We start from the raw sequence: 72089 nt of genomic DNA on the forward strand, positions 1-72089 counted from the left end.
AATGAAAATACTACTTTTTTGAAGATATGGACCATTTTATTAAAGAAGCACATCCCTTTTTAACTCAATTTCTCCGTCTCCAACCATGAAAACATAGGTAAAGAAAATGTCACTTTTATACTGGAGAGAGAACATGTGCAGGGAAAAGGATTATCTTTGTTTATGATGTGTTGTTGAATTCTCTACTTTTAGTTGAAAATTTTTCTAAGCACACTGCCAAAACTATATGGTGCTCTTTCTAACACAATGCAGATGGACACTGTGACATGGAAAGGAAAGTGTAGGATGTGGTATTCATCACTGAAAAGGTCGTATTAGAAGTAAGTTGGTCTCACTAAAATGAAACCAAATGAAAATATAAATTGTAATCAGTTTTTTTTTTTTTTTCTTGTCTTTTCTTTCATTTCTGAATGCATTTACTCAGTTAGGACGGAATTACTCTGTGGTTACCTACCACAGTCCCTTTTATTCATAAACTGGCAAGTTGTGTTATATATTGCATAAAAGTTTTCATCACCAGCCATCATTGTTGTGGTTTAACTCGATCATATATGCTAAAATCCCAGTTGTAATCTGCTGAATTCACTGGTCTTTGTCACCATTGGGTTCTCTTCAAAGAAATAAAAACGAACAACTAAAAGCCTCAGCTTACTGGGTGGGGTATGGAAATGACTGTTGGTGTTTTGGTGTTGGTGGTGTTTGTTTTTTTAGTGGACGAATACAATTTAAGGTCAAATTGATAAACTGAATTTAACAAAGTATGATGTGTTTTGTTTTCCAGAATCTTCAACCATTTCTATGTTTCCTTTATTTCTGCTTTTAAATACAATGTTGGTCAGTTTTAACATTAAAGATGACAGTTCCAAAAACAAAGAGGAAAAGATTTTCTTTTGAATAAGGTATTTTAAAAAAAAAAAACAAACTATCACCTCTGAAAAAAAAAAAAAAAAAAAGGAGCAATGTCATACTATGTGACGAATGACATACTATGTGCTCAAACATTTTCAAAAGTTTTCCCACATTTCCCACAATGGAATCAAAGTTACTTACTATTTTGCTTTGACTGCATATTCTACCTTTGAGTTTTCTTTTCATGAGAGGAAAAAAGAACTATCCGGCTGGCACTTCAGCAATTTGTGAGTTTGGTTGAAAAGAGAAAGCATCTGGTCCTACTGTAATTGTATTCAATGAGTACGTGGGACAGCTCAAAGTAAAACCAAAACATAAATCATTTAGTATTTCTTTTTTAACATCTATCTTGTCTCAACATACCTGCACATACCTTACCAGAAGATTTTTCCATTGTTAGGAGAATAAGTAGCATTCAGTGTTACATTTAATTCTCCATTAATATTGTCATGAGTTCAAGTATAAATATTGAATAACTCAATAAAAATATTAATGTTCATATCAATTAACTTTTAATGACTATTTTACAAATTCCAAGTACTATTTATTCTTGTGATTCATTGCAGATCCCCAGATTTTAATGAATTTACAGCATTGGCTTTCAAATTACGCACTGAAGGTCCAAGTAGCCTGTTGACTTTGGACTGCAAGGTGCCAGAGCCTTTTGAGAAGTGAAAGGATTTACATTCTGAAATTGAATTGACAAATATTAGTCACAACTTTGTATTTTGGACACTGAACATCCTGTTCCAAATAGTCTTTAAGCTTTTTGTAGGGACAGGGTGTTGTTAACCTTTCTTTGAAGCATCTGCTATCCATCATTTTATGAGCTCACTTTTTAAGAAAACATTTTACTCAACACATGCGGAACTCCGCCGGTGGTTTTAAGGGCATGAGTTCTTCTGTATTAGAATTGCTTATCCAAACTGAGGCTAGAACTGAGGAAAGAAGCTGAGTCACAAGAACCTTTGAACTTAAGTTTAGATAGCAAATCTAAATGTTTTTTGCTAACTTCCATTTCTAAATGCAATAATTAAGTTGTAAGTAAACACATTCTTTGCAAAGCAACAGTAACAGAAATTAATCAATCAATTAATTAATTAATCTTTAGCTTTCATCCAGGGAAACAGTATTTGACACACTATCAAGTGAACCATAATGCTTTGCAGATTTAGCAAGCACACAACATTATTAATGATTTGGGTTACCAGGTAATGGAGGCCCTATAAAATGAATAATTAGACACACCAGTGCAAGGGCAGAAAACTCGTTGTAATACTGGAATGGAAAGGTTGTTCTTCTGCAAAATATAAATGCATTATTTATTATGGTCCATGCATTTTCTACATATTCTTATAAATCTGAAAATCATTTGTGATATTGCACGCAATTCCACTTGTTCATTAGTAAATTGATCACCAATTGTAAAAGGCTAACTATAAAAATATGTACTATTTGGAATCATTGACACTTATGTTGAAGAAACTGTTGCCAGTGAGCTGTTTGGGATGTAATCTGGTTACAAACAAGAGAAGTGGAGGAGGAAGAAAATCTGAACCCTTTAGTCAGAGGGAAGAGGTTTGTGAGGATAGCTATCAACCTTTGTCTGGCAAATCTATGGGTGGTATTACTGAAGAAAAACAATCAGTGTTCAATGCCTGTAACGATACATATCAGATTAATAAAACGCTAAAAACAAACAAACAAACAAACAAAAAAACTTTTATATAGGTCTACCTCAAGTTGCCCTGATAATCTTACTCGATTTTGAGTACTATACATGAGGGAACTTATTAAGAAAAATGTCTCCTCAAATCATTTTCAATATGAATGTTAGTTTCCATAGAGATAAAAACATGTATTTTCACACCTAATAAACACAAATTATTTCAGGTTGACAGCATTCATAAACCAATCAAGAATTAAAATTAATTTGTAAGAGAATCCCTGTTTCTCCAGTAAGGTTTTATCTCACTAGCTGACAAACACCTACAAGTTGGCACAGAGAACACCAGCCTAAACATACATATATTCTCTCTTCATTCTGTTCCCTCCCAGCCTGCCTGCTGACTCCTCCATTCCTGCCACTGTTCCTGATCCTGTTCAGCTCCTGATCATTCCCTGACTCTTAAAAGACAGCATTTTAATAGTAGGAAATCTCACTTTGTTTTTAGCTCCATTTACTCTATGTCACTTTGATATCTCACTGTTCTTCCTTTAAACAAGACAAAAATTGAATCCAGATCAAGAAATTTTTATTTATCTCTGTCCTGTTTTTTCTCCACATCATTGACATCTATAAATTTCATCATCTCCAAGATGCCAGAAGTTTCCACACCTTTGTAAATGTTGCTCTGATGCCCAGCTACACTTTAGTGACTCCAACATGGACTGCCTAAATTTTCAGCAGCAGAGCTAATAAAATGTTGAGAACACTGATATTATGGTCTGGGCTGCTTCATTTGTCTCCAGGAAAATTTTCCTCTTTTTCAACCTGCTTCAAAACTGACAAAACATTGCTTCCCATATCTTGTGCATAATGAAGATTGCACAGCAGTGAACAGCTAATCAGGGCCAAGTCCTCTATTTGACTTGTAAATATCTTTGGCGGTCTTCCAAACTCAGCGCAATTACTACAGCTTTACAACACTTTAAAGTGAGAGGTACATTTGATCTAGTAAAGCCAATAACACAAATGCTGAAAAATCACAAAATTTTCACCATTTAAGCAAGTTATTCTAACTTCAGGACTTCTAGCTGTGCTGAGAAAAATGTGGAGTTCTAGATGTAGGAGTTCTACCAATTTAGGGTTTTGTATGTTAGCTCCTTTTAATATCAGGGACTTACCAATGGAAACATAAGAAATTGTTGTCTTATTTCATACAAAAGGTGATGTAAGGTTTTGCACTCTCTCGCTATGGTCTATTTCACATAAAATTTCTTCCACAGGGTATTATCAAGTACGTTTGCTATGTAACCTCTTTCTGCTTAGGAAGCACATTTTTCTGTCAGATTTTTTCCTTGACTTAAAGAGACTTCGATGGCAACGCATTCCCACACAAAGAAAAATTTGCCCTCACAGTTTTCACTGTATTTTTTTGGAGATGGCATTGATGCTGTTAATGCAAAGGGGAAAGAGAGGGGAATGGAAACGGAAAAAAAAAATAAAAAAGGTAAATGCAAGAATAGTGCCAAGCTTTGCCAGGATATATATATATATATATATATATATATATATATATATAAAATATTATATATTGTATATAATATATATATTATATATTATATATTATATATTGTATAATATATAATATGTAATATAATTGATATGTATCAATATATATATACATCAATTACAGTATTCAACAGCTTAGATTTGTTACATGTTAAAACTGCAAATAGGAATCACTGTAAAAGGAAAAACTGAGAGAGTTAATTGGGGAAGTATGGAAAGGTAGACTAACAGATTTAAAATATTTTTAAAATATGTATTGTTCTGAGTTCCCACAGCAAGACTGCCTATGGTAGCTGTGTTAGACTATCAAATAAAAGCTTTCCTACAGCAGTGTTTTGTGGTATACTTTGTACCACATGCAGACATAGTACATCGTTTTCCCAGGAGCACAGGTGTGAAATCTGATGGAAATTAAGATCTTAAGAGAGGTCAAATGACCCTTTGGCTCTGTACATTAAATGCCATTCAGGAAGTGAAGCACAGAGACTTAGCAATAATTGTCGTTATAGAGAAAGTCTTTAGTATGTCATTGAAGTGAAACAACTCAGCTATAGCAGGTGAGAGGTGAACCACTATTGTGGCTTTTATTTTAATGATTTGTCCATCTCTTCCTCTATGATAGAGAAAAAAATAAGTACACTCAACTTGCCTTTATTAACCACCTACTTCGGGAAAGAGTGAAAAGGTGCTTAGCAGCTGAAGGCTAAAGTCATCATCAGTGCCATTCTTGTTGGAAAAGAGCAGTAAAAATAAAAGACAGTATCTGATGTTAGTGCTGTCTGTTTTTGTAGCATGTCTTGAAAGCAACAGGCATAGCATATCCATCAGCCATTAAAGCTGGCCATTGTGTACCATATGGCCATTGTGCTCCCCACAGTGCTGCTTTCAGAGGCTTCTGCTCAGAAAATTTCATCTGCAACACCAATCTGGGAAGAAAAAGGGGAGAAATTTCCAACGGGGAGCAGAAAGAAAACAAGAACAGGCTTGGAAGAAAGAGAGCAAAGAAGTGCAGGCCACCAGGACTACATTCTCACTAGCCACCTGGATTTTAGAACATAGCCAGAGATTATGCAAATAACTGTGCTGCTTAGTTGCCTATGCTGGGCTCAGTCCCAGAAGGATCATAGAAGAACACAGCATCCCAAGATTTGATAGAAATGGCAGCAAAGGTGGTAAAGCTTACATCTTATCCAGAAGACTAGACTTTGTCTACCTCCACAATGGACAGCACAGATCTCCACCACTTGGAATCACAAGTATCAAGCAACCTCTCCTCAGAGCTAGAGAATGGGCCTTGGCCAAAATTTCTTACTGGGAAAGATACAGCTATCTTCTTTTTTCCTAATAGTTAGGAACATACTGTGGCTGGTTCACTTCTGTCTCATCTCATACTTTTTTTGCATCAAATACAATCTTAACACAACCCTTCAATAACATCAGTTGTAATTTTATTGCAGTTTCTTATTTTTTATTTGTAAGTTTCACAAACAATTTGCAGTAGGCTAAGTCACTGTTTTTTGCCCTTGACAACTGTTCAAAAACTCCATATCCAATTTCCTAGCATTTGCCTTCCCTTTAGCTCAGAGAAGCCCAGGTGATGCTCTGTAAAGCAGAGAGACCACTTGGCAAGAGTATTAAAAAAAAAAAAAAAAAAAAAAAAAAAAAAAGAGTTGACAACCAGCTGCCAGCAACAGAAGGGACCTTTTCAGTAAACACTGTCAATGTATTCATAAATTACCCAGAAAAAAAGGAAGGGAAAGTGCAGTCAGAGTTATAATGCCCTGGAGAAGCACTGTTTGATTGTTGTTTACAGGACAAGAAGCATGTGGCTGGAGCTTTTTAGAGAGCCTCTGAAGTTCATTGCTTCCTTCTCTGAATCTCACTTGCTTTTACATGTTGTCGCTACAGTCATTCACATACCAGCAATCTGATAGCAAGAACGGAGCAATTTCAGGAAGTGAATGCTATAACATTTTGTTGCTACTCCCTTGTGGTGAAGAACTTGCTTATTTAAAAATCAATTAATCAATCAATCAAACTGAATTCAAAGTTTGCTATTCTAGCAAAATATTATTTTCTAGCAAAATATTATATTCTATAATATTCTATTATACTAAACACTTATATGCTTCGTACATGACATAGTACTTAAAATGTGCATTATTGTTAAGTACAGATATCAAACCTCAGGTTATATTTTAGTCTGAACCAAACAATGCAACACCATTTGCATGGGTAAAGAGAAAAATCACAAGTTTCAAGCTAAAATAACTTATTCTTCTCATTGATGTCTTGAGTTTTAGACCTATAAAACAACAGTGATGTCAATGCAGTTACTAAATTACGAGGGGAGAGAAAACTTCAAAACTCAGCAAGAGGCCCTTAGGAAAGGCATATGATTGCCAAAATAAAACCTCCACTCCTGCTCTCTCAGCCGCAAAGAAAGCAGGATGCTTTAGCTCACTAGCCAAAATGCTTCCAAAGAACTACTCAGAAAGAAAAATCAAAATACAGTAACATTAGCTTTTGATATCTATTCCCTTCTCCACTCAAAGAAGGCACTCATGATCTTATTTCCCTAAGAAGGAGTTGAAAGAATAAATTTAATTAATCTGTCCTTCAAACACAACAGAATAATATTTTTCTAGTAAAAAAAAAATAAAAAATCTAAAATTACCATTTGTACAGCAACAAATAATCTGAGACTACTGAATAGCAGCAAAAGAAGTACAGAGTGGCTGTTAAAATTCATATGGAAGAGGCAGTGCTGCTCCTAAAACACGAGAACACACAGTCCAGGGAATATGGCAGAATCTGCTCTTTTGGGGAGAAACCATCAGCAATGTTTGGTTAAGATTCTATTTTATATTGTTTCTAGTTCTTTTTTTCCCCTGAGTAATTCAAGCTATATTGGCTATTGGCTCTAAAGAGCGGCAATGCATGCCAAAAGGTTAACTCTTCAAAAAAGAAAAACTCCAAACCCTCTGATAAGAGGGGAGGCCAGATAAACAAAAATTTCGGCAACTGTGTGAAGAATAGGCCAAATTCATCTTTGGTGTAACAATAGAGGTACCCTGGAATCAAGCAAAAGCCATAGCTGTGAGTGCTGCGGCGTAGCAGCAAACACAGCAAGGCTTTTCCTTATTCACTGGTGATCTGGGTCTGCAAAGGCTGGGTTCTGTGATTCAATCAGAAGCACTGATGCCTGTAGGTGTGAACTTCAGAGCATTGTAGTTCTGCTCTCAAACCAGTTAAAAAACAAGGTAAGCCACAAGTGTGGACCAGCATTTTATCTAATCAGCTTCTAGTGTTTGTGCTGCTCAGACAGGGTTAATCAGACATACATAAAACCATTTCCTGGCACTTTTGGAAAGCTTCTCCACTGATGATTCCAACAATACGAAAGGTTTCAATTTTGCAGAGTTTATATTGGCCTATAGCGTACTGAATTTTATTTTATCACACCCTGTGGGACACATTCACTCGAAGTCTTTTTTAAGATGGCTTAGAGCAAATCTAGCAACCTCGCTCTTCTCTCCTCTGTGAAAACCGAAACAAAGATTAATAAAGAATTAAGAAATGAAGTAGAAAGAAAAACTTACTCTAAGTGCATTTTGTAAAAGCGGTGCGAGTATTTACTTTATTTTGCATGTGCTTTACTGGGAGTTTTCTGACCAGGATCAGAGAGCTAGGAGAGCTGCTAATCCCAGTGAATGCTGTGCTAAAACAGTCAAACTGCCCCCGAAAAGCTCCGCCAAAACAGAGTTACTGCAGCCCAGCACCGCAATCATGAGACCACTGAAGCACAGGTCTGCATACCATGGGGTTAAGCAGCTTGTAGTGGCTGAAAGTAAGATTTGGTAGACCTCTATAGCCAGAGGCCAGCAAACAGATCCTCTTGACATCTTGGCATGCAACTGAAATGAGAGGTCCATAGGACCAACCTGAGATGGAAGGGTCGACTGCTCAAACAGCCTGTCCCTTGCCTTTTTGGTTGCCTGAAAAGAATAAGTAAATAAATAAATAAAAACAAATAAATAAATAAATAAACAGAAATAAATCAAATCACAAAAGCTGAGGTACTGGGCCAGATTTTCACTTCTAATGAGAGCATTGAAACCACTGTTGAAATGCTGAATAATTCTAAAACACTTGTAGATCATCTCTTTTGCACTCAATTTGTGGTGCATTTAAAACTCTAAAGCAATGTATGAAGAAAAGCTGATACTCAAGGTCTCAATTCCAAACCAGCAAGGTTATATGTTTCTTTTGCAAAAAGCTTAGACACTCCTGGAAATAACTTTTTAAAATTACTACTTCTTTACACACACTTCTATTTTTAGTTTAACCCACATGAACCTGTGGAGTTACACTGTTGGGAAGAAGGTGAACAATTATCATGATTCCACATTTTCTACACACAGCAGTAAAGTCAACTGTTTAGGAGACCTGTAGGGAAATTCTGAATATGTTTTTTGCCCTGTAGGCAAATCCTGAATATAAGTTCTCAGAAACCTGTTAAAAACACTTTCCTCTGCATACTGTTGAGTCATTTAATATTTATTCATTTTAGTCAACTGCTTAATTGGGCAGTTATCCTAGCACATTAATTAGATTAAGTCATTTACAGAGTAAATTTTATTTCTCATTATTTAGTTAGTGAAAAGATTACAGAGTACTGCCTTGGTGTTACTGTACAAAAAGATGCAGATGCATTGTTTGCATGGAGACTATTATTGAAGCAGGTAAATTATGGGATGTTATGGAGATAACAGTACATTTCACCTGTGTCAGTCTTTCCCTATGGCTATCAGAAAACACAGCAAGGAAGAGTGAAGTATATGTGCCTCATGTATGTGCCTGGCTGCTGTAACATCCATTGTCCTGAACTGCAGGTACTCCCAACATATTGTGGGGAAGATGGTCCAAGCAGTGCAGTCCCAATGACAGCCCAACACTGGGTACTTCACACCCACCTACTAGAAGGAACCTACTAGGAGGCATACAAGCAGTGCTGCTTTATGAAGTTTTCTGCCTGACAGACTCTTCAGACTTTTTAATATTCTGGCTCACCAACTTGCCATGAAAATTTCAGGACCAACACAGCTTGCAGTAACTGCACAACAGACCAGATACAAAGTTGTAATCCATTCAACACCCTTTAAGAACAGGATTCAGTCCAAAAGCACACAGCCTTTGTACAACTCCCTTACCTCTCGATGCTCTTTCTGGCAAAAAAGCAAACCCCGCTTCCATGAAGCACTACAGCCCCTTGCATTGTCTCATAAATGTTTCTTCAGGGCTGCTCTGAGCACTTCATATCCAAACACATTTCCTTTCTTGAATTGCAGTTTATAGCATGTTGGACCAACTGCCTGCTTTGCAGATCATTCCCTGGTCTGCAGGGACTGTGCTGTACAGGTGCAATGGGCAATATTTTCTCATGAAGAGAGATTGCACGATCAGGCTCAAGAATTTATTTCCAAATCTCCAAACAAACTTGAGCTGCTGTTGACAACCAGGTGAAGAGAAATCAATGACTGAAAGTCTGCAGCTGTGGAGACAGCAATCTATACTGGCTGAGATGAAAACTGTCTTTATCCCCAAGTTTTATCAAGCTGCTGGTGCTGCTGGTCTCCAGAGTGGCAAAGATATCCTTATTCATCTCTCTGAAGAAACATACAGACATTTTCCCTGTAAGAAGCAATAGGTTTGAAGCCCTTTGCCTTTCTAAAACCACTAGAAACACATATAAAAGAAAAAAAGTGCTTTTATTTTTTTGCTTTTTTTTTTTTTTTAAAGTAGTGTCAGAAGCCCAGAGCATTGCCAGACCATCTGAATGTGAATTATTCCACAAGGAGAAGAGGGTCTTTCAGGAATCCATCCCATCTCCAACTTTGTCCCATTTCAGCTGCTGCCAAAACACTGGGATTTTATTTATTTTTATTAACACTCCTACAACTTCAGACTCATGGCTCTCCTGCGTCCCTGGAACATGCAGCAGTTATGGAACAGATTCATCTTCCCAGATTCCTGAGACTGAAAAGTTCAATAATGGTTTTTAGTGTTTTGTTTTCTTAAGCTCATCTTGGAACTCCACATTCACCATTTGGGCTCAAATATCACTTTCCACACTTGGAATCAGGGATTCTGGCTGCTAAACATGGATTTTGACACCGAAACTACTTGAAATGTATAAGGCAATAGATGTTTCCCTTTGTCCTCAGTGCTATGACAATCAGAGGAAATAGCCCCTCTGGACTTAGGGAATAAGAATTGCTGCTATATAGAAAGATGACAACTGTAAGTAGTTTAAATAGGACTTGTGTTCAACAGACAACCCAACATTCAACATTACGGAACATCTAATTACTTTCTTTCAATGTGTAAAAATATGAATAATGTTCTGTTAACTGGTGTAATCTTTACATGAGGTGTTTTCTCAAGGATACACCTCATTTTTATCCTTTTTGAAAATCGTAAGTTACCTCATGATTCTTCCTAAACCTGTCAAAGAGAGAGAGAAAATGGAAAAAAAAAAATGGGAAAGGAGGAAGGAAGGAAGGAAGGAAGGAAGGAAGGAAGGAAGGAAGGAAGGAAGGAAGGAAGGAAGGAAGGAAGGAAGGAAGGAAGGAAGGAAGGAAGGAAGGAAGGAAGGAAGGAAGGAAGGAGGGAGGGAAGGAAGGAACTGTCAAAGAAAGTTTTTTTACTGAAGTTCTATTACTGCTTTGGAAAACGCATATTTTTAACAGCCTGTGTAGACTAGGAACTTTCGAGATCCCCTGGATAGCTAAAAATGTCTACAAAAATGTTTCAAATAGTAAACTGGCTTCTGTGAAAGAAATTTCAGTCTTTGTGGTTGTAAGTATTAAGGGAGTGTTCCCAGAAACAGTGACAGGGGATGTTATAGGTGCTCCTGCTATGAGTAATAAAAGAGTGGAAGCATGTGAGATTCTCCAGTTACTGAAAAGGAGGGTAGCTGAGGGGGGGAAGCAGCTCAGATACAGCGAAGATGCAGACACAATAGGTTGTGTAAGCACAGACAGAAAATGTAATCCCATTGGTGCTTTCCAAGAAGACCCATAGACCTTGTCTCCACCTTACATCACAGCTCCCAACTCTGCATGGGGAACTCTGCAGAGCAAGTCTGTTTTTCTCACCTGGCATGTAAAACAGGAAAATTCAGGAAGGTCCCAGAGCTGTGTGCAGTCTCCACATCACCACGGGTCTAATGCATGTCAAACCACGGCGCCGGGCTTACTTCCCCCAGTGACTTCGTGCTCAGTGCACCCTGGCTGGGATGACAACTTATGAGTGTTCTTCTGCAAAGCCTTCCTGCACCACTGAGAGGAAATTCAAAACTATGTCTGAAACAATGAAAAACATTAGGTGCATAAAATACTTCTGTATAAAGTTAATTTGTTGTAGAGCATCAAGGTTAAAAAGCTAATGTAAAAATATGCCTCAGAAGTGGAGTCACGTTGTGTTTATAATGTGAATTGTATAGTTTCCAGATCTCAGAAGCATCCGTACTGCAGCTCCGTTAAAAGGAGGGAGATCAAATATCAGGAGAATATCCTGTCTAGTCAAGTCAAGGTTTAGATAACATTACCAATAACAGTTCTACCATTCAATTCTTGCATGGAAAGTGAAAGATAATCATATGTAATATAAATTATTTTTATCAATATTGTCCTCAACACTTAGCTAAGCTCTCCCAGGCAGAACAAGCATTTTTGTTATATGCCCATTCAGGAAAGGCAGGAAGCAATGAAAATAAGTAGAGGTCTAGAAAATATGACCTGCAAGGAAAGTATGACAAAACTGAGGTTGTTCAGTCTTCAGAAGACTGGTGGGAGATATGTTAATAACCTTCAAATACAAAGCAGACCAAGGGGAAGAGAAAAAGAATCATATTCTCTCTGTTCCCTGACAGATGTGACATGAAGCAATGCCTTTATAGCAAAGCAAAGAAGGTTCAGTAGGATAAAGCCCACCCATTATAATGATCTTTCCTACACTTGGCAGGGGAGATTAAAATAACACTAGAGCTGTGTCCACATTGGTAAATAAAGCAGCACCTGGGAGCATGCCCACACACTGGAACTTCAACATCATCGATGTCAGGGCTGTTAAAAAGTGCTTGGCATGCTTCTTGTGCCAAACAAGGTGCTCAGAAACCAATCCAGGAAGCAGAGCTCATGAGGTGTCTTGACCCATGGGCCTTTTCCATGCGCAGCCACAGGAGGGGCTTTCTCAGAGACTTCTCCACAACAATTTTTCTCAGGGCACAGCAAAATTCCTAGGCATAATCAATAAACTTTTGCAGTACTGTAGCCCTATGCTCTTTATTTCAATGCATACTTGAACAGTGGGATGGGATCTTATAATATACCATTTCTGTGTCACAAAACAGTCCTTTGCTAAGGAGCAAGGATCACACATGTTGATGTGTATCTGTTGTGTTTGCAAGGAGCAATCACACAGAGGATACAGTTAAGGAAAACCAGAACCAACCTTACTGAAGCGTTTATTCCATGCAATGCTGTTATGTTCTGGCATCATCCATGTGTGAATTTTGCACTTACTTAGTTATGTGTGGTTGTGTTTGCTTTTTAGAAGAAAAAAAAAAAAGTCTAGACAGCCCATGGATCTCTTCATATTGGAGAGTTTTGTCATGTACAAGTCAATTTTTACAGTATTTAGCTAAACCTCTGAGCACATATATTCATTTTTGTCTGAAATCTTTTGTGGGTTGCAGTTTCTCAAGCTGCTTCTTCCTTTCCTCTCCCAGGTGATTTTCTTTCCACAGCCAGCTGAGAGCCAGCCTCTTTCTCTGCAACACAGCAGCCCCAGATGGTGCCGGACAGCCACAGGAGATGGGAATTCACCTCCCAGCAGCCTCACTCGGAGCACAGGTGCAAAGAGGGGAGGCATCTGCAGCTTACCTTCAAGCCAGGCAAAGGACTATCAGCCAAGAAAGAAAAGAAATCCCTCCCTCCCTTCAAACTGGAGTGCCTTTTTGTTTCTGGAGCACACCTGCATTCTCACAAAGTTAGGCCATGGGGCTCCTAAACAAAAGCAGATGAAACCAACGAACAGAAAACAGTTATTGTTTGGCAGTAGCCGAAGAAAAATAAATTTAAATAAAATAAAAAGTCGCCTGCTTCTCTTTGCTCTTACATACTAATTATGCTTATTTCCTTTACCATAATCTTTACATTTTTTATTTCATAAGCAAATGCACAGGAAGAGCATCTGCTTGGAGCGGGACTTGCTTTGGAACACATCTTAAAGCACTGCTTCTTGTTCAGGATTTATGCTTCGGTTGCCATACTCCTAAAGCTGTTTTATCGCGGAGATATAATTCTAAATCACATCCTCATGCAATTCGTTAGAAGAAGACATAATAATGTATATCCAACCAGACATGAAAAAAAAAAAAAAAAAAAAAAGTTGAAAATGTATATTTTCCAGGTAAGTAGAAACATATGTATTTTTCACCACCCTTTTAACTTTAGCCATATTTACTCCTTCCAGCCCTCCCGCCCCCCCATCATCCTGCAATTAGGTTACATTTTTAAACAAAAACACTGACCTAGAAAGCTAGTTTTAATTCTCAAAACCGAATGTCTCATCAATTTTAAATTTTCTCTCCCCCAAAACATTTCTTGAAGTGGGATTCATCTAAGCCAAACTACTCCCAATAGAAAATCTTGGTTTCCATATGTCACTGAAGTTTCCTAAACCTACTGCTGCTTTATTGCACAAGTAAACGACACTCCACCCTACTCATCAACCCAGACTAACTAACAGGTCAGGCCCTACCCCTTCCTAATCCTGCTGCAGCATTTGTGAGCCATCTGTATGGAGAGGAAGCGGGACAAGTGAACACAGCTGTCAGGAGAATTTGCATTTTGCTCTCCTGACTTGCACCATATGCAACCCAAATCTCAAAATAGCCTATAAGATCCACAGGAGGCTTTTTTCTTTGCTTGTGCCATTGCCTCTGGAGCAGGGATGCCAAGCACAGAGGTAATGGTGCCAAGGGAGATGTGCCACCAGGTTTAAAGGTGTGGCCATCAGAATTAGAATGACTTGAATAATTACAAATACCTGCACAGCAAGTGGAGAATGTAATGTATTTTACACTCATACAGCCTCTAGTAAAGTGTTCACTTTGGTAAATTCTAAATACTTAAATGAATAAGGATTATTCATCATGGTCTAAGAAGGCAGGGGTTGGATAGGTAACACAGAGAGTACACGCAAAGATTTTATGCCTTCAGATATTAATAACACCCTCATTGTCAATGATGGGGCTTCCTTGATTTCCCATAGGAAAAGTCAAAACCATGATCTGGAGAGAAACATTACAATTAGAGTCGGACAGATATTTTCCAACCTAAATTTTTTCCGTTAGAAAAATGCCTGTTCCATGAAATCAACATGTTCCCACGGTACATTTCATTTTCATCAAATCTTTAGAAGGAAACCAGCTGCCTGGTTCCCTGCCAGTTTGCCTGCTTGCCCAGCAGCCCACCTTGCAGGCAGCCACAGAGCTGGGACCCAAGAGGCACAGGGCAGAGCACTGAGGACTTCTTCATCCCACTTACCATGACACTGAGGCTCAAGAGATTTGCAGCAATAAGCAGTGAGATGCCTGGGCTGGGGCCGAGGATCCTTGTGCTGACTGGAAGCCCAGCATCCACTTTGTTTTGAAAACAGACGGAAGGAAATGTTCCGTCCATGAGACGCTTTAAAGGCTTATTTCAGCTTGGAGTTATTTTTTATTTTTATTTCAGAATTTCTCACAGAAGAGACACTTTAAACACCATCTGACACTGCATTGCAGAAAGTCACTACCAGATACAGACATCACTGATTCTGGGGTTGGGGAGATACATAAGTTAGTTTCATAAGAAGCAAATTACATCACATTCACCAATGATTTAAACTATTCTGCAAAACACAGGTGAAGGTTAGAGGGAAATACACAAGAATCTATAAAGTCAAAGTCTAACTGAACAAGATTCTTTCTGACTACACACTGAGTGAACAAAGACAATGGAGTAAGGTGTCCAATAAATGAGAACAGTAGGGAAAGGAAAGGAAAGGAAAGGAAAGGAAAGGAAAGGAAAGGAAAGGAAAGGAAAGGAAAGGAAAGGAAAGGAAAGGAAAGGAAAGGAAAGGAAAGGAAAGGAAAGGAAAGGAAAGGAAAGGAAAGGAAAGGAAAGGAAAGGAAAGGAAAGGAAAAATATTAATAAGAGAAAGAAAAAATAAGAGAAAAGGAAATTATTCAGATTTGTTTAAGAAATAAAGCTTAGAGACATCGCCATCTTGGTCAAAGAGTAAGAGTTAATTATTGGCAACATAAAAGTAAGCCAGGAAAATATCCTGGCCACAGCTCTGATTTTTTGATCTTTGAAGATAGATCCCCTGACTCCTTTGCCAAGGTCTTAATGAAACCTGGACAGGTGGAAATATTTTATCAAAGGGTACAGAGCCATTCTACAGCACCAGGAGGCAGAAATCCACATACAGCTTCCTTGTCTTCCAGCTGAAAGAAATAATAATAATAATATAGGAGGAGGATCTTTCCTCCTTGCGGGTTTTTAAATTCTTGCAATATAAGAGAAAGCTTCATAATATGAAGGACACATCACATACTGTAGTGCAAAACTATTAACAAGCAACACTGCTGGGAGATTCAGTATTCAATTCCTGCCTACAAACTCTTCATCTCAGCTGCAAAAAAACAACATTATAGAATAATATGGCTAAAGGTTCCTTGTTCAAAAGACTGCTCAGGCTGAAGCCAAAGTAGCTGAGTGCAACTCTTAGTAACTATTAGAGTTATAATCAAACATAGCTGTGCTGAATAAACCATTGACAGACTTACAGAACAAATTGCCTCAAATCTGAGGCCACAAGAAAGGCAGAGTCCAAAAATTACTGTGTTGAAAAGAAAGCTTGTGAATTAATCATGTAAGCATACTAAAACATTAATAGTTTTGAACACTGAAGGTGAAAGAACATTTGTTCACCAAAGGTCACTCTTTCAGCTCTGGGGGGAATTTTAAAGAACACATGTTGGAAAATTTGCCTCAGTATTTGTGTTATTTCACCCCTGGGCATCGTTTGCAGTGTAAAGCAATTAGTCTGGTAGCCAATGAGCATCCTGGTGTTGAAACCCTCCAGGAAAAGTCAGCATCACTTAAAGTAACAATACCTCACTGCTGGACCCTTGTTCTCAAGAATAAGTATTTACTTTCTATTAAAAATATATATTAATAATAATAATAATAATAACAATAACAATAATAATAATAATAATAATCTATTCCAGGCTAGAAACTGAACAAGCCAGACTGATATAAAAGCTACAGATCTACGGCCAGCAGAAGAAAGGCAACTGCAATTGGAAAGCTCAAAGCCAGCACAACTGGAAAGCTCAAAGCCATCACCTTTGGAAAGATAGGAAAGTTAATGACTGTTTTTTAATGGGTGGAGGTAAGTGAGCATGTCTGAAAAAGAAGCCGCTGACCAACATTTGTGAAATAAATAGTTGGTATGAACAGGGCATTCTGCACCCAGCCATGAGGTAACAAGCATTCCTGTAAGGGAAATCTAATCAGAGTGTCTGTGACAAAGGAAGCAGTAAAATAATTAGAGAGAAAGTCTGATTGCCATCCAACCATGTTTTGCTATTTTCTTAACTGTCAGTTTAAAGGAAAAGTTACTGTATAGTAGTTTTTTCTCATTTAGTTTTACATAACAGAGGCAATAGTAGTCTTCTTGGAATTTGGTGCCTCTCCAATGTTTATCACACCATTTATCTTCCAGATTTCCAGCTTACAGAGAAGTATAATGTGAAGCACAACTGTTAAATCACATTACTTTGTTGGCCAAAAATGCTGTATATTGTGTATAAAAGGAGTTCAGTGGCTGATTTATTCAAATAGTTACATTAGTTACTTAGTATGACATAAAAGGCAGGAAAAAAATCTTAACTATAAGGTACACTGTATTAATGTTTCTAATGTGACTGCCCAAAAGACCCATGCTGTAAGTTATTTTGACAAGCAGGTTCAATACTACTGTGGGGCATGCTTTTGACCCCTTATATCTGCATTTTGCTTCTGTAGTGATATGAAACATCCTCAAACTATCCTAAATGGGCAGTTTCTGATTCTATGTCTTCAGAAGAAGCTTCCTTAAGGAAAACCCTCTGTGGATCCTCTAAAGTAATATTCACTGAGGGCACAGCTGGCCCATGCTGAGTTCTAGACACTCCCAACTTCTGCAAGACTCACCGAACATCTCCCTGAGGGAGATGGATGTATGTACAGCATATACTTACATATCAAATGTAAGAAAACAACATAATTGCTATCAGAAATCAAGTTCTGCTACTGCTGTCACTATATATAACAGTGCTGTACAGCAGCTTACCATGTAACAGTAACACCCTCCCCTGTGCTCCACAGTGAAAAAAAAAAAAAAAAAAAAAAAAAACAGTGGGACTGCTGCACCCTAGAAGGTAAAAATACAGATTTTCTTCTTCACATTACGGCAGTCTGCTACGTGCCCTACAGCTCTGTACAATAACTAGTTATGGACTCTAATGCTTACAGATGCACACACCTACTCAAACTGCATTAAGGCAGAATTTGCAGTATTCTGAATAAAATAAGACTCCAAACCTAAGAAGTAAATGCAGGTTTTGAACTGCAGGTTCCCAAGACACATTATCCTGGGGAGAAGAGAAAAAAGCACAATTATAAACAGTGACCTAAGCATGCTTTGATGGCATGAAGGCAGAAGAAGGAGCAACAAGGACCTCAAGAAGTCTTTCAAAACCATTTTCCACCAAGTGATAAATGCTATATCAACTATAAAACCCATGCCAGCCATTACATGTTCTTTAAGTCAAACTCCACTTCTTCCTGCCTGCCATATGTGGCATATGAAAGCAATGCAAGGTGAACACCAGAAGACATCAAAAAGTAGGAAATAAAAACAAAGAGATGTAAAGTGTGTGGAGTGGAAGAGTGATTACTTTGGAGTAGGGCCAAAGAAGTAGGGACATCGGGGCTGGGGAAAGGCAGCAGGACATTTCATCTGGACTGGGAACTCTGTGTAGACGCAGGGCTTACTTCAATGTACAACCCATAGCATATAACCAAGAAAGACTGCAATCCTTCAGTAAGATATTACATGTAATCCAGCAGCAAAACAAATAGCAACAAAAACAACAACCAAACACACAAGTAGCTTGTTCAGCATAAGATTTTCTATTATAATAGCCTAATGATGAGGAAAAAAAGATGCAACTGCACAGCTATATGTGGGAAGATCAAGATCCACTCATAGCTGAACATGTGCAAATGCCAAGCAGAGACAAGTGATTAACAGACTTTTCCCTCTCCAAAGGCTGAAGTTCATTTGTTAGCTTGTTTTCAAACCATGTTCCAACAAATGAAGAGCTCTGGAGCTAATAGGTTACTTTGTGTGTGTGAGTTTAGGTTGTTTCAAGTTGTTCACAACATAAAGTGATTTACTAATATCAAAGCTTCTGTCAGACTCCATCCTCCCTAAGATGAAGACTACTTATGTCCCTTTCCTAGATGTGTGGTGAGGTGGAAGAGCTGAAAATGGTGTCCAAATTTCTACATAGTAGGTAACCTTGTGTGGCACAGAGACATAATGTAGGAGAGAGCCAGTTTTAAGAATGATAAGAAAAAAGTAGTCTATGGTAACCGTTAAGCAATAAAACTGTCAAGATGTTGGAAAATAGACCATGTCTGCAATTTCTCTCGCCATACCCATTAACTACTAAATTTTCTAAACATTTCACTGAACAACCGCAATTCCTGTCTTATTATAATAAAATGTATAGTAAGGATTAGACAAAACTAGGAACTATTTGTCACCCTTTACCTGACAGCAGATGCATTTCAACTCCAGATCTACTATTTTCATTGTGGTAGTTATCAAATAGTCACTTCTGAAATAAAACATTCCATGCTAACTGCTATAATCAGCTAAGGGAAAAGAAATATACAAGTAGGAAATGGGAAATAGTTACTGAGGAGGTAGAAGAACCAGAAGTTAACATGGCTTTGTAAAAGTGTTAATAAAAAAAAAAAAAAAAAAAAAAAAAGGAGGGGGGGAGGAAGGAGAAGGGGGAAGAGAATGAGGAGGGGAAGGAGGAGAAAATACACAGCTATTTGATGCTAGGACTCTCTATGTCAAACGAAAGCAGAACAGAATTATCTCGATCTGAAGCAAATAAAATGTGGCTGAAGCATTAAGTAAATTTTCCTCAAAAGACAGTTAGGGAAGCAATGAATTTATGGAGAGATTATGCAAACCTCATTACTGGCCTTGAGATCAGTGCAGGCTGGATGCCCTGTGCATATAGTGGAACAGAGAAATAAACAAAGGGGCATCTTCAGATCTGTTTGAAGTATGAGTTTCTCTGATCAGTGAACAGTAAAGACAAGAAACTTGATTTTACATTGATGGGGCATGTGCCATGAAACTTGCTCAAATGCAGTTCACTTGGTGATATTATATCTGTTTCTGTTAAGATTCAGTAGATCCTGAGAAACCACAGGATGTAGTCAGTACTCACCCAACCAGCTAACCCTGCTCCACTAAGTAATATCACTATGTCTCTGCAACGAGTATCCTCATCTGCTTTAACACCCTATCAAAGCACAGGAAGACTATCATATAGCCCATATCCTCTCTTCAGTCCTTCACACCTATACTCACAATGTTTTCAGCACTACTTAATGTACAGCAGACAGTGGTCACTCCTATTTCACTGCTGAAAAGGCATGAAAACCTCTGTGCCAGAGAAGGAGTGACTCCTGATAAGAGAGCTCTTGGGTAACATTATTTCTCTTTCCTTAGCACACGTGTATACAAGTCAGAAACAATATGAGAGGCAATCCCTTTACCATAGTAACAACTGTCAGTTTTCTCCTACCACTCAATCTCTCTTCTCTTATAAACCAATAAGGTATCAGTTTTGGACATCATAGAGTCATAGAACTGTAGAATGGTTTGGATTGGAAGGGGCTTTAAACACCAACCCCCTGCCATGGACAAGGACACCTCCCACCAGACCAGGTTGCCAAAAGCCCCATCCAGCCTGGCCTTGAATACCTGCATTACCTCCAGGGAGTTTACACCTCCTCTGAGAAACCTGGTCCCAATATCCTCATAGTGCTCCCACCTCCATGAGCTACCACCCTACCCCAGGAGACAGGTATGAAGTCTCCCAGGTCTGTATACTCACTGTACTAACAACAAAAGGCTTAGAATGAGATTTCAGAAATTTACAAAATGCAGACAACCCCAAGTCTGTAAGTATCTTTTTTTTTTCGTCTTGGATTTTCAAGATGGGAAGGTTCTATGAGGTTAAAGGAGAATGTTCTCCTTTAAATTATTCAGTGACAAACATGACATTTGAAATTATTCTAAATTGTTTACAGAAGGGTCATTTCGATATCTAATGTAAAAATAACAATAATTACACAACAGCTCTTCTATGCTTTTCTCTTATATTTGTATGCCTACACTCATTTTCTAAACCAAATCTAAACGAAGCCTCTCAAAAGAAGTTTTTGTTAGGAGTATAATCAAAGTTGAAAGAGACAATGGGGAGAAAGCAAAGCAATGTAGTTGTAAATTGTGCAAATTATGGTTTAGAATTAGAAAGATGATCAATAAGAACAAGCCAGTTTTATAAAAGAGAGTGCAAGAACAATGTGAGTAGTTTATCAGCTCTCTTTTCCATTCTATGAGTTGTTAACCTTGTCAATGAGCAACTGACTCACTGCAAGTTGGATTCCAACCAAGAAAAATAATACATAGTGTTTCAGTCAAAACCTACATGCTAATAACATTGAACAAAATAGTGAGAGAGATGTACAAATATAATTTATCATCATATGAGTTTTTTTGTTTGTTTTTTTTTTTTGTTTTGTTTTGTTTTTTTTTGAGGTGAATATAATGCTTTATGACCCAAGACTGAAATTTTCTGGTCTTTCATCATATAGGCACCTTTTACCTAATCAGTGTGTAACATACACTTAAGTGGCTGGAAAATTGATCACAAAGAGCTGGTCCATTGGCTAAGAAAAAAATAAAACCTGCATTCACTCAAATATTTCAATTACCTCTGCTTTGCCAGCTGGGGAGACATTGAAAGAACTTGAGTTCATTACTGAAAAGGTCTGCATTTTACAGCACCTCAGAACAAAGTAAATACTGTAGCTGCATGTATCATTGATAAATAAATAAATAAATAAAATAAAACTTCAGTTTTCAACATATTAGCATGAAGAACAAAATGCAAAATAAAACACTGAGATTTTGCTCACTAATTAATGACCAGCAGAAAGAAAACAGTGGGAACCACACATGTTCAAAAGATGATCTGGACTTCAGAATCATCATCATGATGATGATTCATGGCAGGGCGGTTGGAATTAGATGATCATCAAGAGTCTTTCCAACCCAAACCATTCTACAATTCCATGATTATTTGACCTATAAAAATTTAATGTGAAGTTTCAGTTCAGCCATGAAATGAGTAAGACAATTGATCAATGATACTATCATTTAAAATAAAGTATGTCTTCAGCAGATGCTTAGATCAGAAAAAAAACAGATAGAAGATGTAAAAGAGAAAATAAATCAGGCCAAAAAGTGATGAAGAAAACAAAAAGCACCGTGAAGAATAATGTTCCTTGTTGGCAAAAGAAACATACAGTCATCCTTCTGCAGATGGCACACTGCTAAAAGCTGTGGTTCTTCATCTAAACAAATGGAACAGTAGGCAGAAATGAAGAGAGGGCCTTGATGTTTTTAGTTAAGAAGATGAAACAGTGAATACCACCCTAAACACAAATGATGTATTTTACTGTGAGGAAATTTAAATTAGCCCAAGATAATACATTAGGAAAATATTCGTTAAAATGTAAGAAATTAAATCTACTGAATGACCATAGGCAGAGCCCTTTCAATAAAAGTACATGGGGTGATTTTCCTAGAACTGTATTCTAAAGGTAAAGATAGAACTTTATTTTAAACAATATGCTTAACATAGCTACAGAAGGCTAAAGATTGATGTACTCATTTGGAAAGGTCACAAAAAAGGAACAGAAGATACTGCAGCTATTGAAAATCATGAATAGCACAGTAGAACTTTTCAAGTTATTAAAAAAAGAGAAGATGATGAGTCTTCATGAAATTGCAGTGCATCTGTTGAAAATATGTTAAAAATCGGTTTTCACAGTGTGGTAAACTATATGATATACTGGAAAATATATTTTTTAGGGTATTACATAATTCCTAATATCCATTAAATCAGTAGAAAATCCAATCACATACATTTGCATCCAGCAAAAGGAGTAGGATAGGAATATTTCCCAGATACACAGCATTCTACAACTCTGCTGCTAGATCTTGATTTTGAATCTTAGGTAATATTGCCAAAAGCAATACACGTGGCTCCACAGCTGTGATCCACTACACTATAACAAATCCTAAATTCCAGCTATATCTTTGTCTTTTTTTCAATCTGCTGAAAAAATAATTAAATAAATAAAATCATTCCATGTAAGCTCATCATTCATTTAGTTGTAGAGCCTGAAAATTGCAGCAATAGACCATTATTATAATAATTATGAAGAGCATTTTGGAAATTGTCTTCCTTTTGATACAGACGCTCTCCCACTGTGCTTCAGAGAAAGAACAGTTGCTGAACCTAGAAGGGTAAATCATCTTAAGGAAGAAATGACAGCTAGTTCTTTCAAAGAAAAGACAGCTAGTTTCAGAACTCTGTTCATCCTTGTGATTACAGCTTTCATTTAAAGCATGCTACAAAACAGACACCTGAAGAACTATGAATTTATCCTTTTTGTAACCTTATAATATTTAAAAATTTGCAGTGATTCAGTAACACATTTGTTCTACAGTATTTCAGACAAGAAGAGCCAAACCAGCCTCCTTACAGACAAAATTATATAAGTGAGGCACTTAAATCCATATTTAGGACTCCAAATAAAAGTGTATGATGGTGACCTCCAAATAACCCCTGACAATTGCAAACCTTAGTCTCAACTTCTTTAATAGCTCTGTAACTCCAGCATAGCTGAGTTTTACTCCTGGAGTTTCATGATGATGTCCATTTATTCTGAGGAAATAAGCAAGTCATCGACAATGACATCATAATTTTCCCAGTTAGCATTCTTTGGAGAGTGTCCTAGCAGCTCTAGCTAGGTGTAATAAATAAATAAATAAATAAATAAAATGCTATTGCTGCTTATTACAGAGAAGCAGGTCTGGTGAATTTAGTTTAAATGATGTTTGTTATGCCTCCCCAAGAATAATCACCCAATGTAAAACTAGCACTGGCAAAGAACTTGCAAAGATAGGAAGAAGAGAAGTGCATAAGCTAAGTACTCCTCTGAGAAGTCACAAAGCTCAGACTGGCAGTGGCAATGCACTGCTTGCTGTCTGTAAGGCAGATAATTTGTTTTGTAAAATGCTTAATCAGCATGTGGCGAGTAAACAGAGAAACAAGTAGATGAGTCTTTCTCTTGAATAAGTTAGCAGCCTGAATGCCCTTTTATGAGTTTATTGCCTACCATTTGATGCTTAACGCTGAATTTGATTATAATCTGACTTCTCCCCTAATTTCTTGTCAATTTGTTTTTAAATGTGTCTAACTGATTAACCTGATTATCCCATTCCAATATCCAAATACCAGGTTTCCTCACACTCTCCACATCAAGGGAAGAAGAAAATGGCATAGTTTAGCAGGCTGCTGATGAAGAGATACTGGAGGCAGCAAGGCAAGGAGAGAAGGCTGAAGGCAGCAGCAGGGACACAGCTATGACCATCATCAGGGAGTGTTGCACGGGACATGGGAGCTGCAGTATAGAAAGGACCTTTTGATCCAGTACCCAAAACTGGTAACTATCCACTGCACCAAAGAGCATATTTTTGCAGGATTTTTTGAGGTTGTCCATATGTTTTGGATGCTCTGCACCTCAAAGCAGTGAGTACTACAGCACATGGGTGCAGAGCAACCTTCTCTACCTGAGGCATCCACCAAATGATCCAAACAAAAAGGAGATATTCCCCCCACCTCCCGCTTCTCCTCCATGTGTTCAGTTCATTTCATCCATTTCTCTCATTTCTTAGTAAAGATACCCAGCCAAAAAAGTTTTCTTTGGATAATGTTATCACCATCTGCCTATAGTGGACTTCCCTTAGAAATTAGGACAAGAAACTTTGGGTTCACTATACACTTTTTTTCATTATTATAATAGAATCAGTCACAGAATGCCTCAACTTGGAAGGGACCCACAAGGATCATCAAGTACAACTCCTATAATTTAATATCAGCTTCCTTTTAAGAAGAGAAAATCTGTGTGACTATTTAAAGATAATTGCAAAACTAGCTGCTCACGGCCATTACTAGTAGTCAAAGTAGAGGTAGAAAAGCAGAGGCCTCTGTGGGGAGCAACCAGCACTGTGGCGCTCTCCCAGTGGGGCAAGAAGAGCAAGAAAATGGGGAGCCTGAGGCCAACAAGAGAGACACCAGAGCACTACATAAATGATTGTGTAATAGCCTTGAGAGAAAGACAACACACAGAGCTAAAAAGAACAGATATGGATCTCTGAGCAAAGAAACTATGTATTTCCACTTTTTGAGAGTCAGTATTTGAAGATAGACAGGATTACCTTGCTGCTGGCCTTCTTAGCTGAAGCAACCTGCAGGTTCCCAAAAATCAGCCAACAGTTCAATCTAAAAAGTACGGCTACATTGCACCTTATGTTTGAAAAAGTAGGGTCCAAGTGTGACACCTTCTCAGGGTTCTGCTGTAAATGAAAATCTAGCCAGATTTGAGGCATATTATTTACATTTTAATTAAGAATAGGTAGGAAGTCAATGTCCTTGCCTAGAAGCCTGGCAAACAAAACAGAGCCCTTTCCATATGCATCAGTTATTAATGCCACTTCTCCATTCCTAAAAAATGAACTCAAGAGAATTTTATTGAGCGAGAAATTGCTGTGGAAGCCAACAACTCTTAAATCAGCAACATCTATTAAACAAGACTCCCATAGCTGAGAGCATCCTAGTGATGGTCCCAGCCCTTGTCTTCTTCTTGTTCCTGTGGAGATTGATGAGATAACTTTTCTCCCAAACAGTTTCATACTGCATGTTACTTCCAAGCCACAAGCATATTTCCCCGTCCTTAGCAGGGTAGGATGGCAGTAGGCAGAGCCCCAGAGGGGTTCCTTGCCCCCGGGGTGATGCTTTGACAGGATCCATTCCTCTCTTATCTCAATTCATGCACCCAAGTTTGGTTTGGCCAAAGTGAAAACTCACCCTCAAATGTCAGTACCATGTTCCTGGTGTTACATACCCAACTCTAAATAGGCCTGTGTTTTAAGTCATTTTCTTCAAGCTGTTGCATGACTAAAATGCAGCCTAATAACACAAAACAGGAGTGTGCCTCTCCACCATACAAGGTTGCTCTTTTCCCTTATTCAAAAAAAAAAAAAAAAAAAAAAAAAAAAATTAGATATACTGATATACTGCATAGCCTTTTCTCTCAGGCATCAGGTTACTGGAGCTACATAAAAAGATAACAGTGACAGCAAACATACTAGCAACCAGATCAAACAGATTTTGGATATTTTTTTTTCTGCATTAGACAGAAACTGGAACTTTTCAAAACATCCATGAAAAGCAAAAGATATTTGCCCTGGAATAGCAGACACAAAGCCCAGGTGTGGGCAGTTATGCCACTCTTTTCTTCTCTGTTCCTACCTAAGGGCTCATACTTGCAGAGACATCTGTGGCAGTCTGTGGTCCTACAGCATAGAGCAGAGGTGGGAAACCCTCCTGAAGCTAAAAGCCAAAGCTTCATTAGGAAACAAGAAATGTGGGCAGTGACATTTTCTTTCATTTCTATGTCTCCCTTTCTGTCTTGTCTCCATACCCTTCAAATTCACAACAGCACTGATGGGGACAGATGCCTTCACAGTGCCAACTGCTTGGTATAACACACAGCAACTACACTATCCAGAGTAGCCACTTCGGTGCACCATGAAAACCTGTGGGCTGCTCTCAATGAGCAGTTCACCTGATACCACCTGGTTTAAACTCCATGTCTAATCCCATAAAGTCTGATTTCCATCTCTGGCCAAGACAAGCCTAAATCTCTTGGTGGCACTACAAATTCCTGCTTTCTTGCCCAGCTTTCTTCACCTTGTTTTCTCTGTATCTAATTTCAAGCATACTTCTTAATAGAATAGGTGTTTTGTCTTCTTTCCACTCTTTGGGAAACTACTAACATACTTAATTTTTTTTCTTCAAAAGTCTGATAGTTTCTTTCATTGCTTTTTGTAAACATTTAATCTTAGCTCTATGAGAGACTGTTCCCTTTAAGAAACATATGCTAACATTTCCTGTAGTTCATCATTTTTTTGCATCTACACTTCATATTCTGCATTTACATTTTTAGCTTCTATTTTTTCTCTTTCCTTTGTCTTTTTTTTTTCTGACTGTTATATGAAAGGAACCTATTCTTATTTTATATCTTTGTTTTATTTACTTCTTTTTTTTTAAGAAAAGTAAGGATTCATCCACAGGGAACAAGGCTGGGCTTCCAGCTACCTCAGCAAAATTTTATGTAAAATCCCTTTTGAAACTGGAACAATCAGCAGATCAGACAGTCGTTCAAGGTTCAGATCAGGAGTATTAAAAGCAGCTCCTCTTGACATCCAAATGAACCAGTTACTCCACTTTTCTTGTGACAAAACAGGATTTTATCTTATTTAAGCCAGAGGAAAAAGCAATAAGGCAGAGTAATTATGTTAACTATTCTTTCCAAGCAATATTACAATGAAGTTATCTCCTCTTGTTCTTGTGACTCATTCTGCGACATTTGAACCAAAAAAAATGCTGACCTACATCAAGAGGATCAGCAATTGCAAACAATAATACGCATATTGCAATTCAGGCAATTACTTATGAAGGCATATTTTTACTTAGAAGCAATTTTCCACATATTTATAGTGTCTTTTTAACAAAATAAAAACAAATAACACAGGAAGCAACAGTCCAAGTGGCAGAAAACATGTTCAAATGCTAAGCTGAAATTTACCAAGCAGTCAACATGAGTTGGCTACATGGACTTTGATTAATTCAGTTTTTGAAAATACCTGCCTAGGGAAATAAATAAATAAATAAATAAATAAATAAATAAATAAATAAATGTAAATCCTTGCATATCATTTGACACCATTTGCAAATATTTCAAAGTTTTCCTACCATGGTATTTCATAGGCCAAGTAAGTAGCTATTGTTGCATTTAACATGGAGTTGCAGTGTTACTAGAAAGAATAGCTAACAAAAGAGCTTGAGAAGGTAGTGATAACTTTGAAGGAGATGCTGAATGTAGGGAGCAGTGCACACACCACAGCACCATGTTAAATACAGCAATGGCTGATAATGCATGGCACAGGATATTGTATTGCTTCCTCCCAGTTTTTGCACCAGGCCCCCAACCACTCATGAATCTCAAGTCTAATGTTTATTAAACAAAACTGTGTGCTGGTACACAGCCAGTCAGTAAGATCTGAAGCTCTGAGCAGACTGAACACCAGCCACAGCCCATGTTTGGTGCTCAGTCCAGGGATCCGGTTCATGCTGCCTTTACTAATGACCACAATACTCTGGAAACATACCTTCTTTTTGACACTCCAGGCCTCTCAGTAAGTTGCCCATGGCTGGTTTCCCTCTCCTTTCTGCTGTTTGGGTTAGTGTGTGAGGCAGAGGAAAAGGCAAGCAAATCAAAGTTCCAGCAGTGCCATCCCTGCTGCAGACAGCTGCAGGTGGCAGAGGCAAAGAGGTGGCTCAGAAGTAGGCTTTTCTAGCCTTGAGTCTAGCCATACCAATCTATCTGAATGGCTACCACAAAATGTTAATGATCAATACATTGTCCAATATTAAAATGTAATGAGAAGACCAATAAAAGCAGAAGGGAAAGAAGCCTTTCTGGGATACTACAGATACCAAAAGAGAAGGAATCACACCACAGATCTTCATCTGTTTTCTGCAGCCAGCAGGGCACACCACATCAGAATCAAATTCTGTCTTACCTAGTTACTGACAAAGTTTCAAAGGAGTTTCTAACAATGACATCTCATTGTTGATATATCCCACCAAAGTCATATGAAAAGGGATTTTCAGTACCTGTGTTCAAAGGACTTATTGTGCTTGAAGGGCTGCTATCCCTGTTTATCAATGATTTGTGGTTGAAACCATAGTCCTGCTTAGAATGTTGTTTTTCACAAGCCATTGTAAAATCAGGAAAATCAGCATTGCTTGTATTGCCAATTAGGGAGCAAGAGGAAAATACTGTATCACTATCAAAATAATGGTGGCGGTAGCATGCCCATGTTTCAGGCAATAAAGAGTTCACAAATCCAAGTTATAATGCTCTGGTATTCTTTTACAAACCTCTTTCTGACTCAGATCACTCATTCACATTGCAAGCCTATCATTCCATCAGAGAACACCCTCCATTATAAATAACTTCCTACTTCAAAGACTAACAAATTACTTTGATGGACTTTTAAAGTCAGTGTTTTCAATTCTCTGGCATTTTTTCCTGATAGGAAATCATTAAATAACTGAGAACACCTTGTTTGCATTTACAACTGTTACCTCTATGAGGAGGCATTTGCCCCTTTGCCCTCTAAGATACCAGTATCAGTAGCATCCACATCAAACAAACTCAAAGTAAACCAGCAATCCAAACTGCACCCATGCCTGTTTTTTTCCGGGAAAAGCTCTCATTCAGTATGGTTCTTCCTTTCTTCTTCCCCAGTTCACCAAATCAATGAAAAATCATGGCCATAAGTACTATGTAATCAGCAGAACAAAAGTGTCAAAAAGCAAAGTAACTGACTATTAATCACATCTCTTTGATAACCCTGACCCTACTAAAGTGTAACATCTGTCTTGTGTTTTTTGTGGCTGAAAGCCAAAGCTGGGATCAGGAAACAACTATTTCACTGGTCAGATGTTAACATAGCACAGTATGTTGACTTTATAACCACCCTATGAGCTCAGAGAATTTAATGGAACTGTCTTTTATTTGGCTTGGTCCCATTTATTAATATTACCGGAGTGAGTAACTTACATGATCAGACATGTGCTTAACAGAGCCATGTCTAGACAGACCCTGAAGTGCCCACTCTCTTTTCCACAATTAGGCAAAATCTGAAGCTTAGGACTAGTAAAGCTAGAACAGTTGTTTGAGTTCACAATGAAAACATTCCCATTAGTGACTATCAAGGTAGACCCATGAAACAGCTATTACTGAACAGTAGCAGACAACAACTTCTGACTGTGGTCCAGATGGTAAAAACTGGTGGCATTTTGGCCAGCTTAATGATTAGGCAGCAGAGATAAGTGATTATCCATATCACTAGAGAAATAAGGAAGGAAGGAAGGAAGGAAGGAAGGAAGGAAGGAAGGAAGGAAGGAAGGAAGGAAGGAAGGGAGGGAGGGAGGGAGGGAGGGAGGGAGGGAGGAACTGCTATTATAAAGATACAAGCTTAAATCCTAATCTTAGCACATACTTTGAACTACCAATGGTCAGATCACAAAATCACGTAATCTTAGAATGGTTTGGGTGGGAAGGGACCTTAAAGACCATCTAGTTCCAACTGCCCTGCCATGGACAGGGACACCTTCCACAGATTGCCCAATGCCCCATCCAGCCTGGCCTCAAACGCTTCCAGGGATAGGACATCCACAGTTTCTCTGAGCAACCAGTTACAGTGCCTCACCGACCTCATAAATAAATAAATAAATAAATAAATAAATCTTCCTTATATCCTACCTAAATCTATGGTCTTCAAGTTTAAAACCATTATCTCTTCTCCTCTGGGATGAGTCCTTGTGGTAGTACCTATACTCCACAGTGCCTGTGGGCATGGGTAAGACCACTCCAGAGTAGGTACACCTTGAAGTGCCTGTTTGTGACAGTAGGTACACCTTGGAGAAGGCCATGCTAGAATACCTCAGAATGTCTGTAGCCATGGACAAGAAAGACCACAGCACAGGAGGTGTCTGAAGGACGTCTGAAGGGACTGTGGCTGATCAAAAAGGTTGTGTCACAGCACATACACCGCAAAGAGACTGTCCCTGTGGATAAGTCCATGTCACAACAGGTAGACTTGTGAAGGGACTATGGCTCATTGATAAGGCCATTCCAGAGCAGGTACACCTCTAAAGGACTGTGGCCAATGGAAAAATCCAGACTAGACCAGGGGTGAGGGGAGGAGCAGTACAAGTGCAGCAGTGACACAATCTGTCCTGGCTTTGGTGTCATAACTCCACACAACACACCACCTCTCCTGTCCTGAGCAACCACCCTTAGAGACAGAATTAAGTCACGGAGTAAAAAACCTCAGCTGGCATTTTATGGATATTTTATGGACATTTCACAGTGGAGGTCTATAGGCTAAGGAATTATATATGTATATTAATCAAATATGTATATTAATCAAGGTTGGTGATTAATGAAGATGTTTTGGAAAATATGGGACCAGAGCATGATGTATGGAATAAAAGGTGGATATTGACGTGGTTAATTTTCTAAATAGTAACTGGTGGGTGGGGTGCCATGTTTGGGGTTTAGGATCAGGATAATGTTGATAACACACTGATGTTTAGTTGTTGCTGAACGGTGTTTACACTAAGCCAAGAACATCTAAGCTTCTTGTGCTGCCCTGCCAGCAATGAGTCTGGGGGTGCACAAGGAGCTGGGAGGAGGCAGAACCAGGACAACTGACCCCAGCTGTCCAAGGAGATGTCCCATACTAAGTGGTGTCATGCCCAGCAATAAAAGCTGGAGGTAAAGAAAGGAAAGTGGAGGGATATTTGGCATAATAACATTTTCTCTTCCCAAGAAACCATTACACATGACAGACCCTGCTTTCCTAGAAATGGATGAACACCTGCCTGCCAGCAGGAAGTAGTGAATGAATTCCTTGTGCTTAGCTTGCATGGGCAGTTTTTGCTTTACCTAGTAAAGTGTCCTTAACTCAACCTACAAGTTCTTGCACTTTTACCTTTCAAATTATCTCTCCCACTCCATTTGGGGAGAGTGAGCAAGCAGCTCTGTGGCACTTAGCTGCCTAGCAAGGTCAAACCACATCATCTTGTCACTACAGACTCTGGTAAAAAGTCTTTTTCTCACAAGCCCTCCTTATACTCTGAATGGACTTTGTAAGGTCTTCCTGAAGCCTTCTGTTCTATAGGCTAAAGAGATCCAGCTCTCTCAGCCTCTCTTCAGCAACTCAATCCCCTGTTCATCTTCATGGCCCTCCTCTGGGCCCACTTTAACATGTTCATGTCCTTACTGTCTTGGGGGCCCCAGACCTGAACACAGTACTCCAGCTGCTGTCCCATGAGAGCAGACGGAAAGAATCACCTCCTTTAACCTGCTAGTTATACTTCTTTTGATGCAGCCCAGGATACAGTGAGTTTCTGGGCTGCAAGTGCACATTACTGGCTTATATATATTTTTTCATCCACCACTCTTCCCAAGTCCTTCTTTGCAGGGCTGCTCTGAATCAGTTCATTACCGAGTCAGTACTGATATTAGGGATTGTTTCAGCCCGGTTGCAGGATGTTGCACTTAGTTTGGTTGAACTTAATGGGGTTCACATGCGCCCAACTCTCAAGTTTGTCAAGGTCCCTCTAGATGGCATTCCTTCCCACCAGTGTATTAACTGCACCATTCAGTTTGGTTTCATCCACAAATTTCCTGACAGTACACTCAGTCCCACTATCTATCTCATTAATGAAGACAGGAGATAGTATTTGTCTCAGTACAGACCATTGAGGGACCTCACTCATTACCTGTTTCCATCTGGATATTGAGATTTTGACTGTAACTCTTTGGATGCAACCATCCAACCAATTCCAAATATTTATCTCTCAAATTTAGAAGTAAGAACTCTGTGGGGGACTGTATCAAAGGTCCTACAGGAGTCCAGGCAGATGATACCAGCTTCATTTTCCTTGTTCACAGAAGCAATCGCTCCATTGTAGAAGGCCAATAGAATAATCAGGCACAAACTGCCCTTGGAGAAGACATATTGGCTGTCTTTAACCATCTCCCTGTCCTCAACATGCTTCCAGGAGGACATTCTGGAAATCCTCCAGAAGGGAATGTTGCATGATCTTACCATGAGCTGAGGTGAGGCTGATTAGTAAGTAGTTCTGAGGGTCCTCCTTACTGCCCTTTCTAAAAATTGTTGTGCTATCTCCTTTTGAAGCCACTGGAGGCTTCATCTGACTGCCATGACTTTTCAAATATGATGGAGACTGGCTTAGTGACTACATCATCCCGTTGCCTCAGGACTCTGATGTGCACCTCATCAGGTCCTGTGGACTTGCATATATTCAGGTTCCCCAAATGGTCTCAAGCTTGATCTTCTCTTACAATGAGAGGGACTTCATTCCCTCCACTCCTGTCTTGAGGTTCAGTTGTGGTAAGAACGATTACCAGTGAAAACTGAGGCCAAAAAATGTTGAGTAATTCAGCCCTCTTCAAGTCCATTGCCGCTAGTTCCCCTGTCTTATTTATTGGAGAGGGGAGAAGGGAGCAGGGAGAAACTGTCTTCAGTCTTCATTTTCTGACAAATGTACCTGTAAAAGCCTTTATTCTTCACATTCCTTGCCAAACTGAGCTCTAACTATGCCTTAGCTTTCTGAATCCCATCCTTACACACCCAGGCTGCATTCCTACATTATTCCCAGGATATAAATCCCTGGTTCCCCTTCCTGTGCATTTCCTTTCTACACTTCAGTTTGACCAGCAAGTCCTTACTCAGCCACAATGGTTTTCTGCTTTGTCTGCTTGATTTCTTATACGTTGAACTCAAGGGATTTTGCGTTCTTCATGATAATTTAAGTCCTTTAGTAGGATCAGGTATTGCATATGTGACATCTTCTGTAGTTAAAGCAAAAGTACTCTTAGTCTCACTGATATTAATACTTGACTTAAATGACAACATACAGGAACTCTGTCTGGCACTTGCAGTCCTTGTGCTCCTGAAATTGTCCACAACACTGATGCCCAGGAATTACCATTTTCTCTGTTAATCTCTTTACTGTTGCATAAAGAAATCTATTAAGAAGCACACTGTTAAAAATTGGCTAACAATAATACCAAGTTTAAAGATAAAATAGTGGTGTGTCTGGGCTTTGCTTCTTTTACTCAGTCTTTCAATTTGTATTGTCTTGCTACTTCTCTGTGACGCCATCCCAGAAGCAATAATCAGAATTCAATCCCACTTCTAAAAGTTCCCACGGCCTCAGTCCACCTTTCTGTTATTCTATGGAATTGGCATGCATTATGTGCAACTGTATGATTGTATGTGCCTGTATGATTGGCTATCAAAAAGTCTAGATGTTTAAGAACCTTGCTTTTAAGATTCCCATACTTCAGTCATTAGACATCTGTGTTTAAAATAAGAAAACCTTCTCCACATGAGCCTTGGCTTTGCTGCGGGCTTAAACAGTCAAAAACCAGGTATTCATATGATTAAATGCAAATAAGCCCACTGTACCATGTGTTTTGAGCACTTTCATTCATTTCATGAGATTTAGTTGTTCATGCCTGAACATAATATGTCTATTAGAGCAAATTGGAGATTTGAGAAAACAAACACATCTTGCAAACACTTGAAACATGGCCAGCTCCTTAATCCATGCTGCCTAATACGTGCAGCTTAAATTTCGCAGTGTACACCTTTTGGTTTGTCAGAGGTATTTGTTTAGTTGTCTTGTCTTTTTTTTCCATTCAATAATACTTACAAAGTCATTTAAGTAATCCAGGTATAATCCTGAAATATGTATTGTTTTGAAAAGAAACAGGAATATACACCTTGGAAGCTTGTATTGTTATAATTTCCCAACATAAACAGTCAGTCATGTACAGGTGGCAATGTACTTCCATATGGTGTTAACTTGGAGATCAGAATTACTCTCCTGGATCACAGTTATCCTATTTAAATATGCAAAACATTTCAGCAGGTGAATAATTTGAATCATCTGTGTCTCGTGAATGTTAAGCATTCTCCTGGGTCTTTGATGGATCCGCAGCTTTACCTATTCCAGTGAGAGAAAAAAAAAAAAAACTATCAACTCAGCAGCCTGATGCTTTTATGTCCAATTCTTCTCTCTCACTACAGGGTAAAACCACATGGAGAAGTAAAAGACCTTTTATTAAAAACAAAAATAAATAAATAAATAAATAAATAAATAAAAAGAAACCTCCAAAGAAGCCACATGTTTGAATCAACATTTCAACACAGAAGTCTCTTAAACTCCAGCAAAATTTGAATTTGAATTGCAAACCAGGGGCACACAAAATAAATAAATAAATAAATAATCAAGGTCTTTTACTTCAAGATATGAGCATACGAGCATCTCAAAAGGCAGTATTGGTTTCTGTAAAAGCTTACCAGATGATATCTTTTTCCAAACATTTAAAATCCTGAAGGACCCAACAGAAGTTTGAAGTTGCAAGCTAGCTATTATTTTTATGCAAAACAATAAGGATAAAAGCTCTTTTTTCCTTCCTGCTTCAACTATACTCAATTCACCACCCAGTATCCACAGTGGGACATCTTAGCACAGAGCAACATGGAAAGTGAATGCTTGTCAGGAGAGTGTTTAGATTAAATCTGAAGCACGTAAGACCACAGCTCACTCAGTCTGTCAGCATCCAGTCTGACAACACTCATGCACAATACTCAGGTGTGCACCTCAGCCTTCACCACTCCCACTGCTAACCAAACCTGTCAGCAAAAACTGTCTGGCATGAGGGTGGAAATAGGAAGGCAGCTGGGCTTTAGTTTTTTTGTTTGCTTTTTTTTTTTTTTTTTTTTTTTTTAATCAAGACAGGTATAATTATCCTGGAACACATTGCAGAAATTCATCATGGGCTTTTGTTCTCCCTGACCATGCAGTATTTTTGAGGGAACCTCAGCAGAACAAGGCTCTGAGTTCCTCATAAAACCAGGCTAAGTGGTGTCTTAGGTGGAAGAACACACACACGCGTGCGCACGCTTTTCACTTTGAAATTATCAGAGTTCAAAATAGCAAGAAACCTTCAAAGTTGAAAGAAAATCAACTGAGTAAACTGAGTTGTTTCGAACAGTCCAAGAAATTTTTTCTAACTTTGACCTGCGCAGAATATCTTCAGTGTTTTTTTGTCTGACTCATAGTAGAAGGAAATATTGAAACATTAAATCTTTTTTAATATATAATGACACATCTGTACATCTGTAATGGGGGCAATGATTTCTGGACAGTAGGGAAAGAGGCAGAAAGCAAATCCTGCTTCAGAAGGAACAAAAAGTTATTGGAAAGTACTTGTAAAATCAGAGTGCTTAAGACATGTAATCAATGCACAGAGCATGTTTTAATGAGAACAGATCTTTAAGTGAAACTATCCTTATGATAAACCAGTGAATTTTCCATTTACTTCTCCCATGTCTTTCCTTTTAAGTGCACATGAACTAGAGCCAGGAATACTTTGTTTCCATTTCATACTTTGAACTAAGTCCTCCTAGTAGTAGAGGACAGAGGAAAGCTGTTTCTACATACCACCTGGGGACATCCTATCCCTTAACCCTGGTGTGTCACACTGAGCTGTGCACAGGCAGGAGCAGACACTGCTCATGGGGGCTGTAGACCTCGCCCTTTGCAGTCAGAAAAGCTGCAGGAACACCAGCAGCTTGGGTCCCCCCTCCCATGCCATATTTGTCTAGCATGGCTCCGTTAATTTCAGTCAAGGGGATTCTGATTTGTACCAGTGCAAGCAAGGAGGCAGTCCCTGGGCTGGTTCTTGTGAAGATAAGTGCATTTCTGTAACACACCAAGTCCTTGAGGCTTTGCAAGAGAAGAGTTTTCCTGCAAGAAAACCTGCTTGGAATCATGCTGCCCCAAAGTAGGTGGTTCATTGTTTTTAAATGACTGCTTTAAGAAATGAACTTGTGGCTTCCTGCAGTATACAGTTTCATGTGGCTGATGGATCCCTTCAATACACATTTTTAAATGCTAATGGACAAGCAAAATGAATAGAAAGGCTTCAAACTCTGCAATTCCTAACTCACATCCATTTCCCCAAAGTCTACCCTCTTGACAGCTGCCTCAGCTGGCAACAAAACATATATAAATACAGACACAGTTGAGTTTGGGGTATCTTTGTTAATATTTATATAGCCTGCCACCGGGTGTTCAGCAGCACAGCTGTTTCCAGCTGATAACTCTCTGCCTCCAATCACAATTGTACAGTTTTATTTCATGGGGGAATATGTATAATCATAAACATGAGATGAGTGTCCTGCCTGGTTTATTAGCCTACATATCTCCAAGGACCATTTTGACATTCCAGATGCACCGTGTGTTCAAGAAATGCTTCAGGAACTACTAGGTTTCACAGCTGTCATATAGTATTTCTAATAAAATTGCCAGTACCCATATTACTTGGATGTAAGGGTGATAATGCCCAATCATTAGACAGTGATGAGAGAGTGTCAGTGTCTAAGCGCACACAGGCACACAGATAAATAGGTAAATGAATAGATAGATAGATAGATAGATAGATAGATAGATGCACAAATATACATATATATGCAGATGGTGTTTCAAGAAAGTGTAATTTATAAGTGATCAGAAGCATCTAGCAGCAGTACTGACTCAGAAAAGCAATCTCTTTTCTTTCCTCCAACCCCACTCCCATAGGATTCAACACCTGCTGACTAGCCTTTCACCATGACTGAAACAGAGGCCAAGTCCCTTTTCTCATGCCGGTGCATTCACATGGGTATGAAAAGCTGAGATGAGAACCTGGCCCCAGATCTGGATCTATTTCAAAGGTTTCCATCCCACATTATCAGCCAGGTAGAGTTACTTGTCTTCTCATCCTCAGGTGAGATGTCATGGAAAGACTCTGCTTGAATGCCTCATGGAGAGCAAACAGAAACAAGCCTACTGTTACTCAGCAAGACTGGTCCTCAGCACATCATGACAAACCTTTGCTTTTTTGCATAGTCCCACCAATTCCACTTCCAATGCCAAAGGTTACACACAAAAAAAAAAAAAAAAATCAAGAAATGGCCTCAGAACCTTTCTGTCTTCTCTTTATTTCTGAAAATTGAAAATTCAGGGAGTGGGGGATTGAGGGGGCAATTGCCTGTCTGTGAAACCCACTGAAGTATCACTTTGATGTGGAGCTCAGCTGAAGACATACCCTGGTGATAATTCATTTATGCAAGAGCTGTGAGCCTGGTGTGTTACTTACATATATTGGCTTCTCAGACACCAACATTTCAGATTTTTTACATAATAAATCTTCATCTTCTGAGTCAGACTGAGGATATTCTTCTAAATAACAGAACTGACAATGACACTTTTCAACACAAATGGATTGTAAAACTGTCAGCCCCAGCTCTGTTCCCCAATCTCTATCCCTGTCAACAGTGGCTGGCTGCAGAAATTTCAGTTTGCAAACCAGTCTACAGCTTAGCAGGTTTTTGCAATCTGCAAGGAGAAAGAGAAGGACGGAGAGGAGAATGAACCCCTCTGTGTCTCCAGAGCTAATTTGTTCATTCTCTTATACAGCCCTTTGTCACTGCTAAAAACATCACTGTTTTGCTGCAGCCAGTCTGGAGGAATGGACCAGGTCAATCAGAGCTTGAAACAATTAATTAGCTTTCATGACATAAACCACATTTTTGTGTGCCATGAAGGGCTGCACGTTGGGTGAATGCTGATATATCATTAATCATCACTAGATAGGCTTTGACTTAATCACATATCACCACCTTGTCCAATAAGCAATGGCTTTTCACTGTCAAGGCAACTGTGCTACAGCTGTGTTTTTTAAAAATTGCAAATGAAGCAAGAAAACCTGCTATATAAAAGTGTTTCTATATGCTCCACGCTTACACATAGCCCAACCAAAGTTACCAACAGCTTATGGAGCTCAGCCCACACTTCAGTGAGTCAATCACATCACTTAAAATTTAAAGGGGGTGGAACAGGAAAGTGGAGACATAAAGCTAACATGTCATCAGTAGCAATATGTAAATTCATCTCAGTACGAATCAGAAAATGGACACACACAACAGATATAACTGCAGTATAACCACATCTGTTTAGTGAATATAATCCATAAAAGACTTTGCAACAAAAACAAGAGATGATATTCAAGCTGTTGCTTTTTAAAATAGTTGTTAAATGAACTAGAACTCAATTAATCTATTTTTCTATTGAAGTAAAATTCCTTCTGATTTCCCAAAGAGTACTGTGAAGCCAGAGGCGCACAATAATACGTAAAGGCACAGACATTTTCTTACTATAAGAGATCTGACAAGTGCCAAATGCTCAAGAAGAGGATTCACAATCTGCTACCTTGGGCCAGAATCAGTGATTTGCTGAATAGAAGTCTTTTCATAATCATGAGACATTAGAGATTAATTTAAAACCTGAGGAGACCTCATCACCTTGCAAGAAACACCTGGTTACAAATGCTCTTTTTACTGAAGTGACCTATGGGTTTTTTTGATTTCTAGAGTTAGCAGCATCCAGTGTAGCTGACTCCACAGCCAGGACATACTATAACAAAAAGCGTTTTTGTGTGTGTGTGTGTGAAATTAAAATCCAGAAGCTTCAATACTGAATGCCTCGCCTTTTCTGTGTCAGGAGAATCAGGGAATGCTGGCCATCATCTCTTCTGAACATCTTTATCCAACTGTTGGTCCTGTGATGCCCTTTCATCATTTCCCTCTTTAACCATCTCCTTACTAACACAAACTATCTCAAACTCTTCAGTCTTCCCCCAGAGAGACATTTTTCTATGTCCCCTAACATTTTTGTCACTTTCCCCTCAACCACTTGTGGCCCACACAATGTAGTCACTTGTGTCCCAGAACTGCATCCAGACCCTGGGACAGAGGAAAGAAAGTTGTCAGAAATTGTGAATTGCTATTCAGCCTAGTCCTGCCTATAAATTCATTTGTACTCTACAGAAAATTCCAGTTGTTGTCTTTGTCAGCGTAAGTTTTTCCACTGCAATGAGCTGTAGGAATGTAGAGCTCCAATATTTCTTACTGTTAGACTTAGGCATCTGATCCCATGGAAAGAGCTCTATTTATCTTTTTCCATCAATATAATTGCTTAACTATGTAAGATTAACCTTTCTTTGAGGGGAAAAAAAAGGAGACATAAATCTCAAATATTCATGTTGGATTAAAAATATACCAGGATTTTAAATAAATAAATAAATAAATCCACTTTAACAGGTTGTTTGGCAGGTGAAGTACAGCTGGAAAAGGGCAAAGCATATGTTATTTATCCACATGAGAAGAGTGTCTCCTATGGCCTCCTTTTCTTACTTGATTTAAGCTCTGAGTTTCCCTTTAGTAATTGCCCAGTACCCTTTCTCCTGAGCCTCAAATGCATGACCAAAACACCAAGTGTCTCCAGGCAGAAGAAAAACTATTTCATTCATCACAGCTGGATAATACGGTTTTAAAATTCATCTGGTCACAATGGTGACCAGTCACATAAATACTCATTGGAGGGGACCTCTAGAGACTCTAGTCCAACAGCCTGCTCTGAGAGAGACTATCACCATTATTAGACCAAGGCAACAAACTCAACTCTTGACATTCTCCATAGCCAGAGATTTCACAGCTTGTCTGGGTAACCCAACACAATATTGCAATACCCTTCTGGAGAAGAAAGCTTTCCTGAAGTCCAGCCTGCATCTCCCAAACTTCAATGCATGGCATTTGCCCCTTGTTGTCTTGTCTGCCAAGGGGCAACAGCTGCACCTTGGGGACACTCTCAGACAACATTTTTAATCACCATAAGGACCTTCTAGATGCCTCAGGAACGATTGCCTTCCCACATGTTCTCCAGCTCCTCTCCTTCACACCACACAACTTCTGGGGCTGCAGCATTTAGCAAATAAGGGAGTTACAGGTGGGTCACAGCAAAAATGCCATTTTCATGTCACGTCTACCAGCAGGCCCTGGATACTTCATGCGAGCTAATAGAGGAGCAATCAGCTCTCTGCTGGAACTTACACAAAGCCTGGGGAGTCACAACTGCTGCTTTGATAACCCCAGTCACTACTGTGGCTATTAGTGATGAGAGAAGTCAGGCCCTTAATTGCAATGTCTCCAAATGTTACATCACTGTAATTTCCAATGCCGTTTCTTTCTCCATCAACAAACAGCATAACAGTTTCTAAGCTAAAAGATTCAGTGCAGCTACAAAAACAAAATACTGACAAGTAAAAACACTAAAATAGATGTATAACCACATAGAGGGATTTTCCCACGAAAACTGAAGCAGAAAAATAAATCTGGAAAAGGGTTTGGAAGAAAACTCATGTGTTTCTTTTTTTTCTTCTTTTTCCCCACCCCCTGCCCCTACCCCCACCCCTTTTTCTGATGACAATAAATTTTCCACAGAATTCAACCATGTGAAAAGTCTCAAGACAAGCTCCTCAAATAGAATAGTCCCTGAAGCCTTAGAGGGGGCAGGGGGAAGAAAAAGAAGGAAATGAAAGAACAAGAAAACAAAACCTCTTGAAACTTAATGGTTAGCTATGATTAGGTTTTTCTTGTTGGCCAAATCAGCTCCTAACAGAAAATAATTTAAAAATAATACAAAAAGAAAAAAAACTGTTTTTCATTCCTGAAACTTAGAAGTGATGGAGTTCAGACATCTCTTGCTTCCTGCAGTTAGATTAGCATGACAGATCTGTCTGCTTTGCCAGCCCTCTTGGCTTCACAGCAGATGCATAGATGACTAATTTCTGCACTGTCTTTTATTGCTTTATGATCTTACGTCTCTTAAACCCACACCTTTTAATGGTCTCCACCTTTCCAATGGGAAATGAAAAACCCTGTTTCAACTGTTTGGCTAAGTAGAACATGGCTAGTCCCGCAAGAAGTGTATGCCTGCTGTGGCAGTGATCTCCAAAGCCGCCAGTGACCACCCAATTGTGAGATTACTGATCTTCTCAGGTACATCATCCTGTTTTGAGAGTTTCAGCAATGTGAAAGAGCTGTCCATAGGGAAGAATGTTTCCCTTACCTTCTGACAGTTGTGGTATATTGGTTTTACATTAACATCATTTCACACCTAGTTTTCAATGTATCAAGTGCCATGGGTTTCAATACTTGCCTTATAGGTCCATCTCACCACTACATTGACCTCAGTGTCCAGAGTCCAGCCTACACTCCCAACATCCCATCCTGTTGTTCTTAGTTTCACCTCCTTGTGAATATGAAAAGCATGGAAGATGACTTAAATCAGCTATAGCAGTGGCTGAAGGAAAGGCACAGCCTGCCAGTATCAGCATGTAGCTGGCAGGCTTAAGCAATTCTTGATGTCAGTTAGGTTTACCTCATCAGGAAAATAGCATTCCACTTAAGAAAAGATTACTGTCCTCTTTTTTACTTAATATTTTTTTAGTATTATTTCAGCATGAAAGACAACTGCAGAAGAAAGCATTTAAATATGTTATTGAAGAAACTGCCTTCAATTTTCACGGCCACTCCTAGCTACCAAAGAAAAGCAAAATGCCCACTTTTGGTTTCATGTATATTCTTCATTGTTGTGTTCTTTGTTGTTTAAAATTTAACTTATAAATTAAGAATTGCATTCACAAACACAAAATAAAATAAAATAAAATAAAATAAAATAAAATAAAATAAAATAAAATAAAATAAAATAAAATAAAATAAAATAAAATAAAACCACAAAAGTCTATAATGATTTAATTTCAGATTGAGAAGCTTATTGTCACAATAGAAGTGTTCGTAAAGAAGAGTTAGGAAACAGATGAAGAATACCAAGCTCACTCAGACATAAGAAATTTTCAGCACAAGTATTCCACCATCTTTACCATAACCACATTTAGTCCAAGTGCTGATAGTCCTGACATTGATTTCTTCTGCAGCCTTTTTGCTTCTGAAAAACAGAAATGCTACTGCTTATTAATCATAAGGATGAGAATTCATTAACATTTCTAACACATTTTGAATATAAACAGAATATGAAAACAGATTTTGCTGTCAGTGGTAATTTTTGAGTTCAGAGTTAGTGAAATTACTATCATCTATTTCAGATTCAGCCCAAGCAGGAGAAGAGATTGCCACTAAATAATGTGCTAAGTATTATTATCATGGTTCAATTATATAAATTATTTCACTTCTGTTCTCCAACTTCAGTGTAATTAATTCAGGATGGCACAAAACCAGGGCATGGGGCAACTACAGAGGCTGTGTCACAAGACTGAACACTTATTTCAGTAGCAATTTCTCTGGAACACAATCTTGTTATTTGCTATTTTAGTTACCCATGAACAGGCTTTTGTTCACAAAAGTGGCTGATAGCCGTGCTGATATACTTAGTTACATGAAGTAAAGGAAATAATTAATTCATAATTTGCCCTTTGCTATATGTTAGGCTTCATTTGTTATCACAATTCTGTTGTTTGATGCAGAAATCAATACACTGTGATCATGGATTTATCTACAGAAGAAAGCAGTAGAGATTCACTTACATCAGCTTGGAAACAATTGGTTAAATGTGGTCAAATAAAAAAATTTAGGTTATAACTATTACTTAAATTGACATAAAAGCTCTGCTTTCTTAGGCACTGAAAAAGCATACAATAGTCTTCCTCCTAAGAGCCATATTTCTCCAGTTGAGGAAGGCAAATTTATTGACTTAACATTTCCTTATGATTTAGTGGATGCCAAAAGATAGCACTGTAAATCTGTTTAAAAGAGTCTACAAAAGGTGAATGAATCAAAATCAGTGCATTCTGACTCAGCTGAATTAGTCCAGGAGGACTTAGAGGATACCTTGCAAAGTGTTACAACATCTACTTTTTAACACTGTAAAATTAACTGCATTCTCAAGTAAGATACCTCAATAAAGATAAGGTTCTCTGTTTATATGGAAAAAAAAAAAAAAAAAAAAAAAAAAAAAAAAGAATGGGTTTCCTGTATTTCCAAATGCATTTGCTGTATAGCCTGCAATAAGAAAGCTCCACCAAAGTCCTGCCAACTCTCCGGCCAGAAAGATGTTCCCTTTCTTCAAGAACATGAAGCCAAAGACCTCTTTAGAGGTGGTTTTTGCCCACCAAATGCCCAGAAAATAAATATCAGAACATCTGATAGCTGAGGTATTAGAACAAGCCAAAGGGATGGGAGAGACTCACATTGTGCTGGTGTTGGAATGGATGGAATATCTTCAACTCGTATCCCAGGTGAGTACCCAGCTGTCTCTTGTTTTGTTTTGTGTTTTTTTTTTCTCTCTGTTGGAGCTGTTCAGTTCTGCATAAAGAAACAATGTGTTGGGCTGTAGCCATAAGCTTACATGCCTAGTCATGGGACTTAATTTATTTATGCAGAGCAGACTGCCTCTGCCAGAAGACAATGAGAGAAACCCACTTTGAATAACCAATAGCCCAGCCATTAGAGCATTCACTGGGGAAGCAGGAATGCATTCAAATGCTCCCAGCAATGACATAAAGGAGGGACTAGGACCTGGTCACCCATATAGATGCCTAGGCACTGGAATTTTCCAGAAGTAGCCGTGTGGTCCTAACCAACTGGATAAGTGTGTCTTGAACACTGCTAGAGCTCTGCACGTCGTTCGTGAAAAAGAGTGAGAGACAGCTTCGTAAAGCACTGTGTCAAAGTGGCCACTGCTTCCTCTGGAGTAGGTGTTTAATAGAAAGCAGGTCATTAAGGCAGTTAAGAACCAATCCATTAGTGATTTAGAGGAAATGTGGTTCAACAAAGGTAGGTTTGGGTGCCTGAAACTGAAGAAAGGTACCACGTAGGATGAGAGTTTTCTAGTACCCTTTAAGGGAGACAACACACAAACTAAACCAGGGAGGGGAAAGGATGCTCAGCTCCATCCCAAGGAATGGGAGGAAGCCTCCTGCCCTCTGCAAACCCAGCAGAGCTATGGAGAGGCAGCAAGAAGCCAGCTGGATGTTTACCAAGGCAAGATTCAGGGTGTCACACCAGGTCTGCCCACCAGAGATTTCCCCGCACCATACAGGGGCCTACCCAGCTCCTCCTGAAGAAGACTGCAGCAGACCATGGGAAATCAGGACCTGCAGATCTCTGGCTCTGTAAACCCAGCCACACACACTGCACCTTTTCAGCAAATATTTCCACTAGTGATTGCAGTGACAGAAACAAGATCTACTCTGAGCTGCTCGCAAAGCACAGGACAAAATGCATTCACCTGGGAATTTCATTACAAGGGATAAATCTATGAACTGATGCTTAAAGTCACTTCTTTTTTTCTGTGACTTAAAATCACATGGCAAGATTTCCAGCGGAGATACAAATGCCCCCAGAAGTTTCGGACAACTGCAGCTGTTGTAGAAAATCAGAGGAATTCACAAAGCTGCCATTTAAACCCAGGTCCTTAAGGGTTTGACTTCTCCAAATGTTTGCTTCCTAGGTATGTCCGAATGCCTCAGGTTTCACTGCACCCAATTCTTTATACCTATCTCCCTGTAAGCCTGGGCTTGGCTCACAAAAACAGGTCATTCCATGCCTTCAGGGCCATGGCTTTGCTCTTAGAGCTACAGAAAACCCAGAGGTCATCTCTCACAGCTGAGACATGCCTAATCCGGGGTCTGAGCCTCCTCTTGCACCACCTGGGAAGGAGCCCTGCCTCTTTGGCTGGGGTCTGACTGCTCCACTGCTGCAGTGACGAGGTGGCAGGGGGGTTGGTGGTGGTATCACGCTGGGAAGTCCTTCTCACTCAGCTCCAGTGACTACCCTAATGCTGAAATCTGCCTCCTGAATCCCATCCAGAACCGCTCTCTGAGAAAATGAGGTCTGGCAAGAAGGTTTTTTTGTATCGGCTTCCTTCCTTACAAAGAGCTCAGGCTGATCTCTCACCACCCTGGCTGCCTTGCTGGTCCTTCTGAGCATACCCATGCCATTAATCTCACACTACTAATACATACCTACTAATTACTTGGAGGTTTTCCCACCATCATACAGAAAGTCTCTTCCATCCAAGGAGCTAAGGTTGTTTGTTGACCAGTGGGTTTTCTTGAGATTTAAAAAATTCTTGCAACATACTCAATTAACTTTGAAACAGTCATGTTACATTTTTGTAACAATGACAAACTACTTCCTGAGCAAAACAATGAGATGTCAGCATATTCACAATGTTTCAACACAATGTGCTAATACATTTGTATCCACAATGTTGTTTCTAGAAGAAAAAAAAAAAAAAGAGAGAGAGAGAGAAAAAAAGAAAAAAAAAAAATAGTAAACCAGCATAATGCAAAGGGTACTTTGATTTATTTTTCTTTCTATTTTTCCTTTTTTCTTTTCTTTTTTTGGTTAAAAATATTCCAGAGCACACCCCACATCAGTCTTGATACTTCATAAGTGAGAGCAATTAGTTTCTCAAGATGGGAGGTCAGGATAAACAAAGAGAATATCCATAGTTCAGAAATGAGGCACTGTCCTTCTTCTGGGAGGAGAGCATTGTCAACAGGGCTAAAGATGTTGGCCTCGTACAGCTTATCCTTTCCTACTGTATCGTAGAGAGTTACCACCTTCCTGTTATTGCTTTGGAGCTCGAGTACAGGAGACAGATTTATTTCCCCCAAAGTTTAGGAGGTATTCATACCCTCCAGTTTTCTTCTGTGTGACTGGTTACATTAAAAATTGAAAGGGCATCATGTTAATATGCCCCTGCATGGAATTGTCATGGGCTAGCAGAGCAATGAGTTGCAGAGGGACTAAGCAAGCAAAGGTGTCATCAATGATGATTTCTCTTCCAGCTCTGGGATGCTGCACTCTCAAACTGAGAGTTGTTGTCTTGCATTGCTGAAGGAAGAGGAAGCAATAAGTCTCCTGGATTTTGGTGCAGAGCACTCTTCAGAAGTACTACAACAAAATACCCTAATGCCTGAATTCTTCTAGTGGACCCTGCAGTCACACTGCACCTGGATATTATTAGATGTGATTTTGCTTCACTTCCATTTTTACTACGGTGGCCAAAAACTCTCTTATTCTGGCCAGTGCCTTAATGTACATGCAAGGAACAAGTACCACTAACTGCACTGGTATAAAAACATACCCACAAGCTAGCAAGAATTATAGAATTATATATGGGAAGTCTCTTCTGAAGAACTCTGCTTGGGAAAACCTGTTAAGATAGTCTTCAAAGATAATGTCTTTTGGAGAAGATAATGGCAAAAGGAAGGAAGAAGGTTCAGCTGCAATAAAAGAAGCCGGAGAATTCCTCCAAAAGTTATTGCTGATCATTTCTTCCAGGAAAAAAAAAAAAAAAAAAAAAATCCCCTCTGGATAAATTCAGCTTTCTGGAAAAGTGTTTAAACATAGCACATCCATTTTACTGGTGCTTTGCTTTCCAGCATAGATAAAAGGTAATGACTGACATGAACTGCATGAAATCTTCTCACTTATCCACACCTCTGGAAAATATGCTCGGTTCTACTTCCTTCCCAGCTTCAGTGAGGCCCACATTTTCACCCTGACATAATCTTTCCCATGTGTTCAAAAACTGAAGGTCTCTTTGTATCTGGAGAATAATCAAGTACGCACATGCCCTGAAGATGTAAAGTTAATTTGTGTCTAAGGAAGATCTACTGGAATTCAAGAGCAGATCTTGGCACGTTTTTTTTTTCAGCCGTTGATTATACATCTGCCTTCATTTCTTCCTGACAAAACACCCCTGAAATCATGTGTGTTATCGGACTGCCAGCGCACCAGCCCCAGCACGCGTGAAGCATCTCAGAGTCTCTCTCTGTGGCTGTGGCCTGAGGCTGAGTCAAGCAGCCAAAGAGCAGGAGCAGGTCACAGCAGCCCAAAACTCATGGGAGAAGCTCGTTCAAGCAGAGACAATGCTGATGGCCAGCTGATGACAACGAAGAGAGCTTTTATACCAGCCACGTGGAAGCCATGGTGCAAGATACAGGTCAGGAATATGGCAATAAGCTTTACTTGGCATAAGAGGAATGGGTAATGCAGCCGTATAGCCTGGACTGGAAGGCATGCTTGACCCCAAGCTGCCAGAGCTAGCTTCTGCACTATCCCCAGGATGAGGGTGTTGCTAGAGCTGCTCTCTGCCAGCCAGCAGGGAAAGCAAGGCAGCAGTCGCAGAGACGAGCAAGGAGCCTTTGCTGTCCTCCCCAAGCAGACCTGCCCTCCACCTCTGTGAAAAGAAAGCTGGTGACAAAGCAGATCCTGGGGCAGGAAATGTAAGGGCACATCATATGTCTGTGCAAGATCCTCTGAACTGTGAAGATATTTAGCTGGCATTTCAGGCAACATTTATTTTGCCTGGGTCTCTGATGGTGTCTTTGTTTGCTTTTCCTGTCTGAGCATCACCCTTGCAGTTAAAGTGTCAGTTTCTGGGGGATTTACAATCAGAGGAAGTAGGCACCCCTAAAAAGAAATGAACTAGGACCTGTGTCTTCTCACAGTGGGGTCAATATTCTAGCAAACCCCCTCTTCCTGTGTTCATTGAAAAGCAAGGGAAAGAGAGACAAAGACGTGATTGCCTTCCATCCTTAAGAGCACGGTAAATCTCCTGCAAAGAAGGGCCCAGGTCAGCACTTCTGAGCAGAAAGTTGCTGCCTTTTGCCTGCAACACCAGGCTCTTCGTCTCTGCAGCAATGACAAAACCTGCCCCTGGGCTGCTGGACCACTGCAGTTTGCATGGGGGGGACACAGGACTTTGAAATGGTTGGGCTTTATCTTAATATAGGGGGTATGAAATGCAAGAAAAAGCACTCACAGCACAGGGATGAGCCAGTCCTCTTTATTTCTGTTTTTCCCAGATTCCCTACTGGGAGCGAGATACGTGGGGTGGACTTCTAAATGTCTCAGGCTGCAGCCATTTTAGAGCCCTTTATTTCTGACAAAATCCTTTAAAGGAAACAGTGAAGGCCACAGTGTGAGGGAAGATTGGCACAGTCCAATGTTGCTCCGTCCACTAGTCCAAGACGCTTCCCAAAAATCTGAATTCAATTTCCAGGATGCTGAATGGTTGCTCGCCTAGTGACAATGTACCAGCAGCTTCATAAGCTTTTTATTTTCCGTTAAGAAACCAATTGCCTTGAATTCTGGAAGAAAATTAAAACAACCCAGCTCCCTCTTACTGTTTGTTCATTGTTCGTAAGCTGTTCTGCATTTGTCCTGTTCAGTGAGCTATTGTTCCATAGGGGCACTGCAAACCTCCGCAAGCACAAACTCAAACCACATTGTAAATAGCACATGGCTTTGTTTAATCCAGCATCTACCCCTCAGCTTCAGCTGGAGAGGCAGCCTGCTGGAGCAGCACAGTGACCTGCCTGGTTTATCACTGACATTAGAGGCTGCCCGCTGTATTCCAGTGCCAGGCCATTGTTTGCTTTATTTATGTTTATGTTTTTGAAAATGCAGCAACACGAAATGCTTCACCATGCTGACTTGTCAGGGTTTCAGGGATGCTTTAAGGGTTTCCATCCACTAGTTAAATCAGCATTGTTCTGTTAAGCTCTGCTAGGCCATTACAGTCCTCAAACACAGGCTGCTGATGCCCTCTGCTGCTTCGCTGCTGTATGTCTGAGGGCTTTTTGTTGTTTCTGTAGAAAGAGATTAAGCTACTAGGTATCATTTTCGCTCCTAATGAACATGTGTGCCTTGTCAACAAGCTATTGCAAATACTTTCCAGCTTAGAAATCTACTCCAGACAAAACAGCAAACTGTTCACCACAGTGCTTCCAACTTCAGTTTAAATTGTAAGAATTGTAAGTTTTGTTTTCTTCTTTATTTTCTTTTCTTTTTTTTTTTTTGATAACATGCTCCATCAATATTTCAATAGCTCATTCAGCAATTCAGCATCACAGCACCAGATAAGAGGACATTATAATAAAAATACTGGCCACCTAACCCTTTAATTCCACTATAATTTATGGAAACCAAACTAGTCATCACACTGGTCATCACACTGCACTGTACCTTTGAACAAGGGCATTACTTAAAAGTTTGCCATGACAGGTATATTATGACCACTCCTACCCGCTTGCACACTCCTATGTGCCACAGGCACAAGTGTGCATGTGCCAGCACACAGCACCAGCGTCCTTGCACGTGGAACTAGAATTGTCCTCACACGGAGCATGGCTCTGACAGCAGGGAGGAGACCACAGCCACCAGCAGGGAGGGCAACAGCTGGTTCCTCGCTCAGAGGAGCCAACTTCTCTGATCCCAAAGAAGGACAGTAATGGGAGGAAAAAAAAAAAAAAAATAAAATAAAATAAAAAAGAGGCTTCTTTCTTCTGTATGGATAAGCAAACCTTGTCGCACAGATCTTGAAGCTAGCATCTCTCTGTAGCAATGGGGTGAAGTTAGCTTTGTGGGATGATGCTGCAGTGTTGTCGCCCATTTTGATCTGAGCGGTTAGCCAAAATTTGGGGACAAACATATTGTTTCCATTACGGGAAGTAATTGATGAAGAAATCAGATATTTTTCTGATGTGCTCCTATTTTTCTGCAGAGAATGTACAAAGCCCTGTTTCCCTTCCCCCATTGTGTTCAACCAGCAGGAGACAAGACTTTTCTGTTCAGAACTCCAAAATGTTTTCCAGCTAGGACACTTCCTGAAGACTGTTTCTTACCCTTTTCCTCATGGACACATTGCTAATGTGGCTTTGGCTGCCAGCACCCATTCTTGCTGGCTCTTTCGTCCACATATCTGCCTTGCTCCCTGTGCTTCTTGCTGGCCACAGGAGCTATCCTCACTGCCCTCTCAGCAGCAGCCCACACCCAACTGCTCAGCACATTGCTTTCATTACATGTTCCCCAATTTTCAAGCATGAAAACATTGAAAACAACAGTGATGTGGAACCCTGGGTGGCTACAGGCAGGGCTGAGCTGAGGTAAGAATGTCTCTGCACAGCCTACCCTGCCATCACCCTCTTGTGCACACCGGGCTTGGTGGGACCATGTCTCAGCCCCTGCAGTAGTGTTTTGCCCTTGGTGCAGGCAGCCTGGCTGCAGAGCACTGGCTGCTAATCAGCCCCATTGAAAGAAGCTTTCTCATGATTTGTGTGTGTGTGTGTGTTTGTGCGTGTGTGGTTTTTTTTCCCCTGAACAAAGGATGGCTTCCTGCCCCCGTGACGTGAGACCTTGCTCCAGCCCCAACACCATGCAGTCCTCCAAAGCAGGCACGTGAAAAAAGTGATTTCTGTCAGTGTTCAGTCCCTGAAATACAGATTTCCCCTCATTAGCAGATAGTAAATTAAAAGTTGATAACCAGGTGGGGAAAGCAACTTAGAGAGATGAGCCCTCCCTCAGGGCACAAAGAAAGCTGCCCCCGCAGAGGAAAACAAAATCTGAAAACAAAGCAGAATAAATAAACCTTCCCTCACTTCTGCAAAATGCACACAGCTGTAAATTCAGCGCTTTCTGGAGAAGGTCATGGAGTCCATCTGCTAATGGGTTTCCTGCCTGAGGGTATTTACAGGGAGACTACGTTTGATGGACAAGGGCCATCACGGGTGAAAACAATCTGACAATGAAAAAGATGAAAGCGGAGGGTGACCAGAGCAGCATCCTTTGAGGACAAGTCATGGTAACAGCTCTGACCAAAGGAGCAGACCCTATGCAGTGTCTGAACAAAGAAAGATGCTGGAAGACATGCAGCTGATGAGGATTGACAAAAAAACTGCACCAGGAGCAGGAAGCTGGGCTGGGAGGGAGGAGCGGGCAGGCGTGGTGCCGTGCTTGTGCTGCGAGGAAGCCTGCAGATGGGGAGATACCATGCTGGAAGCCACTCAGGTAAATACAAAGCAGATTGACAGGAGAGCCACGAGTCTGATAAGATTATGGAGAGCAGTAAAATATTGATCAAACCTGTCTCTTTTATTCCTTTTTGACTGCTTGCATCAGAGGGTGGACATATTAAGAGCTGGTGAAAAGTGCCATGTGGGAAAAGTGGACAATGGCTTTTTTGTCCTTCAGACCATAGGAACTGCATACTCTGAAGCCACCTACTGGCTCTTGCTCTGCACATCTCACACAGGTAGCATCTGTTTATCAGTCCATAGTTCAATACAACTTTGATCATCCTCCTTTGTCCTGAGTCTCTACACTCCCTCCCCGCTGCCACGACTGACACTGCCAGCAGGACCACGTGTTGCAGCCAGCATCACCTGTCAGGGACTAAACCTCACTGTTTCCTTCAGCCTGATCATTTGACGGAGGTGGAGGCAATAGGTTCTTTTTGGACACAGTTTTTGAAATCCAGCTGCAGAGCCTGCTTTATTTGGCTACACCAGCTTGTGCCCCACTTCTACACCAAGCACATGCAGTGACAAACACAGCAGATGCCCTCCTGCAGCACGAAGGACTTATCCAACATAATTCTGCCATGATTTTTAAATCCCATTAAGTCAAGCCACTGCCAGGTGTGACATCTGAGTCCATGCTTTGATGCAACCCAAAGGCTCAGCAGGACAAACAAGCTTTTTGCTCCTCTCCTCAAGGCTCCAGCACAGTGGGAAGTGAAAACAATATTCTCCGAGGAGACCTCACTGTCGCTCTCCTCTTGGCAAATGCTTTCAGACTGCTTCTGTCACTATTTGCAAAATGTGTTTGGAGTTTTTTTGTTGCTGTTGATGTTGTGTTTTTTAGGTTGATGTTGTGTTTATTGCAAGCAAAAAAAAAAAAAAAATGCTTGCAATAAACTCACGCAGCTGGCAACTTATTTGCCTTTCTCATGTTTCCCCCCATAGTACAAGCATTGTTTTGCACTTCCTCGCAGGCCACTCTGTTTTTCATTAGTCTGTGTTTGTCTCTCTCTGTATACAGGGTAACTCAGCTCCATCACCATTACGCTTTCAGTTTTCCTGTTCACCTCCCTCCTAGTTTGCTACCACAGAAGGTGCCGTTAGCACAGTGTGATGTGGCTCCATCAACAGTACACAGCACGTCTGCTTCAGATGCATCGCCTCTTGGTCTGCAATAGCAAGGAGGACCAGATACCCACACTGAGGTGCTCACCTGCCTTGGTGAATTTGGCCCCTGGGTGCATGCACCAGAAGGGAAGGCAGGGGGGAGACACCGTGACCATGCCTGGAGCAGGAAGGCAGCCAGGAGGGAGGCCCACCCCTGGGATCAGCAAGCCCCCTTCAAGAGTCACAAAGCTGTAGAGAAAGCTGGTTTCTTCTGACCCTTTCAAGCCAACCTGAAATGGGAAGAACCAGCAGACCCTTTCCATGCCATAGGTACGTCCATGGCACTGAGGCATCATGCAGATGGCAGGCTATCACCTCTGCTCTGCTCTCAGAGCTGTGTCCTAGGCTTGGTCTGACAAACATTGCAGTCTCTTCACTGAGAGTAGCTCTGAGGAACAAGGCTTCAAGCTGCTGTTGACACTTGTTCCGTCATACAAGTTTCCCAGGTTAACTAATATTGACAGAAAGTCTTTCGAGTGCTTCCCATTATCTTAAACTGCTAGCAAACAATGACGTCTTTTTTCATGTGTAAGCACTAAAAGCCCATGTGCAATTTAATAACATTTTACATTTATTTATATACTTTAAAAAAGCAAACAGGCAAGAAGCATTCACTTCAAGCATGTTAGTAGCAGTCAGTTAATGTAGCACCTACCATTTTGCTCCAAGATTTAGACTGTAATTTTCAAGATGACCCTTGGAAAACTCACTGAAGCTACTCATTAAAGGCATTTGGACACTGGAAATAGCTGGATGTTAATGCCCATTGCTTTTGAAAGGGTACATGATGTCTTAAATTGTGTCTATAGAATTAAGGCATGTCCCATGGTACTCTTTGTTCATTTTTTGATGACTTTGTGATCTGACATGCAAATTGGTATGCAAATCAGAAAAAGACTGCCACTAGAAAATAGCCTGAGGAAGCCAGAATCTCCCCACTAAGACACTGCTTGTGCAGACAGCCAGGTTGTCCATCCCAGGCATTTTAATTATCCCACCAGTGATCACAGCCTGGTCCATGGTGGGGTGGACATCAGACGTGTCCTCCTATACCAGGAGATGTGAACATAACCCTGGGTCTGCCTTTGTCCTCTGTTGTGTTTTTTTTTGGGGGGGGGGTGGGAAATGGACACAACAAATAGACTGGCTGTAATATCCCACCAGCTGAACTGGAGCCTTCCTAGCCCAGTCCTCTGAAACTGGGCAGAAATTGTATTGCTGCCCTCTGGTTGAAAAGCCAGCACGAAGCAGAATGGCTCTGCAGGCATCCTACAGGGGCAATCTCATTCAGGTAATGAACAATTAAATGCCTATTTTAAACTCTTCTTTCCCTTCTTCCCAAAAGAAAGCTACTGCTGTCATGCTTGCATAATTAGAAAATTTAAATCTCTCAAATTTGCCAATGGTTCTGAGATGTAGAAAAAAAAATGGTCAATTAATTATAAAAAACAGTTGTGGAAAGGCTGTTCTAGCTGGGGTTTGTTTTGTCTGGCTTTGTTTTCTTTATAACTATGTACTTCCACATTCACCTGGTTAGAGGGAACATCCCTTGGGGAATGCTGCAGCCCTACACCTGCAGGATGTCAGCTCCTGAGTAGGTGTTCAGAGGACTTGCAATCTGTGAACACAGTTGGGTGCAATGAACTTCAGATTAAGTCTGCACGTAAACAGTATGCAAGGGATGGCATAATCCTCCGTGTGGATTTTTTCCAAATTAACTCAAAGAAGCCCTATCTCAATCCTCCAGAAAACCCTGGGATATGAACCCACTGAAAACATTGGCTCCTGCAAGAGCTGGGATGGATTTCATCTTAGGTATCTAAGCTCTGTGGTAGACCTGTACCTCAGTGCCAACAAGAAACATATTGGGGGGAGGGGGAAGTAAAGGAGGTGGGTGTAATAAAGAAGACAAAGCACATGCCCAAGGATGGCTGTGGGCACAATGCACAGCCAGCATTCACCCAAAATAGTGCTGGGCTCAAGCGGTTGGAGAGAAAATCTTCATATAAGTGTTAGCTGGTTGTACTTACGTCTGTTTGAAGGTAGGCACTTAATTAAATGCTCAGTAAAGAAACAGCTACATTAACTGTGCTGCCCTCTGTGTAGCACAGTCTTAGAAAGCATTTGCAGCTTGAAACCTAAAATAGGGTTTCACATGAATGATTCCTTTGTAACTTGTGAAATTAATAACCACACGTTAATAAAGGCTAACTCAATTCTCCCTCCAACAAGAAGGTCAGGTCTGGTTTTAATCACTAGTAAGGTCTAGACCAACAATATTGCCTAACTGCAAACCAGACACAGATGGGGACTGGTGGTGGTGGGAGAGGAGTGCAAGTGAGTGCAGGGTCCCCGTCACCACACCTTTCCCTCTCCAGGTCCTCAGCTGTCTGAAGTGGAGGCCTCATCCCCAAAATGTAAATTCTGGAGTCATCCTTTGCCAAAATTAAGCCAGCAAGCATAGTTTGCAGCTTTCTGATAATAATATTTTCCATTTTCCTTTACAGCCAGAGGGGGACTAAGTGAGAGTGAGTTAGTTTTTTACCTTCTCAGTGTACCTGATGGTGAGCCAATGACCTGGACCTGTCTTCTCCAGATTTCACATCACACATTCAAAGGGATTTTGAAGAAGGTTAAAACTATGAAGATCGGAAAGAAGGCTGATATGAACCCAGCAGTTCTGCACAACCATTTATTTTGGTTATTTATCTCCACTGGCTGGAGGCCCCATTTCAATATAACAATTAAAACACAGACCAGTCTTTAACTTCAGTGGATCTTAAGTCTATGCAAATATAAACCCCAAAGTCATTGCTTTACTGTTTTTTCCCCCTTCATTTCCACATCATAAAATTCCCCATGGAAGCAGGGGGAGTTTGCAGCTGCCCCATAGATCCTGGATCAGGTCCATTCACATATGATAAATAATTTGCCTTTTTAATATATTTTTTTTAAATCTAAGCCAAACTTTCAGATTAGAGGTCTGCAATTACATATGCCAAAAAGTGTGTGCATTTACTGTCATTATAGAAAAGTTAAGGTGTAAGCTGTATTATAGATCTTTTTTTTCAAAGTTAAAGTACTTTTCCACCAGTTACCAGACATTCCTAAATAAATAAATAAATAAATAAATTACACACAGAGCTTTAAATAGACGTAGAATGAAATTAAGAGCATGACTCAGGACTCGGAATAGATAATGCATAATGCTTGATGTGGTTCACTTGTCAGACCTTAGCCCTCACAAAAAGTGGTTGTCGTAAAGAGTCAGAAGTCTTTGGCTAGAATCATTTATTTTTTATCAATAAGGTCTGGAGATGTTAGTCTGAGGAAAAAAAAAAATAAAATAAATAAAATAAAATAAAATAAAATAAAATAAAATAAAATAAAATAAAATAAAATAAAATAAAATAAAATAAAATAAAATAAAATAAAATAAAATAAAATAAAATAAAATAAAATAAATATGTATATATAAATTTCAATAAAATCACTCCATTATTTCAAAGTCAGTCAATGGTCATTGGAAAATAATATGTATACCAAAAGGTAAGTGCAGTTGACATTGCATATGATCCTGGTGTGTGGCTAGTGGCACTGCCCACACATCTCTCTGCTCAGCAATGTAATTGCAGTTTCCAAGGTTCTAAAAGCAGTAAACAGCAAACCTGCATTCAAAGACTGCAGTCTATTAACTCCAGTGACATTCACCTCTAGCAAGGTGCTGAGTTGTTTCAACTACTGTGGATCTGCTGTATGAAAAAACTCAGCAGGAAGATAATATGTATCTTAGTCTCTGCGGGTCCCAAATACAGTTGCAACAGTGGGATGTAAGGGTGTAATGTATTTACTTACCAGAGGATACTTTGATTCTCCTCTAGATGGCCTGAAAAGAGGCATATAGGGTATTTCAGTGAATTGTTAGATGGACACTGAATTCAGAACAGCTTTTGTAAAATCCTGTTATAAGATAAATATGATTTGTCATTATGCAGTCAGTTGTATATGATATATAATTTGAATATATTTTAATTTGAATTTGTGATTTGAATATATTGAATATGAATTTGTATATGATATATATGATTTGTCATTATTCAGTCAGTTGTATAGAGCAGCTCACATGTTCATTGCAGGTACAGATAGACTATGACAAAGAAAGTACATCTTAACTAAATTTTACATCTTGACATTTCCAATTGTCCAGTTTCATGAACAGGCCAAAATGGGAATCTGAACCAGGAGGTTTTCTCTTTCTTTTTATTTTTCAGTTGCTATCATCCCAAAGAAAGCCTTAGATACAGACATCTCACCTTTTCTTTGTCAAAAAATCTGCCCAACACCAGAATCCCAGTAGTTTTCCTGTACAGCCTGCTAGGTTGCAAAAAGAATCTTTTTTCTTTTTTCAGAAAAAAAAAAAAAAAAAAAAAGTGTGCATACAGCAAAAAGTTGGTCTGCATATTTCAGTTCTCATTAGGCAATCATTTCATTTTCAGATAAATCATTCTATTTTTTTGCTTGCTTAAAAATATCACAATAGCCTTCTTCTTGTCTACCAGAACTCACAATAAAGTCAATACATGTGCCAACACTGTCGTGTTAAAACCTAGTGTTGAGAAGTATTTATATGCACTGCCAACTTTGGGAAAAAAAAGGAAAAAAAAAAAAAAAAAAAAAAAGTTGAATCTACCTGGCATTTTTCTCTTACCATTTGCATGAATAATGACAACAAAAACAAACAAGCAAACCACACCTATGTTTTAAAGCAGCTAAAGTATTCAGGATATTCAGAAGTAAACTGAAAAATATGATGCTGCATCTACATGTTTAACTACATATATTTCTGCTAGATATTCTCTGTTAATGCAGAGTTCTCAGGCTTTGAAATTAGTGTTGTAAACAATTTGTGCAATGGCGGTTTTCCAAAAGCTTTTTAAATCGGTGGTGCAATTGATGGTGGTTTAGAAAGATTTAAGCTCTGAGCTTATGCCTGTAAAAATTACCTCAGGCCTTTTCAGGTATCTGAATGTGGGCAAATAAATAACCTACCACTGAGTAAATCAGGGCAGCACTGCAGTGTGTTGTGATAAGAGATGACTGGTCAACCAGATGCTGGCCTGAAGGGAGAAAAGATGCAGGAAACTATAGAGAATACAGCCACTAATGAAGCACTTACTTGAGGACCTAGACCAAAGTGGTTAATTGTCTCAGTGAAGATATACCAATGCAAGATGGCCCCATTTGTCTTGCTAAAAGCCCATGAGTGGGATGGGCTCAGCTGGGATGATCTAAGATGGACCCCACATAGTAATGTAATGTTGTACTGAGATCCCCTACTCACTCTGAGCTTCCTGACCCCCTTTTAATGGCCCTGGGTGGAGAGCCATGGTGATATACAGGCTTTCCACAGTATCTTGATTTCCTCTACACTGCATGCTCTGCAGACACAAGCTTAGATGACTAACCTCCCAAAGTTGCTCACCTTCCGTCATCAATTGCAGGGCTGACCTCATGCCAGCAGTCTATTGATACAACACTGGAGTCACACAAGCATCTGGTCCAAACCACAAAGTATTTTCAGTTTCTGAGATATTACAGGAAGGTTGTAGAATTGTTGTTTCATGAGATTATAATACATCATTATTTTGTCCACAATTACGTTAAAGAAAGGGGAAAAAAATGTGTCTTACAGCAATGTAGTGATGTGATTTAAACTGGAATCATAAAATCTAGAATATTTTGAGTTGGAGGGGACCCATAAGGATCATCGAGTCCAACTCCTGGCACCACACAGGTCTCCCCTCAGCCTCCTCTTCTCCAGGTTGAACCAGCCCAGTGACCTCAGCCACTCCTCATACATCTTCCCCTCTAGGCCCTTCACCATATTCGTAGCCCTCCTCTGGACACTCTCCAACAGTTTCACATCCTATTATAAGGACAAGGGCAGTTGATCTCAAGGTATCTCTTAGTTCGTCAAAGAAGAATTCATTGGTGTCGTCGTCCTGGCCTGGCAGTCTGTAATAGACTCCCACAACAACATCCCCTTTATTTGTTTGTCTCTTAATCCTTGCCCAGAGGCTCTCAACTTTGCCATTGCCAACTTCAAGTTCCACACAGTTGAGACCCTCCTACAAGTACATTGCAACCCTCCCACCTTGCCTGCCCTGCCTGTCCCTCCTGAGGAGCCTGTAACCATCTACTGCAACACACCAGTTACAGGACTCATCCCACCAGGTTTTGCTTATGCTGATAACTTTGTAGCTGCCGGACTGGGCCAGGACTTCCAGCTCATTCAGTTTATTACTCATACCGCATGCATTTGCATATAAGCACTTCAGATGCGCCTCATTGTACACAGCACCTTGAGGAGCAGACCGAAGGATCTCACTAGCATAAAGTCCCACTGAATCTGGCATGCCATCCCTTACTTTATCATTGGTGGGATTGGTTTTATCTCTTACTCCCTTCAACTAGTTACCTCCTTTCCTAGTGGAAAGCCCAATCTATCACTCCGCTAAATCCTGGGAAAAATCCTTTCTACCTCTGACAGAGGTGCATCCTATCTGGTGCCAGCAGGTACAAAGATGCATAGAAATTCCATTGATGGTATTTGATACTATGTGACATGCTGTGCCCTGGTTTCAACTCTGATAGAGAAAATTTTCCTCCTAGTAGCGGATAGGGTGCTGTGCATTGAATTTAGGATGAGAATAATCTTGATAAAATGCTGCTATTTGACTCACTGCAGAGCAGTGCTTACACTAAGCCAAGGACCTGTCAGCTTCTCACTCTGTCCTGCCAGCAAGGAGGCTGGGCGTGCAGGAGGAGCTGGGAGGGGACAGAAGCAGGACAGCTGAGCCCAACTAGCCAAAGGGGTATTCCATACCAGCTGGAGTCATGCTGAACAAGTACTGTGGGGTAGCTGGCTGGGGGATGGCAGGGGTACTGGCTGCTCGGGGGCAGGCTGGACATCACTCAGCGGGTGATGACTGAGTACGCTACTCAGTCATCTTATGATATCTTCCCCTTTGTCTTCCTGTTCCTCTGATGGCCCAGCCACTTTGGAGTAGCCTATCTCGTCTTCTTCTTCTCCCTCCCCAGACTGAGTAGAAGTTCCTCTGCTTTCTAAACGACCTGACTTTCTCAGCCCTTTTGAAAAAGGGGCGTGATGTTTCCCTTTTTCCACTCACCAGGGACATGGCTGGAGTGCCAGGACTTTAGAACTTGGATGGAGAGAGGCTTTCAGCCAGTTCCCTCCGTACCCTGGGATTCATGTCATCAGGTCCCATAGACCTGTCCCTGTTGTTTAGACTCATCAGCTTGACTCGAACCCACTCTTCCCTTCCAGGGGGCAGGACTTTGCTCCCCCAGCCTCCATCTAGGGGTTCAGGGAAATGAAAGACTGAGGAAGCCTGCCTACCAGTGCAGACGGAGGCAAAGAAGTTGTTGAGTACCTCAGCTTTCTCCACGTCTCTCCTCAACAAGTACTCAGGTAGAGGAACTCACTCCTAGGATAAGAAATTAGACACCTCTAATTGCTTACACACTCCGATTTTCACCCCTCGGTCTCCTATTGACACAAATGGTAGAGGTGCATGGTGGCCCTTGCGGACTCCTGCTGTCACCCCAGTGCAGCAGCCCGAAGGAAGCTGGCTCCTCTCTTGTGCTCTTCCTTGAGACTCTGTGCAGAAGGGATGCCACCTCTGGCACAAGGGCTGGGGGATGGGAAAGAAGCACTCACACAACCCCTGAGAACTGGCAACAGAGTGGTTTATTGCCGGGACGTCTTGCAGGTAAGCCTGCAGGACGTCCATGGTGTTTGGGGGCTCCATCGCAAGCTAATGCTTGCGATGGAGCCTGCGCGACGACGAGTAGGGGGCTGGCCGCGCACTCCTGCGATGCTGTTGTCGTGCTTGCAGAGCAGACAGCAAAGACGCACTGCGGAAGTCCCATGCCTGTTCTGGCCGAGGTGGATCCACTTGCATTGGTTCATCCATGTTTTGTGGAGGTTCCACCTCCATGGGCTCCTCGGTGTTGGGCAAAAGGCTGAGCCAGTCCTTGCCCGGGACTGCCCAAACAGGATGCCTTCCAGATGAAAGTTTTCCAGGCCGGGGTGCTGAACCACGGGATCGTTCCGTTCCATGCCGACGTCCACTGTCAGCTTGATTGCCATGCGTGGATCCGACGTTGCCATCTCGTTTATGGCCCTGGCTGGGTGCCGCACCATGGTAGGGATAATAGGCACGCCTGTGCTCCCTGCGGCTGTCTGCCAGATCCTGCTGCCTTTGCCCGACGCCGCTGTTGCGCCACTCGTAGGACCGGGGCCTGGAGTCTCTGGATGGATGCCGGGAAGGACTGCGCGTGGCCCGGGATGGCTGATGACCATGCCCATCCTTGCTTGCGACTGGCCGCACGGGATGCCTTCCATCTGGGAGGTTTTGAGGCTGGGGTGTGGAACCAGAGGGCTGTCCACTTGCATGCCTTGGTCCCATGCCACGGTGCATTTGATTTCCATGCATGGGTCCGACGCTGCCGTCTGTGCTACGGCCACGGCTGGGTCCCGCACCATGGTAGGGATGATAGGCACGCCTGTGCTCCCCACGGCTGTCTGCCAGATCCTCCTGCCTTCTCCCCACGCTGCTGTTGCGCCAATCATAGGAACGAGGCCTGGAGTCTCTGGATGGCTGCCGGGAAGGACTGCGCATGGCCCGGGATGGCTGATGCTCAAGTCCGTCCCTTCTTGGGACAGGCCGCATGGGATGCCTTCCATCTGGGACGGTTCCAGGTTGGGGTGCGGAACGAGAGGGTTGTCCGCTTCCACGCCGCTGTCCCATGCCACGGTGTGCTTCCTTGCCATTTGTGGCACCGACGCTGCCATCTGTGTAGCGGCCATGGCTGGGTCCCGCGCTCTGCTGTGGACTGTGGGCACGCCTGTGCCTCACGTGGGTGTCCATCTGATGCTGCCACTCTCTCCCCACGCCGCCGTTGCGCCACTGGGAAGGCCCAGGCCCCCTGTTGCTGGATGGCTGAGGGGCTGGCCTGTTCCCAGCATCATTGCGGTGCCAATGATACCGCTTATAGTGGTCAATGGGCTGCATGCCAGAGCTGCCTTGGGCACTGGTGTCTGTTGTGCCGCTGGTGCTCTGCCTCTGCCCATGACGCTTCTTCTCAGTTGCTTTCCTTGCTGGTGCTTGCTGGGACTGCATCGCTGTCCGCTCACACCAACGAGGACCGCCTCTCACCTTGCTGCTTCTGGTCTTCCTTCTGCCGCCAATGCCGGCTCTCAGAGGGCCTAGAAGCTCAGCGAGTGGCGGGCCAGCGGCAGGGGGGGCTTTTTATAGGCAAAGGCGGGGCAGTGGTGGCCACTGTGACCTCAGCAAGCCTCAGTGATGCAGTGGCCCATGCGTGGCCAAGTTTGGGCGGCTGCATTGGGAGTGTTCTGGAAGATGCCCTCACGTGGAGGAAGGAGGAGGGATAGGGGGCTGAGGGCCCCTTGTGTGGGGCTGGCTCCCCCGGGCCATTTGGCTTGTCAGAGTGAAAGGCTGCGCCTTGGCCACGGGGACTGCCCTGCACCTCCCATCTTGTGCCCTGCATTTCTTTTTAACACTGGTTTTTAGGTAATTAGCTCTATTCCTTATGCAAAAGAAGAGAAGCAAGGTGCATCTTCAGCCCTAATTCCCAGGTGCGCTTGTGCTCTGACTGAAGAATTTCTTTCCCACATCACATCTAGTCTAAATCTCCCCTCCATTTGTTCAAAGCCGTTCTCCCTTGTTCCGTGGCTACACTCCCTGATAGAGTCCTCTCTTTTAGGCCACTTCTATGGGTTGGCTTAGGTGGCAAAAATGCAGGACCTAGCAAATCGCAGCCTTATCTGCCTTGGTCCACATGTTCCACATGTTCTTTTCCAGCTCTGGCTCTAGCCTCTGAGCAGGGTCATAGAAACATGAAGGGTCATAGGGTCATAGAAACATGAAGGTTGGAAAAGACCTCCAAGATCATCCAATCCAACTATCACCCTGCTTCCAATGTCACCCACTAAACCACGTCCCTATGCACCAGGTCCAACCTTGCCTTGAACACCCCCAGGGACGTTGATGCCACCACTTCCCTGGGCAACCTGTTCCAATGCCTGTCCGCTCTTTCTGAGAAGAAAAGTCTTCTACGTGTTTGACTAGTTGCAGAGCAGTGCTTACACAGAGTCAAGGACTTGTCAGCTTCCCACTCTGTCCTGCCAGCAAGGAGGCTGGGCGTGCAGGAGGAGCTGGGAGGGGACAGAAGCAGGACAGCTGAGCCCAACTAGCCAAAGGGGTATTCCATACCAGCTGGAGTCATGCTGAACAAGTACTGTGGGGTAGCTGGCTGGGGGATGGCAGGGGTACTGGCTGCTCGGGGGCAGGCTGGACATCACTCAGCGGGTGATGACTGAGTACGCTACTCAGTCATCTTATGATATCTTCCCCTTTGTCTTCCTGTTCCTCTGATGGCCCAGCCACTTTGGAGTAGCCTATCTCGTCTTCTTCTTCTCCCTCCCCAGACTGAGTAGAAGTTCCTCTGCTTTCTAAACGACCTGACTTTCTCAGCCCTTTTGAAAAAGGGGCGTGATGTTTCCCTTTTTCCACTCACCAGGGACATGGCTGGAGTGCCAGGACTTTAGAACTTGGATGGAGAGAGGCTTTCAGCCAGTTCCCTCCGTACCCTGGGATTCATGTCATCAGGTCCCATAGACCTGTCCCTGTTGTTTAGACTCATCAGCTTGACTCGAACCCACTCTTCCCTTCCAGGGGGCAGGACTTTGCTCCCCCAGCCTCCATCTAGGGGTTCAGGGAAATGAAAGACTGAGGAAGCCTGCCTACCAGTGCAGACGGAGGCAAAGAAGTTGTTGAGTACCTCAGCTTTCTCCACGTCTCTCCTCAACAAGTACTCAGGTAGAGGAACTCACTCCTAGGATAAGAAATTAGACACCTCTAATTGCTTACACACTCCGATTTTCACCCCTCGGTCTCCTATTGACACAAATGGTAGAGGTGCATGGTGGCCCTTGCGGACTCCTGCTGTCACCCCAGTGCAGCAGCCCGAAGGAAGCTGGCTCCTCTCTTGTGCTCTTCCTTGAGACTCTGTGCAGAAGGGATGCCACCTCTGGCACAAGGGCTGGGGGATGGGAAAGAAGCACTCACACAACCCCTGAGAACTGGCAACAGAGTGGTTTATTGCCGGGACGTCTTGCAGGTAAGCCTGCAGGACGTCCATGGTGTTTGGGGGCTCCATCGCAAGCTAATGCTTGCGATGGAGCCTGCGCGACGACGAGTAGGGGGCTGGCCGCGCACTCCTGCGATGCTGTTGTCGTGCTTGCAGAGCAGACAGCAAAGACGCACTGCGGAAGTCCCATGCCTGTTCTGGCCGAGGTGGATCCACTTGCATTGGTTCATCCATGTTTTGTGGAGGTTCCACCTCCATGGGCTCCTCGGTGTTGGGCAAAAGGCTGAGCCAGTCCTTGCCCGGGACTGCCCAAACAGGATGCCTTCCAGATGAAAGTTTTCCAGGCCGGGGTGCTGAACCACGGGATCGTTCCGTTCCATGCCGACGTCCACTGTCAGCTTGATTGCCATGCGTGGATCCGACGTTGCCATCTCGTTTATGGCCCTGGCTGGGTGCCGCACCATGGTAGGGATAATAGGCACGCCTGTGCTCCCTGCGGCTGTCTGCCAGATCCTGCTGCCTTTGCCCGACGCCGCTGTTGCGCCACTCGTAGGACCGGGGCCTGGAGTCTCTGGATGGATGCCGGGAAGGACTGCGCGTGGCCCGGGATGGCTGATGACCATGCCCATCCTTGCTTGCGACTGGCCGCACGGGATGCCTTCCATCTGGGAGGTTTTGAGGCTGGGGTGTGGAACCAGAGGGCTGTCCACTTGCATGCCTTGGTCCCATGCCACGGTGCATTTGATTTCCATGCATGGGTCCGACGCTGCCGTCTGTGCTACGGCCACGGCTGGGTCCCGCACCATGGTAGGGATGATAGGCACGCCTGTGCTCCCCACGGCTGTCTGCCAGATCCTCCTGCCTTCTCCCCACGCTGCTGTTGCGCCAATCATAGGAACGAGGCCTGGAGTCTCTGGATGGCTGCCGGGAAGGACTGCGCATGGCCCGGGATGGCTGATGCTCAAGTCCGTCCCTTCTTGGGACAGGCCGCATGGGATGCCTTCCATCTGGGACGGTTCCAGGTTGGGGTGCGGAACGAGAGGGTTGTCCGCTTCCACGCCGCTGTCCCATGCCACGGTGTGCTTCCTTGCCATTTGTGGCACCGACGCTGCCATCTGTGTAGCGGCCATGGCTGGGTCCCGCGCTCTGCTGTGGACTGTGGGCACGCCTGTGCCTCACGTGGGTGTCCATCTGATGCTGCCACTCTCTCCCCACGCCGCCGTTGCGCCACTGGGAAGGCCCAGGCCCCCTGTTGCTGGATGGCTGAGGGGCTGGCCTGTTCCCAGCATCATTGCGGTGCCAATGATACCGCTTATAGTGGTCAATGGGCTGCATGCCAGAGCTGCCTTGGGCACTGGTGTCTGTTGTGCCGCTGGTGCTCTGCCTCTGCCCATGACGCTTCTTCTCAGTTGCTTTCCTTGCTGGTGCTTGCTGGGACTGCATCGCTGTCCGCTCACACCAACGAGGACCGCCTCTCACCTTGCTGCTTCTGGTCTTCCTTCTGCCGCCAATGCCGGCTCTCAGAGGGCCTAGAAGCTCAGCGAGTGGCGGGCCAGCGGCAGGGGGGGCTTTTTATAGGCAAAGGCGGGGCAGTGGTGGCCACTGTGACCTCAGCAAGCCTCAGTGATGCAGTGGCCCATGCGTGGCCAAGTTTGGGCGGCTGCATTGGGAGTGTTCTGGAAGATGCCCTCACGTGGAGGAAGGAGGAGGGATAGGGGGCTGAGGGCCCCTTGTGTGGGGCTGGCTCCCCCGGGCCATTTGGCTTGTCAGAGTGAAAGGCTGCGCCTTGGCCACGGGGACTGCCCTGCACCTCCCATCTTGTGCCCTGCATTTCTTTTTAACACTGGTTTTTAGGTAATTAGCTCTATTCCTTATGCAAAAGAAGAGAAGCAAGGTGCATCTTCAGCCCTAATTCCCAGGTGCGCTTGTGCTCTGACTGAAGAATTTCTTTCCCACATCACATCTAGTCTAAATCTCCCCTCCATTTGTTCAAAGCCGTTCTCCCTTGTTCCGTGGCTACACTCCCTGATAGAGTCCTCTCTTTTAGGCCACTTCTATGGGTTGGCTTAGGTGGCAAAAATGCAGGACCTAGCAAATCGCAGCCTTATCTGCCTTGGTCCACATGTTCCACATGTTCTTTTCCAGCTCTGGCTCTAGCCTCTGAGCAGGGTCATAGAAACATGAAGGGTCATAGGGTCATAGAAACATGAAGGTTGGAAAAGACCTCCAAGATCATCCAATCCAACTATCACCCTGCTTCCAATGTCACCCACTAAACCACGTCCCTATGCACCAGGTCCAACCTTGCCTTGAACACCCCCAGGGACGTTGATGCCACCACTTCCCTGGGCAACCTGTTCCAATGCCTGTCCGCTCTTTCTGAGAAGAAAAGTCTTCTACGTGTTTGACTAGTTGCAGAGCAGTGCTTACACAGAGTCAAGGACTTGTCAGCTTCCCACTCTGTCCTGCCAGCAAGGAGGCTGGGCGTGCAGGAGGAGCTGGGAGGGGACAGAAGCAGGACAGCTGAGCCCAACTAGCCAAAGGGGTATTCCATACCAGCTGGAGTCATGCTGAACAAGTACTGTGGGGTAGCTGGCTGGGGGATGGCAGGGGTACTGGCTGCTCGGGGGCAGGCTGGACATCACTCAGCGGGTGATGACTGAGTACGCTACTCAGTCATCTTATGATATCTTCCCCTTTGTCTTCCTGTTCCTCTGATGGCCCAGCCACTTTGGAGTAGCCTATCTCGTCTTCTTCTTCTCCCTCCCCAGACTGAGTAGAAGTTCCTCTGCTTTCTAAACGACCTGACTTTCTCAGCCCTTTTGAAAAAGGGGCGTGATGTTTCCCTTTTTCCACTCACCAGGGACATGGCTGGAGTGCCAGGACTTTAGAACTTGGATGGAGAGAGGCTTTCAGCCAGTTCCCTCCGTACCCTGGGATTCATGTCATCAGGTCCCATAGACCTGTCCCTGTTGTTTAGACTCATCAGCTTGACTCGAACCCACTCTTCCCTTCCAGGGGGCAGGACTTTGCTCCCCCAGCCTCCATCTAGGGGTTCAGGGAAATGAAAGACTGAGGAAGCCTGCCTACCAGTGCAGACGGAGGCAAAGAAGTTGTTGAGTACCTCAGCTTTCTCCACGTCTCTCCTCAACAAGTACTCAGGTAGAGGAACTCACTCCTAGGATAAGAAATTAGACACCTCTAATTGCTTACACACTCCGATTTTCACCCCTCGGTCTCCTATTGACACAAATGGTAGAGGTGCATGGTGGCCCTTGCGGACTCCTGCTGTCACCCCAGTGCAGCAGCCCGAAGGAAGCTGGCTCCTCTCTTGTGCTCTTCCTTGAGACTCTGTGCAGAAGGGATGCCACCTCTGGCACAAGGGCTGGGGGATGGGAAAGAAGCACTCACACAACCCCTGAGAACTGGCAACAGAGTGGTTTATTGCCGGGACGTCTTGCAGGTAAGCCTGCAGGACGTCCATGGTGTTTGGGGGCTCCATCGCAAGCTAATGCTTGCGATGGAGCCTGCGCGACGACGAGTAGGGGGCTGGCCGCGCACTCCTGCGATGCTGTTGTCGTGCTTGCAGAGCAGACAGCAAAGACGCACTGCGGAAGTCCCATGCCTGTTCTGGCCGAGGTGGATCCACTTGCATTGGTTCATCCATGTTTTGTGGAGGTTCCACCTCCATGGGCTCCTCGGTGTTGGGCAAAAGGCTGAGCCAGTCCTTGCCCGGGACTGCCCAAACAGGATGCCTTCCAGATGAAAGTTTTCCAGGCCGGGGTGCTGAACCACGGGATCGTTCCGTTCCATGCCGACGTCCACTGTCAGCTTGATTGCCATGCGTGGATCCGACGTTGCCATCTCGTTTATGGCCCTGGCTGGGTGCCGCACCATGGTAGGGATAATAGGCACGCCTGTGCTCCCTGCGGCTGTCTGCCAGATCCTGCTGCCTTTGCCCGACGCCGCTGTTGCGCCACTCGTAGGACCGGGGCCTGGAGTCTCTGGATGGATGCCGGGAAGGACTGCGCGTGGCCCGGGATGGCTGATGACCATGCCCATCCTTGCTTGCGACTGGCCGCACGGGATGCCTTCCATCTGGGAGGTTTTGAGGCTGGGGTGTGGAACCAGAGGGCTGTCCACTTGCATGCCTTGGTCCCATGCCACGGTGCATTTGATTTCCATGCATGGGTCCGACGCTGCCGTCTGTGCTACGGCCACAGCTGGGTCCCGCACCATGGTAGGGATGATAGGCACGCCTGTGCTCCCCACGGCTGTCTGCCAGATCCTCCTGCCTTCTCCCCACGCTGCTGTTGCGCCAGTCATAGGAACGAGGCCTGGAGTCTCTGGATGGCTGCCGGGAAGGACTGCGCATGGCCCGGGATGGCTGATGCTCAAGTCCGTCCCTTCTTGGGACAGGCCGCATGGGATGCCTTCCATCTGGGACGGTTCCAGGTTGGGGTGCGGAACGAGAGGGTTGTCCGCTTCCACGCCGCTGTCCCATGCCACGGTGTGCTTCCTTGCCATTTGTGGCACCGACGCTGCCATCTGTGTAGCGGCCATGGCTGGGTCCCGCGCTCTGCTGTGGACTGTGGGCACGCCTGTGCCTCACGTGGGTGTCCATCTGATGCTGCCACTCTCTCCCCACGCCGCCGTTGCGCCACTGGGAAGGCCCAGGCCCCCTGTTGCTGGATGGCTGAGGGGCTGGCCTGTTCCCAGCATCATTGCGGTGCCAATGATACCGCTTATAGTGGTCAATGGGCTGCATGCCAGAGCTGCCTTGGGCACTGGTGTCTGTTGTGCCGCTGGTGCTCTGCCTCTGCCCATGACGCTTCTTCTCAGTTGCTTTCCTTGCTGGTGCTTGCTGGGACTGCATCGCTGTCCGCTCACACCAACGAGGACCGCCTCTCACCTTGCTGCTTCTGGTCTTCCTTCTGCCGCCAATGCCGGCTCTCAGAGGGCCTAGAAGCTCAGCGAGTGGCGGGCCAGCGGCAGGGGGGGCTTTTTATAGGCAAAGGCGGGGCAGTGGTGGCCACTGTGACCTCAGCAAGCCTCAGTGATGCAGTGGCCCATGCGTGGCCAAGTTTGGGCGGCTGCATTGGGAGTGTTCTGGAAGATGCCCTCACGTGGAGGAAGGAGGAGGGATAGGGGGCTGAGGGCCCCTTGTGTGGGGCTGGCTCCCCCGGGCCATTTGGCTTGTCAGAGTGAAAGGCTGCGCCTTGGCCACGGGGACTGCCCTGCACCTCCCATCTTGTGCCCTGCATTTCTTTTTAACACTGGTTTTTAGGTAATTAGCTCTATTCCTTATGCAAAAGAAGAGAAGCAAGGTGCATCTTCAGCCCTAATTCCCAGGTGCGCTTGTGCTCTGACTGAAGAATTTCTTTCCCACATCACATCTAGTCTAAATCTCCCCTCCATTTGTTCAAAGCCGTTCTCCCTTGTTCCGTGGCTACACTCCCTGATAGAGTCCTCTCTTTTAGGCCACTTCTATGGGTTGGCTTAGGTGGCAAAAATGCAGGACCTAGCAAATCGCAGCCTTATCTGCCTTGGTCCACATGTTCCACATGTTCTTTTCCAGCTCTGGCTCTAGCCTCTGAGCAGGGTCATAGAAACATGAAGGGTCATAGGGTCATAGAAACATGAAGGTTGGAAAAGACCTCCAAGATCATCCAATCCAACTATCACCCTGCTTCCAATGTCACCCACTAAACCACGTCCCTATGCACCAGGTCCAACCTTGCCTTGAACACCCCCAGGGACGTTGATGCCACCACTTCCCTGGGCAACCTGTTCCAATGCCTGTCCGCTCTTTCTGAGAAGAAAAGTCTTCTACGTGTTTGACTAGTTGCAGAGCAGTGCTTACACAGAGTCAAGGACTTGTCAGCTTCCCACTCTGTCCTGCCAGCAAGGAGGCTGGGCGTGCAGGAGGAGCTGGGAGGGGACAGAAGCAGGACAGCTGAGCCCAACTAGCCAAAGGGGTATTCCATACCAGCTGGAGTCATGCTGAACAAGTACTGTGGGGTAGCTGGCTGGGGGATGGCAGGGGTACTGGCTGCTCGGGGGCAGGCTGGACATCACTCAGCGGGTGATGACTGAGTACGCTACTCAGTCATCTTATGATATCTTCCCCTTTGTCTTCCTGTTCCTCTGATGGCCCAGCCACTTTGGAGTAGCCTATCTCGTCTTCTTCTTCTCCCTCCCCAGACTGAGTAGAAGTTCCTCTGCTTTCTAAACGACCTGACTTTCTCAGCCCTTTTGAAAAAGGGGCGTGATGTTTCCCTTTTTCCACTCACCAGGGACATGGCTGGAGTGCCAGGACTTTAGAACTTGGATGGAGAGAGGCTTTCAGCCAGTTCCCTCCGTACCCTGGGATTCATGTCATCAGGTCCCATAGACCTGTCCCTGTTGTTTAGACTCATCAGCTTGACTCGAACCCACTCTTCCCTTCCAGGGGGCAGGACTTTGCTCCCCCAGCCTCCATCTAGGGGTTCAGGGAAATGAAAGACTGAGGAAGCCTGCCTACCAGTGCAGACGGAGGCAAAGAAGTTGTTGAGTACCTCAGCTTTCTCCACGTCTCTCCTCAACAAGTACTCAGGTAGAGGAACTCACTCCTAGGATAAGAAATTAGACACCTCTAATTGCTTACACACTCCGATTTTCACCCCTCGGTCTCCTATTGACACAAATGGTAGAGGTGCATGGTGGCCCTTGCGGACTCCTGCTGTCACCCCAGTGCAGCAGCCCGAAGGAAGCTGGCTCCTCTCTTGTGCTCTTCCTTGAGACTCTGTGCAGAAGGGATGCCACCTCTGGCACAAGGGCTGGGGGATGGGAAAGAAGCACTCACACAACCCCTGAGAACTGGCAACAGAGTGGTTTATTGCCGGGACGTCTTGCAGGTAAGCCTGCAGGACGTCCATGGTGTTTGGGGGCTCCATCGCAAGCTAATGCTTGCGATGGAGCCTGCGCGACGACGAGTAGGGGGCTGGCCGCGCACTCCTGCGATGCTGTTGTCGTGCTTGCAGAGCAGACAGCAAAGACGCACTGCGGAAGTCCCATGCCTGTTCTGGCCGAGGTGGATCCACTTGCATTGGTTCATCCATGTTTTGTGGAGGTTCCACCTCCATGGGCTCCTCGGTGTTGGGCAAAAGGCTGAGCCAGTCCTTGCCCGGGACTGCCCAAACAGGATGCCTTCCAGATGAAAGTTTTCCAGGCCGGGGTGCTGAACCACGGGATCGTTCCGTTCCATGCCGACGTCCACTGTCAGCTTGATTGCCATGCGTGGATCCGACGTTGCCATCTCGTTTATGGCCCTGGCTGGGTGCCGCACCATGGTAGGGATAATAGGCACGCCTGTGCTCCCTGCGGCTGTCTGCCAGATCCTGCTGCCTTTGCCCGACGCCGCTGTTGCGCCACTCGTAGGACCGGGGCCTGGAGTCTCTGGATGGATGCCGGGAAGGACTGCGCGTGGCCCGGGATGGCTGATGACCATGCCCATCCTTGCTTGCGACTGGCCGCACGGGATGCCTTCCATCTGGGAGGTTTTGAGGCTGGGGTGTGGAACCAGAGGGCTGTCCACTTGCATGCCTTGGTCCCATGCCACGGTGCATTTGATTTCCATGCATGGGTCCGACGCTGCCGTCTGTGCTACGGCCACGGCTGGGTCCCGCACCATGGTAGGGATGATAGGCACGCCTGTGCTCCCCACGGCTGTCTGCCAGATCCTCCTGCCTTCTCCCCACGCTGCTGTTGCGCCAATCATAGGAACGAGGCCTGGAGTCTCTGGATGGCTGCCGGGAAGGACTGCGCATGGCCCGGGATGGCTGATGCTCAAGTCCGTCCCTTCTTGGGACAGGCCGCATGGGATGCCTTCCATCTGGGACGGTTCCAGGTTGGGGTGCGGAACGAGAGGGTTGTCCGCTTCCACGCCGCTGTCCCATGCCACGGTGTGCTTCCTTGCCATTTGTGGCACCGACGCTGCCATCTGTGTAGCGGCCATGGCTGGGTCCCGCGCTCTGCTGTGGACTGTGGGCACGCCTGTGCCTCACGTGGGTGTCCATCTGATGCTGCCACTCTCTCCCCACGCCGCCGTTGCGCCACTGGGAAGGCCCAGGCCCCCTGTTGCTGGATGGCTGAGGGGCTGGCCTGTTCCCAGCATCATTGCGGTGCCAATGATACCGCTTATAGTGGTCAATGGGCTGCATGCCAGAGCTGCCTTGGGCACTGGTGTCTGTTGTGCCGCTGGTGCTCTGCCTCTGCCCATGACGCTTCTTCTCAGTTGCTTTCCTTGCTGGTGCTTGCTGGGACTGCATCGCTGTCCGCTCACACCAACGAGGACCGCCTCTCACCTTGCTGCTTCTGGTCTTCCTTCTGCCGCCAATGCCGGCTCTCAGAGGGCCTAGAAGCTCAGCGAGTGGCGGGCCAGCGGCAGGGGGGGCTTTTTATAGGCAAAGGCGGGGCAGTGGTGGCCACTGTGACCTCAGCAAGCCTCAGTGATGCAGTGGCCCATGCGTGGCCAAGTTTGGGCGGCTGCATTGGGAGTGTTCTGGAAGATGCCCTCACGTGGAGGAAGGAGG

Source organism: Aythya marila (assembly GCF_965140915.1).
Source record: "Aythya marila genome assembly, chromosome: Z".
In the NCBI taxonomy this organism is placed as follows: domain Eukaryota; kingdom Metazoa; phylum Chordata; class Aves; order Anseriformes; family Anatidae; genus Aythya; species Aythya marila.